At 51.0% G+C, this 70,973-nt stretch overlaps 12 non-coding genes across 12 annotated transcripts; all 12 read right to left on the bottom strand.

The window, feature by feature from the left end:
• Positions 1–25,695: 25,695 nt before the first annotated feature.
• Positions 25,696–25,791, bottom strand: trnai-uau (transfer RNA isoleucine (anticodon UAU)). Its single transcript has 2 exons — positions 25,754–25,791; positions 25,696–25,731 (listed from the first exon to the last, which is right to left on the bottom strand). It is a non-coding gene; the product is annotated as a tRNA-Ile (tRNA).
• A 1,272-nt stretch (positions 25,792–27,063) lies between these two features.
• trnai-uau (transfer RNA isoleucine (anticodon UAU)) lies at positions 27,064–27,159 on the bottom strand. The gene is made up of 2 exons: positions 27,122–27,159; positions 27,064–27,099 (listed from the first exon to the last, which is right to left on the bottom strand). It is a non-coding gene; the product is annotated as a tRNA-Ile (tRNA).
• Positions 27,160–28,431: 1,272 nt separating this feature from the next.
• trnai-uau (transfer RNA isoleucine (anticodon UAU)) lies at positions 28,432–28,527 on the bottom strand. Its single transcript has 2 exons — positions 28,490–28,527; positions 28,432–28,467 (listed from the first exon to the last, which is right to left on the bottom strand). It is a non-coding gene; the product is annotated as a tRNA-Ile (tRNA).
• Positions 28,528–29,805: 1,278 nt separating this feature from the next.
• trnai-uau (transfer RNA isoleucine (anticodon UAU)) lies at positions 29,806–29,901 on the bottom strand. The gene is made up of 2 exons: positions 29,864–29,901; positions 29,806–29,841 (listed from the first exon to the last, which is right to left on the bottom strand). It is a non-coding gene; the product is annotated as a tRNA-Ile (tRNA).
• Positions 29,902–31,179: 1,278 nt separating this feature from the next.
• Positions 31,180–31,275, bottom strand: trnai-uau (transfer RNA isoleucine (anticodon UAU)). The gene is made up of 2 exons: positions 31,238–31,275; positions 31,180–31,215 (listed from the first exon to the last, which is right to left on the bottom strand). It is a non-coding gene; the product is annotated as a tRNA-Ile (tRNA).
• A 1,244-nt stretch (positions 31,276–32,519) lies between these two features.
• trnai-uau (transfer RNA isoleucine (anticodon UAU)) lies at positions 32,520–32,615 on the bottom strand. The gene is made up of 2 exons: positions 32,578–32,615; positions 32,520–32,555 (listed from the first exon to the last, which is right to left on the bottom strand). It is a non-coding gene; the product is annotated as a tRNA-Ile (tRNA).
• A 1,278-nt stretch (positions 32,616–33,893) lies between these two features.
• On the bottom strand, positions 33,894–33,989 carry trnai-uau (transfer RNA isoleucine (anticodon UAU)). The gene is made up of 2 exons: positions 33,952–33,989; positions 33,894–33,929 (listed from the first exon to the last, which is right to left on the bottom strand). It is a non-coding gene; the product is annotated as a tRNA-Ile (tRNA).
• Positions 33,990–35,267: 1,278 nt separating this feature from the next.
• Positions 35,268–35,363, bottom strand: trnai-uau (transfer RNA isoleucine (anticodon UAU)). The gene is made up of 2 exons: positions 35,326–35,363; positions 35,268–35,303 (listed from the first exon to the last, which is right to left on the bottom strand). It is a non-coding gene; the product is annotated as a tRNA-Ile (tRNA).
• Positions 35,364–36,641: 1,278 nt separating this feature from the next.
• Positions 36,642–36,737, bottom strand: trnai-uau (transfer RNA isoleucine (anticodon UAU)). The gene is made up of 2 exons: positions 36,700–36,737; positions 36,642–36,677 (listed from the first exon to the last, which is right to left on the bottom strand). It is a non-coding gene; the product is annotated as a tRNA-Ile (tRNA).
• Positions 36,738–37,987: 1,250 nt separating this feature from the next.
• trnai-uau (transfer RNA isoleucine (anticodon UAU)) lies at positions 37,988–38,083 on the bottom strand. The gene is made up of 2 exons: positions 38,046–38,083; positions 37,988–38,023 (listed from the first exon to the last, which is right to left on the bottom strand). It is a non-coding gene; the product is annotated as a tRNA-Ile (tRNA).
• A 1,278-nt stretch (positions 38,084–39,361) lies between these two features.
• trnai-uau (transfer RNA isoleucine (anticodon UAU)) lies at positions 39,362–39,457 on the bottom strand. The gene is made up of 2 exons: positions 39,420–39,457; positions 39,362–39,397 (listed from the first exon to the last, which is right to left on the bottom strand). It is a non-coding gene; the product is annotated as a tRNA-Ile (tRNA).
• A 1,278-nt stretch (positions 39,458–40,735) lies between these two features.
• Positions 40,736–40,831, bottom strand: trnai-uau (transfer RNA isoleucine (anticodon UAU)). Its single transcript has 2 exons — positions 40,794–40,831; positions 40,736–40,771 (listed from the first exon to the last, which is right to left on the bottom strand). It is a non-coding gene; the product is annotated as a tRNA-Ile (tRNA).
• Between the last annotated feature and the right edge of the window lie 30,142 nt (positions 40,832–70,973).

Below are 70,973 nucleotides of genomic sequence, written 5' to 3'. Positions count from 1 at the left end.
CTCCCGCGTTGCCCTGGTCTGGGGCTCACTCCTGCTCTGGTCTGGTCTGTGCACACGCATGCACAGGCCTGGTCTGGGACACACTATGGCACAGGCCTGGTCTGGGACTCACTCCGCCACTGGCCTGGTCTGGGACACACTCCCACACTGGCCTGGTCTGGAACACACTCCCGCACTGGCCTGGTCTGGGACTCACACACGCACTGGCCTGATCTGGGACTCACTCCCGCACTGGCCTGGTCTGGGACACACTATCGCACAGGCCAAGTCTGGGACGCACTACTGCACTGGCCTGGTCTGGGACAAACTCCCACACTAGCCTGGTCTGGGACACACTCCAGCACTGGCCTGGTCTGGGCCTCATTCCCGCACTGGGCTGGTCTGGGGCACACTCCCACACTGTTCTGTTCTGGGACTCACGCCCGCACTGGCCTGTTCCGGGCTCACTCCCACACCGGCCTAGTCTGGGATACCGTCTCGCACTGGCCTGGTCTGGAACTCACTCCCGCACTGGACTGATCTGGGACTCACTTCCGCACTGGCCTGGCCTGGGACTCACTCCCGCACTGGCCTAGTCTGGGACACACTCGTGCACTGGCCTAGTCTGGGATACCGTCTCGCACTGGCCTGGTCTGGAACTCACTCCCGCACTGGACTGATCTGGGACTCACTTCCGCACTGGCCAGGCCTGGGACTCACTCCTGCACTGACCTGGTCTTGGACTCACTCCCGCAGTGGCCTGGTCTGGGACACACTCCCGCACTGGCCTGGTCTGGGAATCATCCCCGCACTGGCCTGGTCTGGGACTCACTCGTGCACTGGCCTAGTCTGGGATACCGTCTCGCACTGGCCTGGTCTGGAACTCACTCCCGCACTGGACTGATCTGGGACTCACTTCCGCACTGGCCAGGCCTGGGACTCACTCCTGCACTGACCTGGTCTTGGACTCACTTCCGCAGTGGCCTGGTCTGGGACACACACCCGCACTGGCCTGGTCTGGGAATCATCCCCGCACTGGCCTAGTCTGGGACTCGCTCCTGCACTGCCCTGGCCTGGGACTAACTCCCGGGCTTGCCTGGTGCGGGACTCACTCCCGCTCTGGCCTGGTCTGGGCACACTCCTGCACCTGCCTGGTCTGGGGCATATTCCCACATTGGCCTGATCTGGGTCTCACTCCCGCACTGGCCTGGTCTGGGACTCACTCCCGCATTGGCCTCGTCTGGAACACACTCCCGCACTGGCGTGGTCAGGGACTCACGCCCGCACTGGCCTGTTCTGGGACTCACTCGTGCACTTGCCTAGTCTGGGACACACTCTCGCACAGGCCTGGTCTGGGAATCACTCCTGCACTGGCCTGGTCTGGGACTCACTCCCGCACTGGCCTGGTCTGGGACTCACTCCCGCACTGGCTTGTCCTGGGACTCACTCCTGCACTGACCTGGTCTTGGACTCACTCCCGCAGTGGCCTGGTCTGGGACACACTCCTGCACTGGCCTGGTCTGGGAATCATCCCCGCACTGGCCTGGTGTGGGACTCGCTCCTGCACTGCCCTGGCCTGGGACTAACTCCTGGGCTTGCCTGGTGCGGGACTCACTCCCGCTCTGGCCTGGTCTGGGCACACCCCTGCACCTGCCTGGTCTGGGGCATATTCCCACATTGGCCTGATCTGGGTCTCACTCCCGCACTGGCCTGGTCTGGGACTCACTCCCGCATTGGCCTCGTCTGGAACACACTCCCGCACTGGCGTGGTCAGGGACTCACGCCCGCACTGGCCTGTTCTGGGACTCACTCGTGCACTTGCCTAGTCTGGGACACACTCTCGCACAGGCCTGGTCTGGGAATCACTCCTGCACTGGCCTGGTCTGGGACTCACTCCCGCACTGGCCTGGTCTGGGACTCACTCCCGCACTGGCTTGTCCTGGGACTCACTCCTGCACTGACCTGGTCTTGGACTCACTCCCGCAGTGGCCTGGTCTGGGACACACTCCTGCACTGGCCTGGTCTGGGAATCATCCCCGCACTGGCCTGGTGTGGGACTCGATCCTGCACTGCCCTCGCCTTGGACTCACTCCCGGGCTTGCCTGGTGTGGGACTCAATCCCGCTCTGGCCTGGTCTGGGCACACCCCTGCACCTGCCTGGTCTGGCGCATATTCCCACATTGGCCTGGTCTGGGACTCACTCTCGCACTGGCCTGGCCTGGGACTGACTCCCGCACTTGCCCAGTCTGGGACTCACCCCTGCTTTGGCCTGGTCTGGGCACACCCCTGCACTGGTCTGGACTGGGGCACATTCCCGCACTGGCCTGGTCTGGGACTCACTCCCGCACTGGCCTAGTCTGGAACACACTCTTGCACAGGCCTGGTCTGGGAATCACTCCTGCACTGGTCTAGTCTGGGACACACTCTCACACAGGCCTGGCTTGGGACTCACTCCCGCACTGGCCTGTTCCGGGACTCACTCGTGCACTGGCCTAGTCTGGGACACACTGTCGCAAAGGCCTAGTCTGGAACACATTCCCACACTGGCCTGGTCTGGCACTCACTCCCGCACTGGCCTGGTCTGGGACTCGCTCCTGCACTGCCCTGGTCTGGGACTAACTCCCGAGCTTGCCTGATGTGGGACTCACTCCCGCTCTGGCCTGGTCTGGGCACACCCCTGCACCTGTCTGGTCTGGGGCATATTCCCACATTGGCCTGGTCTGGGACTCACTCCCGCACTGGCCTAGTCTGGAACACACTCCCGCACTGGCCTGGTCAGGGACTCACGCCCGATTTGGCATGTTCCGGAACTCACTCGTGCACTGGCCTAGTCTGGGACACACTCTCGCACAGGCCTGGTCTGGGAATCACTCTGCACTGGTCTAGTCTGGGACTCACTCCTGCACTGGCCTGGCCTGTGACACACTCCCGCACTGGCCTGCTCTGGGAGTCAGTAGCGCACTGGCCTGTTCTGGGACACAATCCCACATTGGCCTGGTCTGGGACTCACTCCCGCGTTGCCCTGGTCTGGGGCTCACTCCTGCTCTGGTCTGGTCTGGGCACACGCATGCACAGGCCTGGTCTGGGACACACTATGGCACAGGCCTGGTCTGGGACTCACTCCGCCACTGGCCTGGTCTGGGACACACTCCCACACTGGCCTGGTCTGGAACACACTCCCGCACTGGCCTGGTCTGGGACTCACACACGCACTGGCCTGATCTGGGACTCACTCCCGCACTGGCCTGGTCTGGGACACACTATCGCACAGGCCAAGTCTGGGACGCACTACTGCACTGGCCTGGTCTGGGACAAACTCCCACACTAGCCTGGTCTGGGACACACTCCAGCACTGGCCTGGTCTGGGCCTCATTCCCGCACTGGGCTGGTCTGGGGCACACTCCCGCACTGTTCTGTTCTGGGACTCACGCCCGCACTTGCCTGTTCCAGGCTCACTCCCACACCGGCCTAGTCTGGGATACCGTCTCGCACTGGCCTGGTCTGGAACTCACTCCCGCACTGGACTGATCTGGGACTCACTTCCGCACTGGCCTGGCCTGGGACTCACTCCCGCACTGGCCTAGTCTGGGACACACTCTCACACTGGCCTGGCTTGGGACTCACTCCCGCACTGGCCTGTTCCGGGACTCACTCGTGCACTGGCCTAGTCTGGGATACCGTCTCGCACTGGCCTGGTCTGGAACTCACTCCCGCACTGGACTGATCTGGGACTCACTTCCGCACTGGCCAGGCCTGGGACTCACTCCTGCACTGACCTGGTCTTGGACTCACTCCCGCAGTGGCCTGGTGTGGGACACACTCCCGCACTGGCCTGGTCTGGGAATCATCCCCGCACTGGCCTGGTCTGGGACTCGCTCCTGCACTGCCCTGGCCTGGGACTAACTCCCGGGCTTGCCTGGTGCGGGACTCACTCCCGCTCTGGCCTGGTCTGGGCACACTCCTGCACCTGCCTGGTCTGGGGCATATTCCCACATTGGCCTGATCTGGGTCTCACTCCCGCACTGGCCTGGTCTGGGACTCACTCCCGCATTGGCCTAGTCTGGAACACACTCCCGCACTGGCGTGGTCAGGGACTCACGCCCGCACTGGCCTGTTCTGGGACTCACTCGTGCACTTGCCTAGTCTGGGACACACTCTCGCACAGGCCTGGTCTGGGACTCACTCCCGCACTGGCCTGGTCCGGGACTCACTCCCGCACTGGCTTGTCCTGGGACTCACTCCTGCACTGACCTGGTCTTGGACTCACTCCCGCAGTGGCCTGGTCTGGGACACACTCCCGCACTGGCCTGGTCTGGGAATCATCCCCGCACTGGCCTAGTGTGGGACCCGCTCCTGCACTGCCCTGGCCTGGGACTAACCCCCGGGCTTGCCTGGTGCGGGACTCACTCCCGCTCTGGCCTGGTCTGGGCACACCACTGCACCTGCCTGGTCTGGGGCATATTCCCACATTGGCCTGATCTGGGTCTCACTCCCGCACTGGCCTGGTCTGGGACTCACTCCCGCATTGGCCTAGTCTGGAACACACTCCCGCACTGGCGTGGTCAGGGACTCACGCCCGCACTGGCCTGTTCTGGGACTCACTCGTGCACTGGCCTAGTCTGGGACACACTCTCACACAGGCCTGGTCTGGGAATCACTCCTGCACTGGCCTGGTCTGGGACTCACTCCCGCACTGGCCTGGTCTGGGACTCACTCCCGCACTGGCTTGTCCTGGGACTCACTCTTGCACTGACCTGTTCTTGGACTCACTCCCGCAGTGGCCTGGTCTGGGACACATTCCCGCACTGGCCTGGTCTAGCAATCACCCCCGCACTGGCCTGGTCTGGGACTCGCTCCTGCACTGCCCTCGCCTTGGACTCACTCCCGGGCTTGCCTGGTGTGGGACTCACTCCCGCTCTGGCCTGGTCTGGGCACACCCCTGCACCTGCCTGGTCTGGCGCATATTCCCACATTGGCCTGGTCTGGGACTCACTCTCGCACTGGCCTGGCCTGGGACTGACTCCCGCACTTGCCCAGTCTGGGACTCACCCCTGCTATGGCCTGGTCTGGGCACACCCCTGCACTGGTCTGGACTGGGGCACATTCCCGCACTGGCCTGGTCTGGGACTCACTCCTGCACTGGTCTGGTCTGGGACGCACTCTCACACTGGCCTGGCCTGGGACTGACTCCCGCACTTGCCCAGTCTGGGACTCACCCCTGCTTTGGCCTGGTCTGGGCACACCCCTGCACTGGTCTGGACTGGGGCACATTCCCGCACTGGCCTGGTCTGGGACTCACTCCTGCACTGGCGTGGTCTGGGACACACTTCCGCACTGGCCTGGTCTGGGATAAACTCCTGCACTGGCCTGTTCTGGGACTCTCTCCCGCACTGGCCTAGACAGGGACTCACTCCTGCACTGGCCTGGTCTGGGACACACCCCTGCACTGGCCTGGTCTGGGTTTTCAATTCCACACTGGCCTGGTCTGGGATAAACTCCTGCACTGGCCTGTTCTGGGACTCTCTCCCGCACTGGCCTAGACAGGGACTCACTCCTGCACTGGCCTGGTCTGGGACACACCCCTGCACTGGCCTGGTCTGGGTTTTCAATTCCACACTGGCCTGGTCTGGGATAAACTCCTGCATTGGCCTGTTCTGGGACTCTCTCCCGCACTGGCCTAGACAGGGACTCACTCCTGCACTGGCCTGGTCTGGGACACACCCCTGCACTGGCCTGGTCTGGGTTTTCAATTCCACACTGGCCTGGTCTGGGATAAACTCCTGCACTGGCCTGTTCTGGGACTCTCTCCCGCACTGGCCTAGACAGGGACTCTCTCCCGCACTGGCCTAGACAGGGACTCACTCCTGCACTGGCCTGGTCTGGGACACACCTCTGCACTGGCCTGCTCTGGGTTTTCAATTCCACACTGGCCTGGTCTGGGATAAACTCCTGCACTGGCCTGTTCTGGGACTCTCTCCCACACTGGCCTGGCCTGGGACTCACTTCTGCACTGGCCTGGTCTGGGACTCACTCCCGCACTGGCCTGGTCTGGGATACACTCGCGCACTGGCCTGGTGTGGGATTCACTCCCGCACTGGCCTCATCTGGGTCTTACCCCGCACTGTCCTGGTCTAGGCTTTCAATTCCACACTGGCATGGTCTGGGACTCACTCCCGCACTGGCCTGGTCTGAGACTCACTCCTGCACTGGCATCGTCTGGGACCCACTCCCGCGTTGCCCTGGCCTGGGACTCACTCCTGCTCTGACCTGGTCTGGGACACACTTTGGCACAGGCCTGGTCTGGGACTCACTCCTGCTCTGGCCTGGTCTGGGACACACTCTGGCACAGGCCTGGTCTGGGACAGACTCCCGCACTGGCCTGGTCTTGACTTAAACCCGCGCAGGATTGATCTGGGACACACTCCCGCACTGGCCTGGTCTACGACTCAGACCCGCACAGGTCCCGTCTGGGTCTAACCCTGTACTGGAATGGTCCGGGTCTCGCTGCCACACTAGCCTGGTCTGGGACATACCTCTGCGCTGGCCAGGTCTCGGTTTTCAATTCCACACTGGCCTGGTCTGGGACTCACTCCTGCACTGGCCTGGTCTGTGACTCACTACCGCACTGGCCTGGTCTGGGACACACTTCCGCACTGGCCTGGTCTGGGATACACTCCTGCACTGGTCTGTTCTGGGACCCTCTCCCGCACTGGCCTGGCCTTGGACTCATTCCTGCACTGGCCTGGCCTGGGACTCACTCCTGCACTGGCCTGGTCTGGGACTCACTCCTGCACTGGCCTGGTCTGCGACACACTTCCACACTGGCCTGGTCTGGGATACACTCCTGCACTGGCCTGTTCTGGGACTCTCTCCCACACTGGCCTGGATTGGGATACAAACCCACACTGGCCTTGGTCTGGGACTCACTCCCGCACTGGACTGGTCTGGAACTCACTCCCGCACTGGCCTGGTCTGTGAGTCACTCTCGCACTGGCCTGGTCTGGGGCACACTCCCACGCTGGCCTGCTCTGGGACACACACCTGCACTGGCCTGGTCTGGGAAGCACACCTGCATTGGCCTGGTCTGGTAGTCACTTCCACACTGGCCTGCTCGGGGACTCACTACCGCACAGGTCTGGTCTGGGACACACTCCTGCACTAGATTGGCCTGGGAAACACTCCCGCACTGGCCTGATCTGGGACACATTCCAGCACTAACCTGGTCTCGAACACTCTTTGCACTGGCCTGGTCTGGGACTCACTCCCGCACTTGTCTGGTCTGGAACACACTCCCACACTGGCCTGGTCTGGGACTCACACCTGCATGGACTGGTCTGGGACACACTCCCACATAGGCCTGGTCTGGGACTTAATCCCGCACTGGCCTGGTGTGTGAGTCACTCTCCCACTGGCCTGGTCTGGTGCACATTCCCACGCTGGCCTGCTCTGGGACACACTCCTGATCTGCCTTGGTCTGGGACACACACCTGCACTGGCCTGGTCTGGGAAGCACACCTGCATTGGCCTGGTCTGGTAGTCACTTCCACACTGGCCTGGTCTGGGATACTCTCGCGCACTGGCCTGGTGTGGGACTCACTCCCGCACTGGCCTCATCTGGGTCTTACCCCGCACTGTCCTGGTCTAGGTTTTCAATTCCACACTGGCCTGGTCTGGGACTCACTCCCGCACTGGCCTGGTCTGAGACTCACTCCTGCACTGGCATCGTCTGGGACCCACTCCCGCGTTGCCCTGGCCTGGGACTCACTCCTGCTCTGACCTGGTCTGGGACACACTTTGGCACAGGCCTGGTCTGGGACTCACTCCTGCTCTGGCCTGGTCTGGGACACACTTTGGCACAGGCCTGGTCTGGGACAGACTCCCGCACTGGCCTGGTCTTGACTTACACCCGCGCAGGATTGATCTGGGACACACTCCCGCACTGGCCTGGTCTACGACTCAGACCCGCACAGGTCCCGTCTGGGTCTAACCCTGTACTGGAATGGTCCGGGTCTCGCTGCCACACTAGCCTGGTCTAGAACATACCTCTGCGCTGGCCTGGTCTCGGTTTTCAATTCCACACTGGCCTGGTCTGGGACTCACTCCCGCACTGGCCTGGTCTGTGACTCACTCCCGCACTGGCCTGGTCTGGGACACACTTCCGCACTGGCCTGGTCTGGGATACACTCCTGCACTGGTCTGTTCTGGGACCCTCTCCCGCACTGGCCTGGCCTTGGACTCATTCCTGCACTGGCCTGGCCTGGGACTCACTCCTGCACTGGCCTGGTCTGGGACTCACTCCTGCACTGGCCTGGTCTGCGACACACTTCCACACTGGCCTGGTCTGGGATACACTCCTGCACTGGCCTGTTCTGGGACTCTCTCCCACACTGGCCTGGATTGGGATACACTCCCACACTGGCCTTGGTCTGGGACTCACTCCCGCACTGGACTGGTCTGGAACTCACTCCCGCACTGGCCTGATCTGGAGCACACTGCCGTACTGGACTGGTCGGGGACTCACTTCCACACTGGCCTGGTCTGGGAGTAACTCCCGCACTGGCCTGGTCTGTGACTCACTCCCGCACTGGCCTGGTCTGGGATACACTCCCACATAGGCCTGGTCTGGGACTTAATCCCGCACTGGCCTGGTCTGTGAGTCACTCTCGCACTGGCCTGGTCTGGGGCACACTCCCACGCTGGCCTGCTCTGGGACACACACCTGCACTGGCCTGGTCTGGGAAGCACACCTGCATTGGCCTGGTCTGGTAGTCACTTCCACACTGGCCTGCTCGGGGACTCACTACCGCACAGGTCTGGTCAGGGACACACTCCTGCACTAGATTGGCCTGGGAAACACTCCCGCACTGGCCTGATCTGGGACACATTCCAGCACTAACCTGGTCTCGAACACTCTTTGCACTTGCCTTGGTCTGGGACACACACCTGCACTGGCCTGGTCTGGGAAGCACACCTGCATTGGCCTGGTCTGGTAGTCACTTCCACACTGGCCTGGTCTGGGATACTCTCGTGCACTGGCCTGGTGTGGGACTCACTCCCACACTGGCCTCATCTGGGTCTTACCCCGCACTGTCCTGGTCTAGGTTTTCAATTCCACACTGGCCTGGTCTGGGACTCACTCCCGCACTGGCCTGGTCTGAGACTCACTCCTGCACTGGCATCGTCTGGGACCCACTCCCGCGTTGCCCTGGCCTGGGACTCACTCCTGCTCTGACCTGGTCTGGGACACACTTTGGCACAGGCCTGGTCTGGGACTCACTCCTGCTCTGGCCTGGTCTGGGACACACTTTGGCACAGGCCTGGTCTGGGACAGACTCCCGCACTGGCCTGGTCTTGACTTACACCCGCGCAGGATTGATCTGGGACACACTCCCGCACTGGCCTGGTCTACGACTCAGACCCGCACAGGTCCCGTCTGGGTCTAACCCTGTACTGGAATGGTCCGGGTCTCGCTGCCACACTAGCCTGGTCTAGAACATACCTCTGCGCTGGCCTGGTCTCGGTTTTCAATTCCACACTGGCCTGGTCTGGGACTCACTCCCGCACTGGCCTGGTCTGTGACTCACTCCCGCACTGGCCTGGTCTGGGACACACTTCCGCACTGGCCTGGTCTGGGATACACTCCTGCACTGGTCTGTTCTGGGACCCTCTCCCGCACTGGCCTGGCCTTGGACTCATTCCTGCACTGGCCTGGCCTGGGACTCACTCCTGCACTGGCCTGGTCTGGGACTCACTCCTGCACTGGCCTGGTCTGGGACACACTTCCACACTGGCCTGGTCTGGGATACACTCCTGCACTGGCCTGTTCTGGGACTCTCTCCCACACTGGCCTGGATTGGGATACACTCCCGCACTGGACTGGTCTGGAACTCACTCCCGCACTGGCCTGATCTGGAGCACACTGCCGTACTGGACTGGTCGGGGACTCACTTCCACACTGGCCTGGTCTGGGAGTAACTCCCGCACTGGCCTGGTCTGTGACTCACTCCCGCACTGGCCTGGTCTGGGATACACTCCCACATAGGCCTGGTCTGGGACTTAATCCCGCACTGGCCTGGTCTGTGAGTCACTCTCGCACTGGCCTGGTCTGGGGCACACTCCCACGCTGGCCTGCTCTGGGACACACACCTGCACTGGCCTGGTCTGGGTTTTCAATTCCACACTGGCCTGGTCTGGGATAAACTCCTGCATTGGCCTGTTCTGGGACTCTCTCCCGCACTGGCCTAGACAGGGACTCACTCCTGCACTGGCCTGGTCTAGGACACACCTCTGCACTGGCCTGCTCTGGGTTTTCAATTCCACACTGGCCTGGTCTGGGATAAACTCCTGCACTGGCCTGGTCTGGGACACACTTTGGCACAGGCCTGGTCTGGGACTCACTCCTGCTCTGGCCTGGTCTGGGACACACTTTGGCACAGGCCTGGTCTGGGACAGACTCCCGCACTGGCCTGGTCTTGACTTACACCCGCGCAGGATTGATCTGGGACACACTCCTGCACTGGCCTGGTCTACGACTCAGACCCGCACAGGTCCCGTCTGGGTCTAACCCTGTACTGGAATGGTCCGGGTCTCGCTGCCACACTAGCCTGGTCTAGAACATACCTCTGCGCTGGCCTGGTCTCGGTTTTCAATTCCACACTGGCCTGGTCTGGGACTCACTCCCGCACTGGCCTGGTCTGTGACTCACTCCCGCACTGGCCTGGTCTGGGACACACTTCCGCACTGGCCTGGTCTGGGATACACTCCTGCACTGGTCTGTTCTGGGACCCTCTCCCGCACTGGCCTGGCCTTGGACTCATTCCTGCACTGGCCTGGCCTGGGACTCACTCCTGCACTGGCCTGGTCTGGGACTCACTCCTGCACTGGCCTGGTCTGGGACACACTTCCACACTGGCCTGGTCTGGGATACACTCCTGCACTGGCCTGTTCTGGGACTCTCTCCCACACTGGCCTGGATTGGGATACACTCCCACACTGGCCTTGGTCTGGGACTCACTCCCGCACTGGACTGGTCTGGAACTCACTCCCGCACTGGCCTGATCTGGAGCACACTGCCGTACTGGACTGGTCGGGGACTCACTTCCACACTGGCCTGGTCTGGGAGTAACTCCCGCACTGGCCTGGTCTGTGACTCACTCCCGCACTGGCCTGGTCTGGGATACACTCCCACATAGGCCTGGTCTGGGACTTAATCCCGCACTGGCCTGGTCTGTGAGTCACTCTCGCACTGGCCTGGTCTGGGGCACACTCCCACGCTGGCCTGCTCTGGGACACACACCTGCACTGGCCTGGTCTGGGAAGCACACCTGCATTGGCCTGGTCTGGTAGTCACTTCCACACTGGCCTGCTCGGGGACTCACTACCGCACAGGTCTGGTCAGGGACACACTCCTGCACTAGATTGGCCTGGGAAACACTCCCGCACTGGCCTGATCTGGGACACATTCCAGCACTAACCTGGTCTCGAACACTCTTTGCACTTGCCTTGGTCTGGGACACACACCTGCACTGGCCTGGTCTGGGAAGCACACCTGCATTGGCCTGGTCTGGTAGTCACTTCCACACTGGCCTGGTCTGGGATACTCTCGCGCACTGGCCTGGTGTGGGACTCACTCCCGCACTGGCCTCATCTGGGTCTTACCCCGCACTGTCCTGGTCTAGGTTTTCAATTCCACACTGGCCTGGTCTGGGACTCACTCCCGCACTGGCCTGGTCTGAGACTCACTCCTGCACTGGCATCGTCTGGGACCCACTCCCGCGTTGCCCTGGCCTGGGACTCACTCCTGCTCTGACCTGGTCTGGGACACACTTTGGCACAGGCCTGGTCTGGGACTCACTCCTGCTCTGGCCTGGTCTGGGACACACTTTGGCACAGGCCTGGTCTGGGACAGACTCCCGCACTGGCCTGGTCTTGACTTACACCCGCGCAGGATTGATCTGGGACACACTCCCGCACTGGCCTGGTCTACAACTCAGACCCGCACAGGCCCCGTCTGGGTCTAACTCTGTACTGGAATGGTCCGGGTCTCGCTGCCACACTAGCCTGGTCTAGAACATACCTCTGCGCTGGCCTGGTCTCGGTTTTCAATTCCACACTGGCCTGGTCTGGGACTCACTCCCGCACTGGCCTGGTCTGGGACACACTTCCGCACTGGCCTGGTCTGGGATACACTCCTGCACTGGTCTGTTCTGGGACCCTCTCCCGCACTGGCCTGGCCTTGGACTCATTCCTGCACTGGCCTGGCCTGGGACTCACTCCTGCACTGGCCTGGTCTGGGACTCACTCCTGCACTGGCCTGGTCTGGGACACACTTCCACACTGGCCTGGTCTGGGATACACTCCTGCACTGGCCTGTTCTGGGACTCTCTCCCACACTGGCCTGGATTGGGATACACTCCCACACTGGCCTTGGTCTGGGACTCACTCCCGCACTGGACTGGTCTGGAACTCACTCCCGCACTGGCCTGATCTGGAGCACACTGCCGTACTGGACTGGTCGGGGACTCACTTCCACACTGGCCTGGTCTGGGAGTAACTCCCGCACTGGCCTGGTCTGTGACTCACTCCCGCACTGGCCTGGTCTGGGATACACTCCCACATAGGCCTGGTCTGGGACTTAATCCCGCACTGGCCTGGTCTGTGAGTCACTCTCGCACTGGCCTGGTCTGGGGCACACTCCCACGCTGGCCTGCTCTGGGACACACACCTGCACTGGCCTGGTCTGGGAAGCACACCTGCATTGGCCTGGTCTGGTAGTCACTTCCACACTGGCCTGCTCAGGGACTCACTACCGCACAGGTCTGGTCAGGGACACACTCCTGCACTAGATTGGCCTGGGAAACACTCCCGCACTGGCCTGATCTGGGACACATTCCAGCACTAACCTGGTCTCGAACACTCTTTGCACTGGCCTGGTCTGGGACTCATTCCCGCACTTGTCTGGTCTGAAACACACTCCCACATTGGCCTGGTCTGGGACTCACACCTGCATGGACTGGTCTGGGACACACTCCCACATAGGCCTGGTCTGGGACTTAATCCCGCACTGGCCTGGTGTGTGAGTCACTCTCCCACTGGCCTGGTCTGGTGCACATTCCCACGCTGGCCTGCTCTGGGACACACTCCTGATCTGCCTTGGTCTGGGACACACACCTGCATTGGCCTAGTCTGGTAGTCACTTCCACACTGGCCTGGTCTGCGACGCACTACTGCACTGGCCTGGTCTGGGACTCACTCCCACACTGGCCTGGTCTGGGACTCACTCCCGCACTGGCCTGGTCTGGGACTCATTCCTGCACTGACCTGGTCTGGGACTCACTCGCGCACTGGCCTAGACAGGGACTCACTCCTGCACTGGCCTGGTCTGGGACTCAATCCCGCACTGGCCTGGTCTGGGACACCCTCGCGCACTGGCCTGGTGTGGGACTCACTCCCGCACTGGCCTCATCTGGGTCTTACCCCGCACTGTCCTGGTCTGGGTTTTCAATTCCACACTGGCCTGGTCTGGGACTCACTCCCGCACTGGCCTGGTCTGAGACTCACTCCTGCACTGGCATCGTCTGGGTCTCACTCCCGCGTTGCCCTGGCCTGGGACTCACTCCTGCTCTGGCCTGGTCTGGGACACACTCTGGCACAGGCCTGATCTGGGACTCACTCCTGCTCTGGCCTGGTCTGGGACACACTCTGGCACAGGCCTGGTCTGGGACAGACTCCCGCACTGGCCTGGTCTTGACTTACACCCGCGCAGGATTGATCTGGGACACACTCCCGCACTAGCCTGGTCTACGTCTCAGACCCGCACAGGCCCCGTCTGGGTCTAACTCTGTACTGGAATGGTCCGGGTCTCGCTGCCACACTAGCCTGGTCTGGGACATACCTCTGCGCTGGCCTGGTCTCGGTTTTCAATTCCACACTGGCCTGGTCTGGGACTCACTCCCGCACTGGCCTGGTCTGTGACTCACTCCCGCACTGGCCTGGTCTGGGACACACTTCCGCACTGGCCTGGTCTGGGATACACTCCTGCATTGGCCTGATCTCGGACTCTCTCCCACACAGGCCTGGATTGGGATACACTCCCACACTGGCCTTGGTCTGGGATACACTCCTGCACTGGCCTGTTCTGGGACCCTCTCCCGCACTGGCCTGGCCTTGGACTCATTCATGCACTGGCCTGGCCTGGGACTCACTCCTGCAATGGCCTGGTCTGGGACTCACTCCTGCACTGGCCTGGTCTGGGACACACTTCCACACTGGCCTGGTCTGGGATACACTCCTGCACTGGCCTGTTCTGGGACTCTCTCTCACACTGGCCTGGATTGGGATACACTCCCACACTGGCCTTGGTCTGGGACTCACTCCCGCACTGGACTGGTCTGGGACTCACTCCCGCACTGGCCTGGTCTGGGATACACTCCCACATAGGCCTGGTCTGGGACTTAATCCCGCACTGGCCTGGTCTGGGAGTAACTCCCGCACTGGCCTGGTCTGTGACTCACTCCCGCACTGGCCTGGTCTGGGATACACTCCCACATAGGCCTGGTCTGGGACTTAATCCCGCACTGGCCTGGTCTGTGAGTCACTCTCGCACTGGCCTGGTTTGGGGCACACTCCCATGCTGGCCTGCTCTGGGACACACACCTGCACTGGCCTGGTCTGGGACGCACACCTGCACTGGCCTGGTCTGGTAGTCACTTCCACACTGGCCTGGTCGGGGACTCACTACCGCACAGGTCTGATCTGGGACACACTCCTGCACTAGATTGACCTGGGAAACACTCCCGCACTGGCCTGATCTGGGACACATTACAGCACTAACCTGGTCTGGAACGCTCTTTGCACTGGCCTGGTCTGGGACTCGCTCCCGCACTTGTCTGGTCTGGAACACACTCCCACACTGGCCTGGTCTGGGACTCACACCTGCATGGACTGGTCTGGGACACACTCCCACATAGGCCTGGTCTGGGACTTAATCCCGCACTGGCCTGGTGTGTGAGTCACTCTCGCACTGGCCTGGTCTGGGGCACACTCCCACGCTGGCCTGCTCTGGGAAACACTCCTGATCTGGCTTGGTCTGGGACGCACACCTGCATTGGCCTAGTCTGGTAGTCACTTCCACACTGGCCTTCTCAGCAACGCACTACCGCACTGGCCTGGTCTGGGATTCACTCCCACACTGGCCTGGTCTGGGACTCACTCCCGCACTGGCCTGGTCTGGGACTCATTCCTGCACTGACCTGGTCTGGGTCTCACTCCCGCACTGGCCTAGACAGAGACTCACTCCTGCAGTGGCATGGTCTGGGACACACCCCTGCACTGGCCTGGTCTGGGTTTTCAATTCCACACTGGCCTGGTCTAAGACACAGTCCCACACTGGCCTGGTCTAAGACTCAGTCCCGCACTGGCCTGGTCTGTGACTCACTCCCGCACTAGCCTGGTCTGGGACACACTCCCACACTGCTCTGGTCTGGGACACAATCCCGCGTTGCCCTGGTCTGGGACACACTACCGCACGAGCCTGGTCTCGGATGCACTCCCGCACTGGCCTGGTTTGGGACACACTCCCACACTGTCCTGGAGTTTGATTCACTCCTGCACTGTTCTTCTCTGGGACTCACTCCCGCACTAGCCTGGCCCGGGATTAACTCCGGCATTGCCCTGTTCAGGTACACACACCCGCACAGGCCTGGTCTGGGACTCACACCCACACTGGCCTGGTCTGGGACACACATCCACACTGGCCTGGTCTGTGATTCACTCCTGCACTGGCATGGACTGGGACTCATTCCCGCACTGGCTTGTTATGGGACTCACTCCTGCAATGGCCTAGTCTGGGACACACCCCTGCACTGGCCTGCTCTGGGACTCACCCCCGCACTGGCCTGGTCTGGGACTCACTCGGGAACTGGCCTGTTCTGGAACTCACTCCTGCACTGGCCTAGTCAGGGACTCACTCCTGCACTGGCCTGGACTGGGACTCACTCCCGCGCTGGCCTGGTCTGAGACACAATCCCGCACTGGCCTGGTGTGGGACGCACTCCTGCACTGGCCTGGTCTGGGACTCACTCCTGCACTAGCCTGGCCTGAGACTCACTCCCGACTGGACTGTTCTGGGACACACTCCCGCTCTGGCCTGGTCTGAGATTCACTCACGCACTGGTCTAGTCTGGTACGCACTCCCGCTCTGGCCTGGTCTGGGACTCAATCCCGCACTTGTCTGGTCTGGAACATACTCCCGAACTGGCCTGGTCTGGGACACACTCCCACACTGGCCTGGACTGAGGCACACTCCCGCACTGGCCTGGTCTGTGACACCCACCCACACCGGCCTGGTCTGGGACACATTCCATAACTTGCCTTGTCTAGGACTCACTCCTGCACTGGCTTGGTCTGGGAATCTCTCCCGCACTGGCCTGGTCAGGGACTCACTCCTGCAGTGGCTTGGTCTGGGACTAATCTCCCGCACTGGGCCGGTCTGGGACTCACTGCCCCACTGACCTTGTCTAGGACACATGCCCGCACTGGCCTGGTCTGGGACACACTTCCACACTGGCCTGGTCTGGGATACACTCCTGCACTGGCCTGTTCTGGGACTCTCTCCCACACTGGCCTGGATTGGGATACACTCCCACATTGGCCTTGGTCTGGGACTCACTCCCGCACTGGACTGGTCTGGGACTCACTCCCGCACTGGCCTGATCTGGAGCACACTGCCGTACTGGACTTGTCGGGGACTCACTTCCACACTGGCCTGGTCTGGGAGTAACTCCCGCACTGGCCTGGTCTGTGACTCACTCCCGCACTGGCCTGGTCTGGGATACACTCCCACATAGGCCTGGTCTGGGACTTAATCCCGCACTGGCCTGGTCTGTGAGTCACTCTCGCACTGGCCTGGTTTGGGGCACACTCCCATGCTGGCCTGCTCTGGGACACACACCTGCACTGGCCTGGTCTGGGACGCACACCTGCACTGGCCTGGTCTGGTAGTCACTTCCACACTGGCCTGGTCGGGGACTCACTACCGCACAGGTCTGGTCTGGGACACACTCCTGCACTAGATTGGCCTGGGAAAAACTCCCGCACTGGCCTGATCTGGGACACATTACAGCACTAACCTGGTCTGGGACTCGCTCCCGCACTGGCTTGGTCAGGGACTCACTCCTGCAGTGGCTTGGTCTGGGACAATCTCCCGCACTGGGCCGGTCTGGGACTCACTGCCCCACTGACCTTGTCTCGGACACATGCCCGCACTGGCCTGGTCTGGGACACACTTCCACACTGGCCTGGTCTGGGATACACTCCTGCACTGGCCTGTTCTGGGACTCTCTCCCACACTGGCCTGGATTGGGATACACTCCCACACTGGCCTTGGTCTGGGACTCACTCCCGCACTGGCCTGATCTGGAGCACACTGCCGTACTGGACTGGTCGGGGACTCACTTCCACACTGGCCTGATCTGGGAGTAACTCCCGCACTGGCCTGGTCTGTGACTCACTCCTGCATCTGGCCTGGTCTGGGAATCTCTCCCGCACTGGCCTGGTCAGGGACTCACTCCTGCAGTGGCTTGGTCTGGGACAATCTCCCGCACTGGCCCGGTCTGGGACTCACTGCCCCACTGACCTTGTCTAGGACACATGCCCGCACTGGCCTGGTCTGGGACTCACTCCCACACTGGCCTGGTCTGGGAATCTCTCCCGCACTGGCCTGGTCAGGGACTCACTCCTGCAGTGGTCTGATCTGGAGCACACTGCCGTACTGGACTGGTCGGGGACTCACTTCCACACTGGCCTGGTCTGGGAGTAACTCCCGCACTGGCCTGGTCTGTGACTCACTCCCGCACTGGCCTGGTCTGGGATACACTCCCACATAGGCCTGGTCTGGGACTTAGTCCCGCACTGGCCTGGTCTGTGAGTCACTCTCGCACTGGCCTGGTCTGGGGCACACTCCCACGCTGGCCTGCTCTGGGACACACACCTGCACTGGCCTGGTCTGGGAAGCACACCTGCATTGGCCTGGTCTGGTAGTCACTTCCACACTGGCCTGCTCGGGGACTCACTACCGCACAGGTCTGGTCTGGGACACACTCCTGCACTAGATTGGCCTGGGAAACACTCCCGCACTGGCCTGATCTGGGACACATTCCAGCACTAACCTGGTCTCGAACACTCTTTGCACTGGCCTGGTCTGGGACTCACTCCCGCACTTGTCTGGTCTGGAACACACTCCCACACTGGCCTGGTCTGGGACTCACACCTGCATGGACTGGTCTGGGACACACTCCCACATAGGCCTGGTCTGGGACTTAATCCCGCACTGGCCTGGTGTGTGAGTCACTCTCCCACTGGCCTGGTCTGGTGCACATTCCCACGCTGGCCTGCTCTGGGACACACTCCTGATCTGCCTTGGTCTGGGACACACACCTGCACTGGCCTGGTCTGGGAAGCACACCTGCATTGGCCTGGTCTGGTAGTCACTTCCACACTGGCCTGGTCTGGGATACTCTCGCGCACTGGCCTGGTGTGGGACTCACTCCCTCACTGGCCTCATCTGGGTCTTACCCCGCACTGTCCTGGTCTAGGTTTTCAATTCCACACTGGCCTGGTCTGGGACTCACTCCCGCACTGGCCTGGTCTGAGACTCACTCCTGCATTGGCATCGTCTGGGACCCACTCCCGCGTTGCCCTGGCCTGGGACTCACTCCTGCTCTGACCTGGTCTGGGACACACTTTGGCACAGGCCTGGTCTGGGACTCACTCCTGCTCTGGCCTGGTCTGGGACACACTTTGGCACAGGCCTGGTCTGGGACAGACTCCCGCACTGGCCTGGTCTTGACTTACACCCGCGCAGGATTGATCTGGGACACACTCCCGCACTGGCCTGGTCTACGACTCAGACCCGCACAGGTCCCGTCTGGGTCTAACCCTGTACTGGAATGGTCCGGGTCTCGCTGCCACACTAGCCTGGTCTAGAACATACCTCTGCGCTGGCCTGGTCTCGGTTTTCAATTCCACACTGGCCTGGTCTGGGACTCACTCCCGCACTGGCCTGGTCTGTGACTCACTCCCGCACTGGCCTGGTCTGGGACACACTTCCGCACTGGCCTGGTCTGGGATACACTCCTGCACTGGTCTGTTCTGGGACCCTCTCCCGCACTGGCCTGGCCTTGGACTCATTCCTGCACTGGCCTGGCCTGGGACTCACTCCTGCACTGGCCTGGTCTGGGACTCACTCCTGCACTGGCCTGGTCTGGAACACACTTCCACACTGGCCTGGTCTGGGATACACTCCTGCACTGGCCTGTTCTGGGACTCTCTCCCACACTGGCCTGGTCTGGGACTCACTCCCGCACTGGCCTGGTCTGGGACTCATTCCTGCACTGACCTGGTCTGGGACTCACTCGCGCACTGGCCTAGACAGGGACTCACTCCTGCACTGGCCTGGTCTGGGACTCAATCCCGCACTGGCCTGGTCTGGGACACCCTCGCGCACTGGCCTGGTGTGGGACTCACTCCCGCACTGGCCTCATCTGGGTCTTACCCCGCACTGTCCTGGTCTGGGTTTTCAATTCCACACTGGCCTGGTCTGGGACTCACTCCCGCACTGGCCTGGTCTGAGACTCACTCCTGCACTGGCATCGTCTGGGTCTCACTCCCGCGTTGCCCTGGCCTGGGACTCACTCCTGCTCTGGCCTGGTCTGGGACACACTCTGGCACAGGCCTGATCTGGGACTCACTCCTGCTCTGGCCTGGTCTGGGACACACTCTGGCACAGGCCTGGTCTGGGACAGACTCCCGCACTGGCCTGGTCTTGACTTACACCCGCGCAGGATTGATCTGGGACACACTCTCGCACTGGCCTGGTCTACGTCTCAGACCCGCACAGGCCCCGTCTGGGTCTAACTCTGTACTGGAATGGTCCGGGTCTCGCTGCCACACTAGCCTGGTCTGGGACATACCTCTGCGCTGGCCTGGTCTCGGTTTTCAATTCCACACTGGCCTGGTCTGGGACTCACTCCCGCACTGGCCTGGTCTGTGACTCACTCCCGCACTGGCCTGGTCTGGGACACACTTCCGCACTGGCCTGGTCTGGGATACACTCCTGCATTGGCCTGATCTCGGACTCTCTCCCACACAGGCCTGGATTGGGATACACTCCCACACTGGCCTTGGTCTGGGATACACTCCTGCACTGGCCTGTTCTGGGACCCTCTCCCGCACTGGCCTGGCCTTGGACTCATTCATGCACTGGCCTGGCCTGGGACTCACTCCTGCAATGGCCTGGTCTGGGACTCACTCCTGCACTGGCCTGGTCTGGGACACACTTCCACACTGGCCTGGTCTGGGATACACTCCTGCACTGGCCTGTTCTGGGACTCTCTCTCACACTGGCCAGGATTGGGATACACTCCCACACTGGCCTTGGTCTGGGACTCACTCCCGCACTGGACTGGTCTGGGACTCACTCCCGCACTGGCCTGGTCTGGGATACACTCCCACATAGGCCTGGTCTGGGACTTAATCCCGCACTGGCCTGGTCTGTGAGTCACTCTCGCACTGGCCTGGTTTGGGGCACACTCCCATGCTGGCCTGCTCTGGGACACACACCTGCACTGGCCTGGTCTGGGACGCACACCTGCACTGGCCTGGTCTGGTAGTCACTTCCACACTGGCCTGGTCGGGGACTCACTACCGCACAGGTCTGGTCTGGGACACACTCCTGCACTAGATTGACCTGGGAAACACTCCCGCACTGGCCTGATCTGGGACACATTACAGCACTAACCTGGTCTGGAACGCTCTTTGCACTGGCCTGGTCTGGGACTCGCTCCCGCACTTGTCTGGTCTGGAACACACTCCCACACTGGCCTGGTCTGGGACTCACACCTGCATGGACTGGTCTGGGACACACTCCCACATAGGCCTGGTCTGGGACTTAATCCCGCACTGGCCTGGTGTGTGAGTCACTCTCGCACTTGCCTGGTCTGGGGCACACTCCCACGCTGGCCTGCTCTGGGAAACACTCCTGATCTGGCTTGGTCTGGGACGCACAACTGCATTGGCCTAGTCTGGTAGTCACTTCCACACTGGCCTTCTCAGCAACGCACTACCGCACTAGCCTGGTCTGGGACACACTCCCACACCGCTCTGGTCTGGGACACAATCCCGCGTTGCCCTGGTCTGGGACACACTACCACACGAGCCTGGTCTCGGATGCACTCCCGCACTGGCCTGGTTTGGGACACACTCCCACACTGTCCTGGAGTTTGATTCACTCCTGCACTGTTCTTCTCTGGGACTCACTCCCGCACTAGCCTGGCCCGGGATTAACTCCGGCATTGCCCTGTTCAGGTACACACACCCGCACAGGCCTGGTCTGGGACTCACACCCACACTGGCCTGGTCTGGGACACACACCCACACTGGCCTGGTCTGTGATTCACTCCTGCACTGGCATGGACTGGGACTCATTCCCGCACTGGCTTGTTATGGGACTCACTCCTGCAATGGCCTAGTCTGGGACACACCCCTGCACTGGCCTGCTCTGGGACTCACCCCCGCACTGGCCTGGTCTGGGACTCACTCGGGAACTGGCCTGTTCTGGAACTCACTCCTGCACTGGCCTAGTCAGGGACTCACTCCTGCACTGGCCTGGACTGGGACTCACTCCCGCGCTGGCCTGGTCTGAGACACAATCCCGCACTGGCCTGGTGTGGGACGCACTCCTGCACTGGCCTGGTCTGGGACTCACTCCTGCACTAGCCTGGCCTGAGACTCACTCCCGACTGGACTGTTCTGGGACACACTCCCGCTCTGGCCTGGTCTGAGATTCACTCACGCACTGGTCTAGTCTGGTACGCACCCCCGCTCTGGCCTGGTCTGGGACTCAATCCCGCACTTGTCTGGTCTGGAACATACTCCCGAACTGGCCTGGTCTGGGACACACTCCCACACTGGCCTGGACTGAGGCACACTCCCGCACTGGCCTGGTCTGTGACACCCACCCACACCGGCCTGGTCTGGGACACATTCCATAACTTGCCTTGTCTAGGACTCACTCCTGCACTGGCCTGGTCAGGGACTCACTCCCGCACTGGCCTGGTCTGGGAATCTCTCCCGCACTGGCCTGGTCAGGGAATCACTCCTGCAGTGGCTTGGTCTGGGACTAATCTCCCGCACTGGGCCGGTCTGGGACTCACTGCCCCACTGACCTTGTCTAGGACACATGCCCGCACTGGCCTGGTCTGGGACACACTTCCACACTGGCCTGGTCTGGGATACACTCCTGCACTGGCCTGTTCTGGGACTCTCTCCCACACTGGCCTGGATTGGGATACACTCCCACATTGGCCTTGGTCTGGGACTCACTCCCGCACTGGACTGGTCTGGGACTCACTCCCGCACTGGCCTGATCTGGAGCACACTGCCGTACTGGACTTGTCGGGGACTCACTTCCACACTGGCCTGGTCTGGGAGTAACTCCCGCACTGGCCTGGTCTGTGACTCACTCCCGCACTGGCCTGGTCTGGGATACACTCCCACATAGGCCTGGTCTGGGACTTAATCCCGCACTGGCCTGGTCTGTGAGTCACTCTCGCACTGGCCTGGTTTGGGGCACACTCCCATGCTGGCCTGCTCTGGGACACACACCTGCACTGGCCTGGTCTGGGACGCACACCTGCACTGGCCTGGTCTGGTAGTCACTTCCACACTGGCCTGGTCGGGGACTCACTACCGCACAGGTCTGGTCTGGGACACACTCCTGCACTAGATTGGCCTGGGAAACACTCCCGCACTGGCCTGATCTGGGACACATTACAGCACTAACCTGGTCTGGAACGCTCTTTGCACTGGCCTGGTCTGGGACTCGCTCCCGCACTGGCTTGGTCAGGGACTCACTCCTGCAGTGGCTTGGTCTGGGACAATCTCCCGCACTGGGCCGGTCTGGGACTCACTGCCCCACTGACCTTGTCTCGGACACACTTCCACACTGGCCTGGATTGGGATACACTCCCACACTGGCCTTGGTCTGGGACTCACTCCCGCACTGGACTGGTCTGGGACTCACTCCCGCACTGGCCTGATCTGGAGCACACTGCCGTACTGGACTGGTCGGGGACTCACTTCCACACTGGCCTGGTCTGGGAGTAACTCCCGCACTGGCCTGGTCTGTGACTCACTCCCGCACTGGCCTGCTCTGCGACTCACTCCTGCATCTGGCCTGGTCTGGGAATCTCTCCCGCACTGGCCTGGTCAGGGACTCACTCCTGCAGTGGCTTGGTCTGGGACAATCTCCCGCACTGGCCCGGTCTGGGACTCACTGCCCCACTGACCTTGTCTAGGACACATGCCCGCACTGGCCTGGTCTGGGACTCACTCCCACACTGGCCTGGTCTGGGAATCTCTCCCGCACTGGCCTGGTCAGGGACTCACTCCTGCAGTGGCTTGGTCTGGGACAATCTCCCGCACTGGCCCTGTCTGGGACTCACTGCCCCACTGACCTTGTCTAGGACACATGCCCACACTGGCCTGGTCTGGGACTCACTCCCGCACTGTCCTGCTCGGGGACTCACTCCAACACTGGCCTGGTCTGGGACTCACTCCTGCAGTGTCCGACACTGGGACTCACTCCCACGCTGGCCTGGTGTGGGACGCACTCCTGTACTGGCCTTGTCTGGGACCCACTCCCACACAGTCCTACTCTGGGACTCACTCCCATACTGGTCTGGTCTGGGACCCACTCCCGTACTGACCTGGTCTGGGACACACTCCCGTACTGACCTGGTCTGGGACACATTCCCGCACTGGCCTAGTCTGGGACTCACTCCTGCACTGTCCTACTCTGGGACTCACTCCCGTACTGGCCTGGTCTGCGACCCACTCCCGTACTGACGTGATCTGGGACACACCACTACACTGGCCTCGTGTAGGACTAACTCCCGCACTGGCCTGGTCTTGGATTCACTCCCACGCTGGCCTAGTCTGTGGCACACACCCGTACTGGTCTGGTCTGGGACTCACTTTCGCGCTGGCCTGATCTGGGACTCACTCTTGCACTGACCTGGTCTGGGACTCACACCCGCACTGGCCTGGTCTGTGACACACTCTTGCACTGGCCTGGTCTGAGATTCAATCCCGCATTGGTCAGCTCTGGGACATACACTGCCCTGGCCTGGTCAGGGAGTAACTCCCGCATTGGTCTGGTCTGGGACTCACTCCCACACTGGCCTGGCCTGGGACAGACTCCTGTACTGGCCTAGTCTGTGACTCACTCCTGCACTGGCGTGGTCTGGGACGCACTCCTGTACTGGCCTTGTCTGGGACCCACTCCCACACAGTCCTACTCTGGGACTCACTCCCATACTGGTCTGGTCTGGGACCCACTCCCATACTGACCTGGTCTGGGACACACTCCCGTACTGACCTGGTCTGGGACACATTCCCGCACTGGCCTGGTCTGGGACTCACTCCCGCACTGTCCTACTCTGGGACTCACTCCCGCACTGGCGTGGTCTGGGACGCACTCCTGCACTGGCCTGGTCTGCGAATCACTCCCGCACTGGCCTGGTCTGGGACTCACTCCCGCACTGGCCTGATCTGGGACACACCCCTGCACTGGCCTGGTCTGGGTCTCACTTCCACACTGGCCTGGTCTGGGACTCACTCCCGCACTGGCCTGGTCTGTGACACACTCCCGCATTGGCATGGTCTGAGACACACTCCCGCACTGGCCTGGTCTGTGAGTCACTCTCGCTGTGGCCTGGTCTGGGGCACACTCCCACGCTGGCCTGCTCTGGGACACACTCCCAATCTGGCTTGGTCTGGGACGCACACCTGCACTGGCCTGGTCTGGTAGTCACTTCCACACTGGCCTGGTCGGGGACTCAATACCGCACACGTCTGGTCTGGGACACACTCCTGCACTAGACTGGCCTGGGACACACTCCCGCACTGGCCTGGTCTGGGGCACACTCCTGCACTGGCCTGGTCTGGGACACACCACTGCACTGGCCTAGACAGGGACTCACTCTGCACTGGCCTGGTCTGGGACACACCACTGCACTGGCCTGGTCGGTATTTTCAATTCCACACTGACCTGGTCTGTGACTCACTCCCGCACTAGTCTGGTCTGTGACTCAATCCCGCACTAGCCTGGTCTGGGACTCATTCCTGCACTGGCCTGGTCTGGGACACACTTCCACACTGGCCTGGTCTGGGACTCACTCCCACACCGGTCTGGTCTGGGGCACACTCCCGCACTGGCTTGTTCCGGGACTCACTCCTGCAATGGCCTAGTCTGGGACACACTCCCGCACTGGCCTGGTCTGGGACTCAACCCCGCACTGGCCTGGTCTGGGACTCACTCCCGCATTTGTCTGGTCTGGAACACACTCCCGCACTGGCCTGGACTGAGGCACACTCCCACACTGGCCTCTTCAGGGACACATTCAGGGACCTGTGTGAGTTTGTAGCCAGTTGAATAAAGAAATACCAACTAAACATGGCTTGCCGGCAATTTAAATCAAGCAGGCCGCTGATTCGAAGCATTTTTGAGCTGAACAAGATCACCTGCTCATGTGCTTCCCCAGATATCTGTTCAGATTTCAAATATTTCCAGGATACGTTGATTGATTGCCGAGACATTTGTCAAAGCAGAGAAACTGGAAATTTCCAATAGACGCTTTGGCCATGAGCAGACAAAACTGCTCCAGGTGAGGCTCGAACTCACAACCTCGGCATTGCGCACGCCGAGACACTGACATATAAGTACCGCGCGCTGACCGATTGCGCCACTGGAGCTGCATAAAGACACGGCTCCCAATATCACGTGTTATACCTCCGCGGTTGACAAATTGAATGTGATGTAATATTTTCCGGTTGTATTCACATGTGGTTCCTCACTTATTTGAGGAATTTGCTTCATTACGCAATGCTAAACTGGATTGATATTGGAAAATGTATTTTCAATATTTTCTTCGATTGTTCTCTGAGCCATTGAGGTCTTTAGTCAGGAGAAACCTTATAATCTCATTCTCTGTTAGCCTCAATTACTGATCTTATCTTCGGCACCAAGTTCCAGAAGTTGATCTTGCTCTGAGTTTTGGCATCATACACAAATAGAAACATACCCTTCGGTCCAATCCGTCCATGCCGAGCAGATATCCTAATCTAACCTCGTCTGTATGCCAGCATTTGTCCTATATCCCTCTCAAACCTTCCGACATGAATGTGTTCAGAAAAGATTTACAAGGAGGTTGCCAGGTTAAAAAGACTTGAGCTAAAGTCCGAGGGTGAACAGTCTTGGGCTGTTTTCCCTCGATCATCGGAGGCTGAGTGGTGACCTTCAAACAACGTGTCTACGTGTGCCTCAAACCTCAAAGAATTATGTGCCTGCAACCCTCGGTTCCTCAGGAGGGAATTTAACAGTCAGAGAAAGCCACTTGCGGTGGTTGGGGAACAATTTCGAATTTCTTTGACTTCACGTGTGAAGAAGATTATTGAACACTTCAGATTGAGTATGAAAAAAGCTGAGAGTTTTGAAAAGTTAGACCCCCGTGAGTCTGAAGTGAACCATCTCCCGGAGACGCACTTCCTACTTTACCCTGGTGCCTTAAAGGTTTGATCACACTCAGATGATGCTAGGTCCATTTGGAACACTCTGATCTCCGCCCAAGAAACCCACAAACAAGGTTCTGTATTTTTGCATTTTGATCCTCTTCTTCTCAGCAGTTCTTTATTTGAATCAGACAAATGTTCCAAGCAAAGCCGAATATAACATTCATACGGTTCAATGAGATAAATCTAATTCCTTTTAGATTACAACCTGTGTGAGTTTGTAGCCAGTTGAATAAAGAAATACCAACTAAACATGGCTTGCCGGCAATTTAAATCAAGCAGGCCGCTGATTCGAAGCATTTTTGAGCTGAACAAGATCACCTGCTCATGTGCTCCCCCAGATATCTGTTCAGATTTCAAATATTTCCAGGATCCGTTGATTGATTGCCGAGACATTTGTCAAAGCAGAGAAACTGGAAATTTCCAATAGACGCTTTGGCCATGAGCAGACAAAACTGCTCCAGGTGAGGCTCGAACTCACAACCTCGGCATTGCGCACGCCGAGACACTGACATATAAGTACCGCGCGCTGACCGATTGTGCCACTGGAGCTGCATAAAGACCCGGCTCCCAATATCACGTGTTATACCTCAGCGGTTGACAAATTGAATGTGATGTAATATTTTCCGGTTGTATTCACATGTGGTTCCTCACTTATTTGAGGAATTTGCTTCATTACGCAATGCTAAACTGGATTGATATTGGAAAATGTATTTTCAATATTTTCTTCGATTGTTCTCTGAGCCATTGAGGTCTTTAGTCAGGAGAAACCTTATAATCTCATTCTCTGTTAGCCTCAATTACTGATCTTATCTTCGGCACCAAGTTCCAGAAGTTGATCTTGCTCTGAGTTTTGGCATCATACACAAATAGAAACATACCCTTCGGTCCAATCCGTCCATGCCGAGCAGATATCCTAATCTAACCTCGTCTGTATGCCAGCATTTGTCCTATATCCCTCTCAAACCTTCCGACATGAATGTGTTCAGAAAAGATTTACAAGGAGGTTGCCAGGTTAAAAAGACTTGAGCTAAAGTCCGAGGGTGAACAGTCTTGGGCTGTTTTCCCTCGATCATCGGAGGCTGAGTGGTGACCTTCAAACAACGTGTCTACGTGTGCCTCAAACCTCAAAGAATTATGTGCCTGCAACCCTCGGTTCCTCAGGAGGGAATTTAACAGTCAGAGAAAGCCACTTGCGGTGGTTGGGGAACAATTTCGAATTTCTTTGACTTCACGTGTGAAGAAGATTATTGAACACTTCAGATTGAGTATGAAAAAAGCTGAGAGTTTTGAAAAGTTAGACCCCCGTGAGTCTGAAGTGAACCATCTCCCGGAGACGCACTTCCTACTTTACCCTGGTGCCTTAAAGGTTTGATCACACTCAGATGATGCTAGGTCCATTTGGAACACTCTGATCTCCGCCCAAGAAACCCACAAACAAGGTTCTGTATTTTTGCATTTTGATCCTCTTCTTCTCAGCAGTTCTTTATTTGAATCAGACAAATGTTCCAAGCAAAGCCGAATATAACATTCATACGGTTCAATGAGATAAATCTAATTCCTTTTAGATTACAACCTGTGTGAGTTTGTAGCCAGTTGAATAAAGAAATACCAACTAAACATGGCTTGCCGGCAATTTAAATCAAGCAGGCCGCTGATTCGAAGCATTTTTGAGCTGAACAAGATCACCTGCTCATGTGCTCCCCCAGATATCTGTTCAGATTTCAAATATTTCCAGGATCCGTTGATTGATTGCCGAGACATTTGTCAAAGCAGAGAAACTGGAAATTTCCAATAGACGCTTTGGCCATGAGCAGACAAAACTGCTCCAGGTGAGGCTCGAACTCACAACCTCGGCATTGCGCACGCCGAGACACTGACATATAAGTACCGCGCGCTGACCGATTGTGCCACTGGAGCTGCATAAAGACCCGGCTCCCAATATCACGTGTTATACCTCAGCGGTTGACAAATTGAATGTGATGTAATATTTTCCGGTTGTATTCACATGTGGTTCCTCACTTATTTGAGGAATTTGCTTCATTACGCAATGCTAAACTGGATTGATATTGGAAAATGTATTTTCAATATTTTCTTCGATTGTTCTCTGAGCCATTGAGGTCTTTAGTCAGGAGAAACCTTATAATCTCATTCTCTGTTAGCCTCAATTACTGATCTTATCTTCGGCACCAAGTTCCAGAAGTTGATCTTGCTCTGAGTTTTGGCATCATACACAAATAGAAACATACCCTTCGGTCCAATCCGTCCATGCCGAGCAGATATCCTAATCTAACCTCGTCTGTATGCCAGCATTTGTCCTATATCCCTCTCAAACCTTCCGACATGAATGTGTTCAGAAAAGATTTACAAGGAGGTTGCCAGGTTAAAAAGACTTGAGCTAAAGTCCGAGGGTGAACAGTCTTGGGCTGTTTTCCCTCGATCATCGGAGGCTGAGTGGTGACCTTCAAACAACGTGTCTACGTGTGCCTCAAACCTCAAAGAATTATGTGCCTGCTACCCTCGGTTCCTCAGGAGGGAATTTAACAGTCAGAGAAAGCCACTTGCGGTGGTTGGGGAACAATTTCGAATTTCTTTGACTTCACGTGTGAAGAAGATTATTGAACACTTCAGATTGAGTATGAAAAAAGCTGAGAGTTTTGAAAAGTTAGACCCCCGTGAGTCTGAAGTGAACCATCTCCCGGAGACGCACTTCCTACTTTACCCTGGTGCCTCAAAGGTTTGATCACACTCAGATGATGCTAGGTCCATTTGGAACACTCTGATCTCCGCCCAAGAAACCCACAAACAAGGTTCTGTATTTTTGCATTTTGATCCTCTTCTTCTCAGCAGTTCTTTATTTGAATCAGACAAATGTTCCAAGCAAAGCCGAATATAACATTCATACGGTTCAATGAGATAAATCTAATTCCTTTTTGATTACTACATCGACCTGTGTGAGTTTGTAGCCAGTTGAATAAAGAAATACCAACTAAACATGGCTTGCCGGCAATTTAAATCAAGCAGGCCGCTGATTCGAAGCATTTTTGAGCTGAACAAGATCACCTGCTCATGTGCTTCCCCAGATATCTGTTCAGATTTCAAATATTTCCAGGATACGTTGATTGATTGCCGAGACATTTGTCAAAGCAGAGAAACTGGAAATTTCCAATAGACGCTTTGGCCATGAGCAGACAAAACTGCTCCAGGTGAGGCTCGAACTCACAACCTCGGCATTGCGCACGCCGAGACACTGACATATAAGTACCGCGCGCTGACCGATTGCGCCACTGGAGCTGCATAAAGACACGGCTCCCAATATCACGTGTTATACCTCAGCGGTTGACAAATTGAATGTGATGTAATACTTTCCGGTTGTATTCACATGTGGTTCCTCACTTATTTGAGGAATTTGCTTCATTACGCAATGCTAAACTGGATTGATATTGGAAAATGTATTTTCAATATTTTCTTCGATTGTTCTCTGAGCCATTGAGGTCTTTAGTCAGGAGAAACCTTATAATCTCATTCTCTGTTAGCCTCAATTACTGATCTTATCTTCGGCACCAAGTTCCAGAAGTTGATCTTGCTCTGAGTTTTGGCATCATACACAAATAGAAACATACCCTTCGGTCCAATCCGTCCATGCCGAGCAGATATCCTAATCTAACCTCGTCTGTATGCCAGCATTTGTCCTATATCCCACTCAAACCTTCCGACATGAATGTGTTAAGAAAAGATTTACAAGGAGGTTGCCTGGTTAAAAAGACTTGAGCTAAAGTCCGAGGGTGAACAGTCTTGGGCTGTTTTCCCTCGATCATCGGAGGCTGAGTGGTGACCTTCAAACAACGTGTCTACGTGTGCCTCAAACCTCAAAGAATTATGTGCCTGCAACCCTCGGTTCCTCAGGAGGGAATTTAACAGTCAGAGAAAGCCACTTGCGGTGGTTGGGGAACAATTTCGAATTTCTTTGACTTCACGTGTGAAGAAGATTATTGAACACTTCAGATTGAGTATGAAAAAAGCTGAGAGTTTTGAAAAGTTAGACCCGCGTGAGTCTGAAGTGAACCATCTCCCGGAGACGCACTTCCTACTTTACCCTGGTGCCTTAAAGGTTTGATCACACTCAGATGATGCTAGGTCCATTTGGAACACTCTGATCTCCGCCCAAGAAACCCACAAACAAGGTTCTGTATTTTTGCATTTTGATCCTCTTCTTCTCAGCAGTTCTTTATTTGAATCAGACAAATGTTCCAAGCAAAGCCGAATATAACATTCATACGGTTCAATGAGATAAATCTAATTCCTTTTTGATTACTACATCGACCTGTGTGAGTTTGTAGCCAGTTGAATAAAGAAATACCAACTAAACATGGCTTGCCGGCAATTTAAATCAAGCAGGCCGCTGATTCGAAGCATTTTTGAGCTGAACAAGATCACCTGCTCATGTGCTTCCCCAGATATCTGTTCAGATTTCAAATATTTCCAGGATACGTTGATTGATTGCCGAGACATTTGTCAAAGCAGAGAAACTGGAAATTTCCAATAGACGCTTTGGCCATGAGCAGACAAAACTGCTCCAGGTGAGGCTCGAACTCACAACCTCGGCATTGCGCACGCCGAGACACTGACATATAAGTACCGCGCGCTGACCGATTGCGCCACTGGAGCTGCATAAAGACACGGCTCCCAATATCACGTGTTATACCTCCGCGGTTGACAAATTGAATGTGATGTAATATTTTCCGGTTGTATTCACATGTGGTTCCTCACTTATTTGAGGAATTTGCTTCATTACGCAATGCTAAACTGGATTGATATTGGAAAATGTATTTTCAATATTTTCTTCGATTGTTCTCTGAGCCATTGAGGTCTTTAGTCAGGAGAAACCTTATAATCTCATTCTCTGTTAGCCTCAATTACTGATCTTATCTTCGGCACCAAGTTCCAGAAGTTGATCTTGCTCTGAGTTTTGGCATCATACACAAATAGAAACATACCCTTCGGTCCAATCCGTCCATGCCGAGCAGATATCCTAATCTAACCTCGTCTGTATGCCAGCATTTGTCCTATATCCCTCTCAAACCTTCCGACATGAATGTGTTCAGAAAAGATTTACAAGGAGGTTGCCAGGTTAAAAAGACTTGAGCTAAAGTCCGAGGGTGAACAGTCTTGGGCTGTTTTCCCTCGATCAACGTGTCTACGTGTGCCTCAAACCTCAAAGAATTATGTGCCTGCAACCCTCGGTTCCTCAGGAGGGAATTTAACAGTCAGAGAAAGCCACTTGCGGTGGTTGGGGAACAATTTCGAATTTCTTTGACTTCACGTGTGAAGAAGATTATTGAACACTTCAGATTGAGTATGAAAAAAGCTGAGAGTTTTGAAAAGTTAGACCCCCGTGAGTCTGAAGTGAACCATCTCCCGGAGACGCACTTCCTACTTTACCCTGGTGCCTTAAAGGTTTGATCACACTCAGATGATGCTAGGTCCATTTGGAACACTCTGATCTCCGCCCAAGAAACCCACAAACAAGGTTCTGTATTTTTGCATTTTGATCCTCTTCTTCTCAGCAGTTCTTTATTTGAATCAGACAAATGTTCCAAGCAAAGCCGAATATAACATTCATACGGTTCAATGAGATAAATCTAATTCCTTTTAGATTACAACCTGTGTGAGTTTGTAGCCAGTTGAATAAAGAAATACCAACTAAACATGGCTTGCCGGCAATTTAAATCAAGCAGGCCGCTGATTCGAAGCATTTTTGAGCTGAACAAGATCACCTGCTCATGTGCTCCCCCAGATATCTGTTCAGATTTCAAATATTTCCAGGATCCGTTGATTGATTGCCGAGACATTTGTCAAAGCAGAGAAACTGGAAATTTCCAATAGACGCTTTGGCCATGAGCAGACAAAACTGCTCCAGGTGAGGCTCGAACTCACAACCTCGGCATTGCGCACGCCGAGACACTGACATATAAGTACCGCGCGCTGACCGATTGTGCCACTGGAGCTGCATAAAGACCCGGCTCCCAATATCACGTGTTATACCTCAGCGGTTGACAAATTGAATGTGATGTAATATTTTCCGGTTGTATTCACATGTGGTTCCTCACTTATTTGAGGAATTTGCTTCATTACGCAATGCTAAACTGGATTGATATTGGAAAATGTATTTTCAATATTTTCTTCGATTGTTCTCTGAGCCATTGAGGTCTTTAGTCAGGAGAAACCTTATAATCTCATTCTCTGTTAGCCTCAATTACTGATCTTATCTTCGGCACCAAGTTCCAGAAGTTGATCTTGCTCTGAGTTTTGGCATCATACACAAATAGAAACATACCCTTCGGTCCAATCCGTCCATGCCGAGCAGATATCCTAATCTAACCTCGTCTGTATGCCAGCATTTGTCCTATATCCCTCTCAAACCTTCCGACATGAATGTGTTCAGAAAAGATTTACAAGGAGGTTGCCAGGTTAAAAAGACTTGAGCTAAAGTCCGAGGGTGAACAGTCTTGGGCTGTTTTCCCTCGATCATCGGAGGCTGAGTGGTGACCTTCAAACAACGTGTCTACGTGTGCCTCAAACCTCAAAGAATTATGTGCCTGCTACCCTCGGTTCCTCAGGAGGGAATTTAACAGTCAGAGAAAGCCACTTGCGGTGGTTGGGGAACAATTTCGAATTTCTTTGACTTCACGTGTGAAGAAGATTATTGAACACTTCAGATTGAGTATGAAAAAAGCTGAGAGTTTTGAAAAGTTAGACCCCCGTGAGTCTGAAGTGAACCATCTCCCGGAGACGCACTTCCTACTTTACCCTGGTGCCTCAAAGGTTTGATCACACTCAGATGATGCTAGGTCCATTTGGAACACTCTGATCTCCGCCCAAGAAACCCACAAACAAGGTTCTGTATTTTTGCATTTTGATCCTCTTCTTCTCAGCAGTTCTTTATTTGAATCAGACAAATGTTCCAAGCAAAGCCGAATATAACATTCATACGGTTCAATGAGATAAATCTAATTCCTTTTTGATTACTACATCGACCTGTGTGAGTTTGTAGCCAGTTGAATAAAGAAATACCAACTAAACATGGCTTGCCGGCAATTTAAATCAAGCAGGCCGCTGATTCGAAGCATTTTTGAGCTGAACAAGATCACCTGCTCATGTGCTTCCCCAGATATCTGTTCAGATTTCAAATATTTCCAGGATACGTTGATTGATTGCCGAGACATTTGTCAAAGCAGAGAAACTGGAAATTTCCAATAGACGCTTTGGCCATGAGCAGACAAAACTGCTCCAGGTGAGGCTCGAACTCACAACCTCGGCATTGCGCACGCCGAGACACTGACATATAAGTACCGCGCGCTGACCGATTGCGCCACTGGAGCTGCATAAAGACACGGCTCCCAATATCACGTGTTATACCTCAGCGGTTGACAAATTGAATGTGATGTAATACTTTCCGGTTGTATTCACATGTGGTTCCTCACTTATTTGAGGAATTTGCTTCATTACGCAATGCTAAACTGGATTGATATTGGAAAATGTATTTTCAATATTTTCTTCGATTGTTCTCTGAGCCATTGAGGTCTTTAGTCAGGAGAAACCTTATAATCTCATTCTCTGTTAGCCTCAATTACTGATCTTATCTTCGGCACCAAGTTCCAGAAGTTGATCTTGCTCTGAGTTTTGGCATCATACACAAATAGAAACATACCCTTCGGTCCAATCCGTCCATGCCGAGCAGATATCCTAATCTAACCTCGTCTGTATGCCAGCATTTGTCCTATATCCCACTCAAACCTTCCGACATGAATGTGTTAAGAAAAGATTTACAAGGAGGTTGCCTGGTTAAAAAGACTTGAGCTAAAGTCCGAGGGTGAACAGTCTTGGGCTGTTTTCCCTCGATCATCGGAGGCTGAGTGGTGACCTTCAAACAACGTGTCTACGTGTGCCTCAAACCTCAAAGAATTATGTGCCTGCAACCCTCGGTTCCTCAGGAGGGAATTTAACAGTCAGAGAAAGCCACTTGCGGTGGTTGGGGAACAATTTCGAATTTCTTTGACTTCACGTGTGAAGAAGATTATTGAACACTTCAGATTGAGTATGAAAAAAGCTGAGAGTTTTGAAAAGTTAGACCCGCGTGAGTCTGAAGTGAACCATCTCCCGGAGACGCACTTCCTACTTTACCCTGGTGCCTTAAAGGTTTGATCACACTCAGATGATGCTAGGTCCATTTGGAACACTCTGATCTCCGCCCAAGAAACCCACAAACAAGGTTCTGTATTTTTGCATTTTGATCCTCTTCTTCTCAGCAGTTCTTTATTTGAATCAGACAAATGTTCCAAGCAAAGCCGAATATAACATTCATACGGTTCAATGAGATAAATCTAATTCCTTTTTGATTACTACATCGACCTGTGTGAGTTTGTAGCCAGTTGAATAAAGAAATACCAACTAAACATGGCTTGCCGGCAATTTAAATCAAGCAGGCCGCTGATTCGAAGCATTTTTGAGCTGAACAAGATCACCTGCTCATGTGCTTCCCCAGATATCTGTTCAGATTTCAAATATTTCCAGGATACGTTGATTGATTGCCGAGACATTTGTCAAAGCAGAGAAACTGGAAATTTCCAATAGACGCTTTGGCCATGAGCAGACAAAACTGCTCCAGGTGAGGCTCGAACTCACAACCTCGGCATTGCGCACGCCGAGACACTGACATATAAGTACCGCGCGCTGACCGATTGCGCCACTGGAGCTGCATAAAGACACGGCTCCCAATATCACGTGTTATACCTCCGCGGTTGACAAATTGAATGTGATGTAATATTTTCCGGTTGTATTCACATGTGGTTCCTCACTTATTTGAGGAATTTGCTTCATTACGCAATGCTAAACTGGATTGATATTGGAAAATGTATTTTCAATATTTTCTTCGATTGTTCTCTGAGCCATTGAGGTCTTTAGTCAGGAGAAACCTTATAATCTCATTCTCTGTTAGCCTCAATTACTGATCTTATCTTCGGCACCAAGTTCCAGAAGTTGATCTTGCTCTGAGTTTTGGCATCATACACAAATAGAAACATACCCTTCGGTCCAATCCGTCCATGCCGAGCAGATATCCTAATCTAACCTCGTCTGTATGCCAGCATTTGTCCTATATTCCACTCAAACCTTCCGACATGAATGTGTTAAGAAAAGATTTACAAGGAGGTTGCCAGGTTAAAAAGACTTGAGCTAAAGTCCGAGGGTGAACAGTCTTGGGCTGTTTTCCCTCGATCATCGGAGGCTGAGTGGTGACCTTCAAACAACGTGTCTACGTGTGCCTCAAACCTCAAAGAATTATGTGCCTGCTACCCTCGGTTCCTCAGGAGGGAATTTAACAGTCAGAGAAAGCCACTTGCGGTGGTTGGGGAACAATTTCGAATTTCTTTGACTTCACGTGTGAAGAAGATTATTGAACACTTCAGATTGAGTATGAAAAAAGCTGAGAGTTTTGAAAAGTTAGACCCCCGTGAGTCTGAAGTGAACCATCTCCCGGAGACGCACTTCCTACTTTACCCTGGTGCCTCAAAGGTTTGATCACACTCAGATGATGCTAGGTCCATTTGGAACACTCTGATCTCCGCCCAAGAAACCCACAAACAAGGTTCTGTATTTTTGCATTTTGATCCTCTTCTTCTCAGCAGTTCTTTATTTGAATCAGACAAATGTTCCAAGCAAAGCCGAATATAACATTCATACGGTTCAATGAGATAAATCTAATTCCTTTTTGATTACTACATCGACCTGTGTGAGTTTGTAGCCAGTTGAATAAAGAAATACCAACTAAACATGGCTTGCCGGCAATTTAAATCAAGCAGGCCGCTGATTCGAAGCATTTTTGAGCTGAACAAGATCACCTGCTCATGTGCTTCCCCAGATATCTGTTCAGATTTCAAATATTTCCAGGATACGTTGATTGATTGCCGAGACATTTGTCAAAGCAGAGAAACTGGAAATTTCCAATAGACGCTTTGGCCATGAGCAGACAAAACTGCTCCAGGTGAGGCTCGAACTCACAACCTCGGCATTGCGCACGCCGAGACACTGACATATAAGTACCGCGCGCTGACCGATTGCGCCACTGGAGCTGCATAAAGACACGGCTCCCAATATCACGTGTTATACCTCAGCGGTTGACAAATTGAATGTGATGTAATATTTTCCGGTTGTATTCACATGTGGTTCCTCACTTATTTGAGGAATTTGCTTCATTACGCAATGCTAAACTGGATTGATATTGGAAAATGTATTTTCAATATTTTCTTCGATTGTTCTCTGAGCCATTGAGGTCTTTAGTCAGGAGAAACCTTATAATCTCATTCTCTGTTAGCCTCAATTACTGATCTTATCTTCGGCACCAAGTTCCAGAAGTTGATCTTGCTCTGAGTTTTGGCATCATACACAAATAGAAACATACCCTTCGGTCCAATCCGTCCATGCCGAGCAGATATCCTAATCTAACCTCGTCTGTATGCCAGCATTTGTCCTATATCCCACTCAAACCTTCCGACATGAATGTGTTAAGAAAAGATTTACAAGGAGGTTGCCTGGTTAAAAAGACTTGAGCTAAAGTCCGAGGGTGAACAGTCTTGGGCTGTTTTCCCTCGATCAACGTGTCTACGTGTGCCTCAAACCTCAAAGAATTATGTGCCTGCAACCCTCGGTTCCTCAGGAGGGAATTTAACAGTCAGAGAAAGCCACTTGCGGTGGTTGGGGAACAATTTCGAATTTCTTTGACTTCACGTGTGAAGAAGATTATTGAACACTTCAGATTGAGTATGAAAAAAGCTGAGAGTTTTGAAAAGTTAGACCCCCGTGAGTCTGAAATGAACCATCTCCCGGAGACGCACTTCCTACTTTACCCTGGTGCCTTAAAGGTTTGATCACACTCAGATGATGCTAGGTCCATTTGGAACACTCTGATCTCCGCCCAAGAAACCCACAAACAAGGTTCTGTATTTTTGCATTTTGATCCTCTTCTTCTCAGCAGTTCTTTATTTGAATCAGACAAATGTTCCAAGCAAAGCCGAATATAACATTCATACGGTTCAATGAGATAAATCTAATTCCTTTTTGATTACTACATCGACCTGTGTGAGTTTGTAGCCAGTTGAATAAAGAAATACCAACTAAACATGGCTTGCCGGCAATTTAAATCAAGCAGGCCGCTGATTCGAAGCATTTTTGAGCTGGACAAGATCACCTGCTCATGTGCTCCCCCAGATATCTGTTCAGATTTCAAATATTTCCAGGATACGTTGATTGATTGCCGAGACATTTGTCAAAGCAGAGAAACTGGAAATTTCCAATAGACGCTTTGGCCATGAGCAGACAAAACTGCTCCAGGTGAGGCTCGAACTCACAACCTCGGCATTGCGCACGCCGAGACACTGACATATAAGTACCGCGCGCTGACCGATTGCGCCACGGGAGCTGCATACAGTCATGGCTCCCAATATCACGTGTTATACCTCAGCGGTTGACAAATTGAATGTGATGTAATATTTTCCGGTTGTATTCACATGTGGTTCCTCACTTATTTGAGGAATTTGCTTCATTACGCAATGCTAAACTGGATTGATATTGGAAAATGTATTTTCAATATTTTCTTCGATTGTTCTCTGAGCCATTGAGGTCTTTAGTCAGGAGAAACCTTATAATCTCATTCTCTGTTAGCCTCAATTACTGATCTTATCTTCGGCACCAAGTTCCAGAAGTTGATCTTGCTCTGAGTTTTGGCATCATGCACAAATAGAAACATACCCTTCGGTCCAATCCGTCCATGCCGAGCAGATATCCTAATCTAACCTCGTCTGTATGCCAGCATTTGTCCTATATCCCACTCAAACCTTACGACATGAATGTGTTAAGAAAAGATTTACAAGGAGGTTGCCTGGTTAAAAAGACTTGAGCTAAAGTCCGAGGGTGAACAGTCTTGGGCTGTTTTCCCTCGATCATCGGAGGCTGAGTGGTGACCTTCAAACAACGTGTCTACGTGTGCCTCAAACCTCAAAGAATTATGTGCCTGCAACCCTCGGTTCCTCAGGAGGGAATTTAACAGTCAGAGAAAGCCACTTGCGGTGGTTGGGGAACAATTTCGAATTTCTTTGACTTCACGTGTGAAGAAGATTATTGAACACTTCAGATTGAGTATGAAAAAAGCTGAGAGTTTTGAAAAGTTAGACGCCCGTGAGTCTGAAGTGAACCATCTCCCGGAGACGCACTTCCTACTTTACCCTGGTGCCTTAAAGGTTTGATCACACTCAGATGATGCTAGGTCCATTTGGAACACTCTGATCTCCGCCCAAGAAACCCACAAACAAGGTTCTGTATTTTTGCATTTTGATCCTCTTCTTCTCAGCAGTTCTTTATTTGAATCAGACAAATGTTCCAAGCAAAGCCGAATATAACATTCATACGGTTCAATGAGATAAATCTAATTCCTTTTTGATTACTACATCGACCTGTGTGAGTTTGTAGCCAGTTGAATAAAGAAATACCAACTAAACATGGCTTGCCGGCAATTTAAATCAAGCAGGCCGCTGATTCGAAGCATTTTTGAGCTGAACAAGATCACCTGCTCATGTGCTTCCCCAGATATCTGTTCAGATTTCAAATATTTCCAGGATACGTTGATTGATTGCCGAGACATTTGTCAAAGCAGAGAAACTGGAAATTTCCAATAGACGCTTTGGCCATGAGCAGACAAAACTGCGCCAGGTGAGGCTCGAACTCACAACCTCGGCATTGCGCACGCCGAGACACTGACATATAAGCACCGCGCGCTGACCGATTGCGCCACTGGAGCTGCATACAGACACGGCTCCCAATATCACGTGTTATACCTCAGCGGTTGACAAATTGAATGTGATGTAATATTTTCCGGTTGTATTCACATGTGGTTCCTCACTTATTTGAGGAATTTGCTTCATTACGCAATGCTAAACTGGATTGATATTGGAAAATGTATTTTCAATATTTTCTTCGATTGTTCTCTGAGCCATTGAGGTCTTTAGTCAGGAGAAACCTTATAATCTCATTCTCTGTTAGCCTCAATTACTGATCTTATCTTCGGCACCAAGTTCCAGAAGTTGATCTTGCTCTGAGTTTTGGCATCATACACAAATAGAAACATACCCTTCGGTCCAATCCGTCCATGCCGAGCAGATATCCTAATCTAACCTCGTCTGTATGCCAGCATTTGTCCTATATCCCTCTCAAACCTTCCGACATGAATGTGTTCAGAAAAGATTTACAAGGAGGTTGCCAGGTTAAAAAGACTTGAGCTAAAGTCCGAGGGTGAACAGTCTTGGGCTGTTTTCCCTCGATCATCGGAGGCTGAGTGGTGACCTTCAAACAACGTGTCTACGTGTGCCTCAAACCTCAAAGAATTATGTGCCTGCTACCCTCGGTTCCTCAGGAGGGAATTTAACAGTCAGAGAAAGCCACTTGCGGTGGTTGGGGAACAATTTCGAATTTCTTTGACTTCACGTGTGAAGAAGATTATTGAACACTTCAGATTGAGTATGAAAAAAGCTGAGAGTTTTGAAAAGTTAGACCCCCGTGAGTCTGAAGTGAACCATCTCCCGAAGACGCACTTCCTACTTTACCCTGGTGCCTTAAAGGTTTGATCACACTCAGATGATGCTAGGTCCATTTGGAACACTCTGATCTCCGCCCAAGAAACCCACAAACAAGGTTCTGTATTTTTGCATTTTGATCCTCTTCTTCTCAGCAGTTCTTTATTTGAATCAGACAAATGTTCCAAGCAAAGCCGAATATAACATTCATACGGTTCAATGAGATAAATCTAATTCCTTTTTGATTACTACATCGACCTGTGTGAGTTTGTAGCCAGTTGAATAAAGAAATACCAACTAAACATGGCTTGCCGGCAATTTAAATCAAGCAGGCCGCTGATTCGAAGCATTTTTGAGCTGAACAAGATCACCTGCTCATGTGCTTCCCCAGATATCTGTTCAGATTTCAAATATTTCCAGGATACGTTGATTGATTGCCGAGACATTTGTCAAAGCAGAGAAACTGGAAATTTCCAATAGACGCTTTGGCCATGAGCAGACAAAACTGCTCCAGGTAAGGCTCGAACTCACAACCTCGGCATTGCGCACGCCGAGACACTGACATATAAGTACCGCGCGCTGACCGATTGCGCCACTGGAGCTGCATAAAGACACGGCTCCCAATATCACGTGTTATACCTCAGCGGTTGACAAATTGAATGTGATGTAATATTTTCCGGTTGTATTCACATGTGGTTCCTCACTTATTTGAGGAATTTGCTTCATTACGCAATGCTAAACTGGATTGATATTGGAAAATGTATTTTCAATATTTTCTTCGATTGTTCTCTGAGCCATTGAGGTCTTTAGTCAGGAGAAACCTTATAATCTCATTCTCTGTTAGCCTCAATTACTGATCTTATCTTCGGCACCAAGTTCCAGAAGTTGATCTTGCTCTGAGTTTTGGCATCATACACAAATAGAAACATACCCTTCGGTCCAATCCGTCCATGCCGAGCAGATATCCTAATCTAACCTCGTCTGTATGCCAGCATTTGTCCTATATCCCACTCAAACCTTCCGACATGAATGTGTTAAGAAAAGATTTACAAGGAGGTTGCCAGGTTAAAAAGACTTGAGCTAAAGTCCGAGGGTGAACAGTCTTGGGCTGTTTTCCCTCGATCATCGGAGGCTGAGTGGTGACCTTCAAACAACGTGTCTACGTGTGCCTCAAACCTCAAAGAATTATGTGCCTGCAACCCTCGGTTCCTCAGGAGGGAATTTAACAGTCAGAGAAAGCCACTTGCGGTGGTTGGGGAACAATTTCGAATTTCTTTGACTTCACGTGTGAAGAAGATTATTGAACACTTCAGATTGAGTATGAAAAAAGCTGAGAGTTTTGAAAAGTTAGACCCCCGTGAGTCTGAAGTGAACCATCTCCCGGAGACGCACTTCCTACTTTACCCTGGTGCCTTAAAGGTTTGATCACACTCAGATGATGCTAGGTCCATTTGGAACACTCTGATCTCCGCCCAAGAAACCCACAAACAAGGTTCTGTATTTTTGCATTTTGATCCTCTTCTTCTCAGCAGTTCTTTATTTGAATCAGACAAATGTTCCAAGCAAAGCCGAATGTTCCATTCATACGGTTCAATGAGATAAATCTAATTCCTTTTAGATTACTACATCGACCTGTGTGAGTTTGTAGCCAGTTGAATAAAGAAATACCAACTAAACATGGCTTGCCGGCAATTTAAATCAAGCAGGCCGCTGATTCGAAGCATTTTTGAGCTGAACAAGATCACCTGCTCATGTGCTCCCCCAGATATCTGTTCAGATTTCAAATATTTCCAGGATACGTTGATTGATTGCCGAGACATTTGTCAAAGCAGAGAAACTGGAAATTTCCAATAGACGCTTTGGCCATGAGCAGACAAAACTGCTCCAGGTGAGGCTCGAACTCACAACCTCGGCATTGCGCACGCCGAGACACTGACATATAAGTACTGCCTCAAACCTCAAAACTGCTCCAGGTGAGGCTCGAATTAACTCCCTCGGCATTGCGCTCGCCGAAACATTCACGTATGAGTTCTGCGCGCCGACTGATTGCGTCTCTGGAGCCGCATATTTTTGCCGCTGGTGAATACCCACTAGCCAGGAAACGACATGACCAGCTATCCTTCGTCGTCACACACGCGGATGACCAGCAACATGAGTTCGACTGGGACAACACTACTTTTATAGGACAAGCCAAACAGAGAACAGTCAGGGAATTCCTAGCGGCATGGCACTCATCCATAGATTCTATCAAAAAAACTTCGACCTGCACCCAATTTCCCGGCCACTGAAGCGGCCAGCTAGAACTGACAACCGGAAGCGGCAGAAACAAACCACTATAAATGTTGGAGGTAACAGAAGCGCTTCACAGGAGGCTCCCAAGCACTGAGGATGTCATCTAGACAGGGGACGAAACGTCTGTTCTTGAAACTCTTCACTGCTTCAAATTCCCGGAACAAGGTGGGATGGACTTCGCTCTGAGACAGTCTCAGCTGATAAGACGCGCGCTGTTCGTTTTCTCCGATGGTTCGGTCTTCGAAGCCTGTGATTCCGCTTTGTTATATTGTACACATGGGAGAGGTCAGCAGTTCCAATCCCGGACGAGCTCTTGTTGCTTGTTCTCAGTTTCGCTAAAATGCACGATCCGCTTTCCAACAAAGTAGCTTCGCTCAATGCGGTTTGACTACCTGAAGTAGAGATGGGGCATTGGCTATCACTTGGTCAAAGTGAAAACAAGTGTCTCCGAGTGTTCGCCCCCGCCATCCGACTCTGAGTGAATCCCCCCAGCTGCATCATTGCTGAATTCTGGGTGTGAAACGTCAGGAAGCGGTGAAGTGGTTGGAGACAGGTTCACAGGAAAGGTGCAGTGTTTGAGGAATGTCAGCAATGAAGAGAGATTGGGAAGTAGACACACTTCTCCTTGGAGAACAGAAATCTGAAAGCTGGTCTGATTGAAGCTTTCCAAGTCATGGGGGATCTGGACAGAGGAAATACGGGAGTGAAAATGCTGCCACATCTGAAAGGATCGAGAACGATTAGACAGAGATTTTAAGTCTCCGGGAAAAGGAGTAAAAGTGCCATGAGCAAGACTGTTTTCACACAGGGAGTGGTCCGGGTCTGTGAGCGAGCTGCATGTTGCTGCATGTGTGCCCCGTCCCGACAGTGTTCCTCTGTAACACAACTCTGTTCTACTCGCTGCATTTTTAATCAGCTTTCTGCTTCCCGTCACTCCATGGATCTGAAATAAATCTTTCATATTGATACACGGGCCACATTTACACAGGGTGGGGTGACGCGCTTGTGAAGGTCTGGATGCTCTTCTGTTCTCGATGGGTCTGCTCTGATCTAATTTGCAAACGCTGCTCTCTGAGATAGGAATAAACGGGCGAAGGTGAAACACCTCAGTTACAGTGTGTTTGATGCTCAGGGCGCCCTGCAGTAATTCCCCACGCTGTTCCACACAGCAGCCTCCTCCCGGTGACATGGAAAGCGGTGAATAACAAAAGGATCAGCATGTTGAATCCGCATCACCACAAAGACACAATTCCGCAATTCCCCATTAGTCATAACCTTAGACAAATGCAAGCGACAGAGTGGCCGTGAACTCGATAGGTTGAACGGCTTCTGTCTGAATGACAAAACGCGGTTGTGATGCTCATCTCCTGTCTCTGGGACAGAGCGGCTGAGGGAGAAATAATGGTCCATTTTTAACTCACCCTTCCGTGTTGGACTGTCTGGAGCCCCGCAGCCTGGGCCATGGGGATGACTCTCGGTGAGTGAGGGCTTCCCTCAAATTCTGGTAATCTGGGACCATTCATGTCAGATTTTAAATCAAGCCCGGTCCAAGCAAATGAACGTACATTCGTATTGCTAAAGTCTTACTGCAGGATTGATGTGTGAAAAATAATCCTGAACAGCAAAAGGGCTGCACAGAAAGATCCCACATTAAGTTACCAGAGAAAAGGATCCCATTTTGACTTCATTCTTTCCCAGCAGCTCCGTATCCTTCTCTCTGTCTTTGATCAATGTCATTGACAGAAGATCCCAGTCGCCTGATTCTGCTGCTCCTGCATCTCCCCGCTTCCAGTGATTTGAGAGGGAGCTGCAGAGCTTGGACTAGCCCCCAGCACTGCCTCCCCGTGGAGGGAAATGGTTGCATCTATCTTCCCGTGGAGAGATCCCGGTTCCGCGGGGAGGGAGCAAAGGGAAGCCTCCTGTGAGCAGAGAGACAGAATGGGAAGGAGCTGTTCATTGTAGTTTTTACTGGCTGAAGCAACGACAATAGTATTTTTATGGAAACACCCTGCGCAGCTCTGAAGCAGATGGAACTTGAACCCGGGTCCCCTGCATCCGAGGTGGGGACATTGTCACCGCCTGAGTGTCACTGGGTTTATATTCAAAGACAGTTATGCTACGGCGCACTCGTTGCTCTCCCGGTACGATTCTCGCTTGGGGTAAACTTTCGCATCTGTGAGATGTCCCGGGTTCAAATCCCCTACAAGCCCTGTCTCTTGCTCCCGTTGTGTGGGGAGTGCATGATGGTAGTTGTTTTCAACCTGCTGATACGTTTCAGCTGTTCTTGACTTACAGCATCCGCAGCACTGTTGGGTTTTGTTAAATATCTCACGTTGTTTGCCCTCGCAATCCGACCTTGAATGAATCCTCCATAATAAATGCGTGAAGGTGAAACACATCAGTTACAGTGTGTTTGATGCTCAGGACGCCCTGCAGTAATTCCCCACGCTGTTCCACACAGCAGCCTCCTCCCGGGAAGATGGGAAATTGTAAATAACAACAAATAGGAGACAGCATCACCACACAGACACAGTTCCCCATTATTCCGACAGATATCACCAATTGTGAATGACCTCAGAGAGACAGAAGCAACAGACAATCGCAGTGGATTCGATGGGCTGAACAGCTTCTATCTGTGCGGGAAGGAACCCACATGTTTGTGAAGCCCCTCTCCCTGTCTCTGGGACAGAGCGGCTGAGGGAGAAGCAATGGCCCATTTTTAACCCTACCTTTCGCTTTCGACTGTCCGCAGCCCCCCAGCTCCGGGCCGTGGGGTGACTCTCCGGGAGTGAGGGTTTCCATCGGATTCTCTTAATCTGGGACCGTTGGGGATCAGATACTAACTGCTGCCCGATCACAGCAGAGAAAGCGACCCCGCATTGCGAAGATCTTTCTGCAGGAATACTGTGTGAAGACGGATCCTCAACAGCAAATAGGCTGCATAGAAAGATCCCATATTAAGTTACCCACGTGTCCCTGGTGTCCATTTCGCTCTTTCCCACCAGCTCAGCACCTTTGTCTCTGTCTCAGGTAAATGAGGAAGTTCACAATCAAAGTTGGAGGAGGCAAAATGGCAGCATTTGCCCTTCCCTGCCCTGGCGCTGCCTGTATGGCTGAATTCTCCGCTAATGGAGACAGCTTGGTCCGAGGGGGAAGGGACAAACAGCACCATCCCGAGAGCAAGGAGACTGAACGAGAAGCAGATATTCTTGACATTCTTTGCTGCTTGGAATTCCTGCTGCAACGTGGGATGTACTTCGCTCTGAGCGACTCTCAGCTGGTTCGGTGGTCGAAATGCCACAATTTCACCGGCTCCTTTGTCTCGGGTCACGATCGTCGCTGAGGAGCTTGTGTTAAACTGGCCTGACTTCATAATTTGGAGATGCCGGTGTTGAACTGGGGTGTACAAAGTTAAAAATCACAGGTTACAGCCCAACAGGTTTAATTGGAAACACTAGCTTTCCGTGTGCTGCTCCTTCAGCAGGTGGTTGTGGAGTCCACGATTGTAAGACACAGAACTTATAGTAAAAGTTTACAGTGTGATGTAACTGAAATTATAGATTGAAAAATATCTTGATTGTTTGTTAAATCTCTCACCTGTTAGAATGACCGTGATAGTGTCATTTCTTTCATATGTAAATCGCAAAACTTGGTGTCAGCCCAGATAATGTATTGAGCACCTCTGTGTGCTGCTCTCTGTGTCAAAATGTTTGGATTGATTCTAATCTTTAAAAAAATGAATTAACACTATCTTACATGGATTCATGCAGTTTTTCAGCAAAGCATCTACGCTGACCCCTCTCTTCATTTAATTTTCAACTTAACTTCAGCCCTAACATCATCCTGATACCATTGCCCTTGCTTAGGATTTAAACGATTGGCTTAGGGCCAACCTTCTCTCCCTCAAAGTAAACGGGAAACTCAGTTACAGAGGGGGTCCTGCACTCTGAGGTCATTAATTACCTCAGTTTCATTTTCGTGGTTGCGTCTAGAAAGTACCGCTCTAATAAATTAATAATTTATCTTGATCAATGAGCAGCGCTCCGAAAGCTTGTTATTTCAAATAAACCTGATATCGTGAGGCTTCTGACTTTGTCCATGCCAGTCCAACACCAGCATCTCCACATGATAATCATGAGTGAGATTGGTTGGAATAGTTGGAAAACTAAGGTAATTCGATCAATTATGTGATAGCAATATATAGAACGGGATTCGAAAGGGATAACAGTGAGTGATAGCATTCTCAGAATTTTGTAAATCACTGTGCACAGTGAGTCAGGAAGCTGTACAATTCAGGAAAGCTTATCATCCACAAACAAACAACAGTGAGGAATGTAACTGTTGGGACAAACTTTCTTGAAATCAGATTGTGAAATTTGGATATGACTCTAACTGCAATTGTCTTGGTATTAATGAGCACACCGATGTCGGCCAGTGTGTGATGATTACCAAACCCGGAGAAGGAAATATGCCTTCAAGATCATATCAGAAATATTCAGTGGATTCAAAGGAATGAGAAGATTGTCCCCCGGGAGCATATCAAAAAAATCAGTCCATGTGCCATGGAGTTTAGAATAATGAGATTTGAGGACAATATCTTCATCCACTAAAATTAATCATCGTGTACAATTCGACCAAGGGTAAAATGAAGAAATGTACACAAACGGGACACTGATATAGAAAGAAAGCACACGATATATAGGACAGGTTTGCATTGAAGTGTCGATTTCTGAATCATAATGACAGTTTAAAGGTAGTTATTGTCCTTATTCAACCTGCAGTAGAAGTGATTATACCCCACAGTGAGGTGGTTAAATCTCACTTACGTTTTGAAACAATTGAGAGTCACGGGGATCACGGGGATTGACCTTCCAAGCCAGTCCCATATTCTATGAACGAATAAAGAGAAGTCAGTGGAGAGATCTTGGTCGCCATAGAGACAATGTTCATGATGTGCTTAGATAACGAATTGGATTACTTGAGTTTATAATTGAATAAATCATACTACAGAAGCGTAGAGATCTTTGTACAAGTGTAATATCCATGATTCCGCCTCACTTAGAGCACTGTGTGTAATCCTGATCTTCAATCTTCACCACAAATGTGAAAAGTTTGGAAAGGACAAAGAAGTGTTTCCTGGGATATGAAGACAGAAAGGACACAGACGGGGTTTATCGGGATGGTGGGAAGGCTGAAGGATTTTATTCACGAGATTCTGGAAATGCTGTTGCAGAAACAGGAAAAATTGGGAAGTAAACTAACAGATTTTCCAGATGATGTGATGTTCGAACTAACTGAGTAGGAAGTGAATTCCCTCTTTCAGGTGAATCAATAAGTCAGAGATTTAAAACGGTGTATGATAAATATAGGACGAGAGCAGAGTTTCTTTCACTCAGAGAATTATTTATCTCCTGAATGTTTTGTTTTTCTTTTCCCAGAAACCGTACACAGAAGCTGATTCCAGCATGTTTTAAAATTCACACGAGTATCGAGTCACAGAATCATACAGCACTAAAACAAACGCTTCAGTCCAAAGACTCCATGCCGAACAGAATCCCAAGCTAAACTCGTCCTACCTGCCAGATCCTGCTCCCTGTCCCTCCAAACCTTTCCTATTCGTGTACCTGTTCTAATGACTCTTAAACGTTGTAATTGTACCTGCATCCACACTTCCTCAAGGGGTTCATTCCACACGCAAAGCACCCTGTGTGAAACAAAAAAAGCCTCTCATGTTTTTTAAAAATATCTCTCAACTTAAAAATGTGCCTCTGCATCTTGAATCCTCCCAACCTAGGGAAAAGACAACTATCGTTAACATCACCTATACCTCTCATTATTTTATAAACTTCTCTCAAGCTCCCCTCTCCATCTCCTACCCTCGAACACAAAAAGTCCCAGTCTGACTAACCTTCCATTATAACGCAAATCTTCCATACCAGGCAAAATCTTGGTACATTTCTTCTGAACCCTCGACAGCTTGATAATGCCAGAACAGGATACAGCATTCCAGAAAAGCCCTCACCAGTGTCCTGTACAATCTCAACCTGGCTTCCGAATTCCATTCCACAAACATTGAGCCAACAAAGGCAAGCTTACCAAAAGACTGTTAAACATCCTGTCAATTGTGCCTCAAACTTCAAAGAATTATGTGGCTGCACCCCCATTCCCTAAGGAAAGAATTTAACAGTGGGAGAAAGTCGATTAGTGGATGGAGAACAACTCTGAATTTCTTTGACCTCACGTGTGGAGAGGTTTATTGAACACTTGCAAAAAAGCTGATGGTTTTGAAAAGTTGGACCCTCGTGAGTCTGAAGTGAACCGTCTCTCGGAGATGCAATTCCTGCTTTACCCTGGTGCCTTAAAGATTTGATCACATTCAGATGATGCTCGGTCCATTTAGTACACTCTGATCTCCACTCAAGAAACCCACAAACAAGGCGCTGTCTTTTTGCATTTTGAATCCTCTTCTTCTCAGCAGTTCTGTATTTTAAGCTGATAAATGTTCCAAACAAAGTTGAATACAACATTCACACTGTTCAATGAGATAAATTTAATTCATTTTTGATTATCAAAACAACCTGTGCGAGTTTGCTGCAAATTGAACTAAAAGATACCAGCTGAACAGCTTTTCCCCGCAATTTAACTCAGTGCAGTCAGCTCTCTGAGAATCATCGTCGAATTGAACAAGATCACCTTCTCTTGCTTCTCCCGATATATTTCTTCACGTTTTGATTATTTCCAGGACGTGTTGGTTGATTGGTGAGCTATTTCTCAATCCACGGAAACTGGTATTTTTTAGTCAACTCAGCATCGGCGATGAGAAGATGAAACTGCTCCATGTGATGCTTAAACTCAGAACCTCGGCATAGCTCACTCTGCCATATAAGTACGGCGCGCGGAACGATTCCTCCATTGGAGCTAGATTCTTTTCGATTGCTTAATATGTCGGGTTATACCTCAGCGGTTGGCAAATTGGTTGTAACGTGGGGTTCTTCGATCGACTTCACCAGTAGTTCCTGACTTATTTGAGGAAATTGCTTAACTACACAGTGCTAAACTGGATTGATATTGAAAAATGCATTCCAATATTTTCTCAACACTCCCCTGAGCCATCGATGTCTTTAGTCTGTAGGAACCAGTCAATCTCATTATTGAACAGACTCAATGAATGATCTGCACCGCATGTGGGGCACCAGATTCCCGAGGTTGTCCTTCGTCTGAGTTTTGGAATCATGGAGACATAAAGGTGTACAGAACGGAAACACATTCTTCTGTCCAACTCGTCCATATCAACCAGATATCCTAACCTAATCTATTCCCATTTGCTAGCACTTGACACATATCCCTCGGACCACTTCCTGTTCATATACCCAACCAGATGCCTTTTAAATGATGTAATTGTACCAGCCTCCACCACATCCTCTGGAAGTTCATTCCATACACGCATCACCTTCTCCATGAAAAAAAAGCCCCTTAGGTCTCTCTTATATCTTTCCCCTCTCACCCTGAACCTATGCCCGCTAGTTCTGGACTCCCTCACCCCAGGGCTTTATCCTATCCATGCCCCTCATTGCACGTTCCATGTTCTATTAGGATGTTACCTGGTGTGGAAGGAAAGTCGTGCCTGAAAAGGCTGAGGCTGTTTTCGTTGGAGAGAAGGTTGAGAGGAAACTTAATCGAGACGTAATAATCAGAGGTTAAATAGGGGGAACATTTTCCCTCGGATCGTGAAGGCTAACAAGAGAGGATAAAGCTTTAAATTGAGGGGTGATAGATTTAGGACAGATATCAGGGGCACTTCCCTCACTCAAGAGTAGTCGGGGAGTGGAAGGGCCTGCCCGCAACAGTCGTAGACTCGCCGACCTTAAGGGCATTTAAATGGGCATTGGGCATACATATGGATTAGAATGGAACAGTGCAGGTTAGATGGGCATCAGATTAATTTCACAGGTCGGCACAATATCGAGGGCCAAAGGGCCTTTACTGCGTTTTGATGTTCTATGTTCTATGATTTTATAAATCTCTATAAGTTCACCCCTCAGCCTCCGACGCTCCAGGGAAAACAGCCCCAGCCTGTTCAGCCTCTCCCTATAGCTCAAATATGCCAACCCTCGCACCATCCTTGTAAATCTTTTCTGAACCCTTTCAAGTTTCACATCTTTCTGATAGGAAGGAGACCAGAATTGCACGCAATATTCCAACAGTGACCTAAACAATGTCCTGTACAGCCGTAACATGACCTCCCAATTCCTATACTCAATAACCAATAAAGGAAAGCATGCCAAATGCCTTCATCACTATTCTATCTACCTGCGACTCTACTTTCAAGGAGCTATGAACCTGCACTCCAAGATCTCTTTGTTCAGCAACATTCCCTAGCACTCCCATTAAGTGTCTAAGTCCTGCTAAGATTTGCTAGCGCGGTTTGATTTTTTTTTCTCATTTCTGCATTGACGATTGAAACATGCCCATTGGGATCTGGTTCTGCTGAAAGTAATGGAGGACTAGTTGATCGATGTGATCGGTGAATTGATCCAATCCCCTGGAGAACTGGGTTACCAATACGTTGGAGGAGTACCAGTAAGCAGACGCAGTGGAATAAGGAAATATGCGATGCTTGTGATGTTACGTTGGGTGGCCAGCAGAGGGTGGCATTGTGCCATTTCTCGACAACAGTCGGACAGAGAGAGAGAGAGAGAAAGAGAGAGAGAGAGACCGTGATTGATTCATTACAGTTTATTTCATTCATTCACATGCACACACTGACACACAGAGAGGCACAAAACCAGATTCAGAGAGACACAGACTGAGACACACACATAGACGGGTAAACACAGCCACACTCAAACTCCCCTCCACGGATAGTGTGTCCTATTGCAGACAGACCTAATCACACCAATTACAAACAGGCACAGAAAAATACATACAGAAACATACATGTACAGATAGAGAGACACAGAAACATACATGGTCATAGACATATCGAGACACAGACACTCACAAACACCGCCATATACAGATGCACACATAATGTCCCAAAGTATATCATTGATCTATTCGGTAAGCTCAGGTTCATTTGTATAATAAACTATGTTAATTCGTACAAGAGATTTGTGTAATCACAACTTGTTTGTAAGCTGCATTGATTCATCAATAGAATTTTCAGAATCTTGTTTAAAGTAAACTTGCTGACTTGCAGTCCCACTTACACCTTGTGTTGGTGGGTGTGAAAATCCTGTGTTCCCTTGTGGAACAAATTTGTCCATTGGTTACAGAAGCCTTTCTTCCATTGTCTAAATTAACATGTGTTCTGGCTGCTGCTGGTTTGAAACTGCAGCTTTGTCTTGATGTGGGTTTTAAGTCTGTGGCCAGTGTATGAGGTGAGTATGTGGGACAGGAGAGGGACAGACAGAATTCTTATTGGTGATGGTCACCTTTTGGCACTCATATGACATAGATCTTTCTTGACATTCATTGCCCAAGCCTGGATGTTTCTCAGCTCTTGCTTCAGAAGACTGATGAATTGTAAAATGAACAAAAATTATCAGTGAACGTCGTGATGTTGGAAGTTATGTTGGAAGAAGGCTTATGGAGAGTTTTGATTCTGAACTTTATTGATTTCAGTTTTAGTAGGACTCCTTGGTGCCACACTCAACTAAATGTTACGTTGATGTCAAGGCAATCACTCTCACTTTTCCTTGTTACCTTTATTAAAGCAGGGCAGTACATCTTTAAAAAGCGTTTTGGCATCCAGTCCGAACTAAACTATTGACCTGCTGCTTTCTCTCACACCTCCTCCCTCCCCTCTTTAATCTCACACAAAGTGCCTCTTAGTATGCTCTACTCCTGGGGGAAGTTACTCCAGGTACAGGGAACTGGGAGTTGACTGGATGAGCTGGGATTTTGGTTGAGAGAGGGCTTTGAGTGACAGAACTGAAGGTATTTAAAGTAGACCCTGGCAGCCATAGCTCCTTGTGCCATTTGAACGGAGTAGAAGGGGTGAGTATCAGTGGGTTTGCCTCTGTGTGTGTGTGAGGTATTGTTAGAACCTCAGTGCCAGTTTTGAATTTTTATCCTCCCCCTACCTTCCCTGAACCATCCAAGCTGAAGCAGGCTCCAGGAGCAGGGTCTATCCCTCATGGGAGAGAGGGATAGGAGAAACCATTGAGAGTGTTGGGATCTACTGTAATGGTGACAATCCTTTCCTGAGTCTCTCCATGTCTTTTCTTAACTGGTCTATCTCTCTGTCTGACATCTTTCTGCCATTTTCTTGCTCTCTCTGTGTCTCTTTGCATCGCTGTGACTTTCTCTGTCTTTACTCCATGTTTCTGTTCTTTCTTGCTCTTTATTTTTTCTTTCCCTGTCTCACCACTTCATTTCTTCCTCGCTTCAGTCTTTTTTTCTCTCTGTTTCTTTTCTCTTGTATTTCTGACTCTTCATCTTTCTGGCTTTATCTCTGTTCTTCCCCACTCTTTTCTTTCTTCTTTTTCCTTCTCTTTTATCCCTCCACCTCTTTTTTCCCTGTCTTCTCTCATGCTACCTTTTCCCCATCTCTTTTTCTTCCTATCTCCACTTTTCCTGCTATTTTTTGCAGTTTTTGTGCCCCTTCACTTCGGCCCTTGTGTCTTTTTGCCCTATGTCCTGTTCCCATTTTCCACTCCCTCTTTCTTTTCCATTGTAACTTTTATTTTTCTGTCTCTTTGCAGATCCCACCAGGTATTGTAGTCCCTCCACAAATTATTCACCTCCAAAATTATGCATTCACCTCCCCCCCGCACAAATATTCCAACCCACCTCCAGTATTGCATCCTCTTATAAGTTTTATACACCTATGTTTGGTTCCCCCTCCCTGGTTTGTGTGGCGCCCTCCAATTTTGCAATCCTCATATTGTGCCCTCCCTCAAAATTTGCATGCCTCCCCAAATTTTGCACCCCTCTCCATTTTTCTATGACAACCAACATTTTGCAGCCTTCTCCACATTTTGCACACTCCCAGGTTTTGTGGTCCTGCCAAATTTTGCACCTCCAAGTATTCCTCCTCCAAACTATTGTTGCATTTGCAGCACCGTCACCAAATTATGCAGCCCTCTGCAAAGTACCTCCTCTGATTTTGTGACCCATCCCAGGTTTTGTGGCCCCTCCTCAAATTAGGGCCATTCCCAAATGATGCACCTCCCCAAGTGTTGCCTTTGCAACAATTTTGCAACATTCTACTCCCCCACCCCACAATTTTGTGACCTCTACAATTTGCAGCCCCTGAAAATATTTTCAAGCCCTTATGTTCCCCCTCTTTTATGTTCCTAAATTTTGCACCTCTCCAATCCTCAGATTTCACAACCCCAAAAATCATGAGACTTGCCCCCACTCCCACATGTATTTGGGACTCATCCTCTCCCAACTGTTGATCTCTCCCAAATGTTATCCCTCCTCCATTTTTGTGCACCCACCTCATGTGTTTGTGCCACCACTTCCCCTTTTTATGCCCCCAGATTTTGGAATGTTGTACTCCAGAGGGCTGTGGAAGCTTAGGTATTGAGTATGTGTCAAGTAGACATTGATTGTATTGAATGATACAGCAGGCTCAATGATTTGTACAAGATTCCTGATGAAAGACTTTTACCGAAAATGTCGATTTTCCTGCTGCTCAGATGCTGCCTGGCCTGCTGTGCTTCTCCAGCACCACATTCTCGAATCGATGGGCCAAGTGGCTATCTCCTGCTCTGAATACAATGTTTAAGATTTGATCAGATTATTAGATGGTGAATTTTTTGTTAACAAATCTCCCAACCTCAAGAACGGAATCTCCTTATTGACCACTGATTTCTGACTGACCCAGCTAGTCCTTAGTTATGAGCTTGTTTTATTCATTTTGTGATTACACACTGGAGAAAACTTTTGAATACTGTGAGAAGCATCCCTCATTATTATTAATTCCAGTCAATACAATCCTAACTGATGCAATCTCCTCTCATATCCCAGGATTCAATTTGGTAAACCTTTGCTGCACTGCCACCATAGTAAGAGCATCCTTCCCCAGATAAGGATACCAACACTACACACGGTATTCCAGCTGTGGCCTCACCATAGCCCTGTATAATTGCAGCAAGACTGCCTTGTGTTCCTGCCCTTGAATCCTCTCACTATGAAGACCAAGATACCATTTGCCTTCTTTGCTGCTTGTTGCACCTGCACACTTAATTTCAGTGACTGGTGCACAAGGACACAGAGGTCTCGGTCAAAATTCGTCTCTCTCAATTTACAGCCATTCAAATAATCTGCTTTTCTATTTTTGCTACCAAAGTGAATCATCTCACATTTTCCACACAGACTGCAAATGCCATATATTTGCCCACTCACTGCGCCAATCCAAAAAACATTGCATCCTCCTCACCGTGCAGCCATCTACCCAGCTTTGTGTCATCTGCAAACTTTGAAATATTCCAGTCTGTTCTCCCATCTAAATCATTGACATATATTGTGAATAGCTGAGGTCCTAGTACCAATCAATACAGTAACCCAATCATTAATTGTCACCGAACATTGATCTGATCGATCCTCCCTGACTGACCATACAGATTAGCACATCAGCCTGATGTTCATAACTGACTGGCTGGAGACTCATTGAACAATTGTGAACCACTCTACTACTAAAGCTTGGAAGCAGGCCATTCAGCCCATTGTTTCCATATGGTTCTCTAAATACGTTTCTGACCTTGTACCATTCTCCTGAGCTTTCTACGTAATCTTGAACATTAATTGATGATAAACAATTATCTCAGGCGCTTGACTGAACCTTTCCAAACCACTGTTCCATGCAACTTATTCTAGATCTAATTACTCATCGTGTTTCTTTCTCACCTCACATTTCCTTCTCTTATAACGTATTTGAAATCTGCACTCTTATTCTCAATGCTGGGTATGATCGGGAATACACTGCTAAGTGTATGGTCGAGGCAGATTTATTCAAAGCTTTCAAAATAGAACTGGTTAGTTAGTTGAAGAGGAAACATTTGGGGGTGATGGAAATAAGGAGGAGTGGAACATATAGAGATAGAGAGATGTACAGCATGGAAACAGACCCTTTGATCCAACTCGTCTATGCCAACCAGATATCCTAACCCAATCTAGTCCCACCTGCCTGCACCCGGACCCTTCGTATTCATATACCCATCCAAATGCCTCTTAAATGTTGCAATTGTACCAGCCTCCACCACTTCTTCTGGCAGCTCATTCCATACTCATACCACCCTCTGTGTGAAAACATTGCCCCTTAGGTCTCTTTTATATCTTTCCCCTCTCACCCTAAACCTATGCCCTCTCGTTCTGGACTCCCCAACCCCAGGGGAAAAACTTTGCCTATTTACCCCATCCATGTCCCTCATAATTTTGTAAACCTCTATAAGATCACCCCTCAGCCTTCGATGCTTCAGGGAAAACATGACATCCCAACACCTCCATAGCCCATCACGAAGGACTCAAAGCCCTCCGCTTCTTCCTTTCCCGCTGTACCAACCAGTACCCTTCCACTGACACCCTCCTTTGACTGACTGAACTGGTCCTCACCCTGAACAACTTCTCTTTCCAATCCTCTCACTTCCTCCAAACCAAAGGAGTCGCCATGGGCACCCGCATGGGCCCCAGCTATGCCTGCCTCTTCGTAGGATATGTGGAACAGTCCATCTTCCGCAGCTACACTGGCACCACCCCCCACCTTTTCTTCCGCTACATCGATGACTGTATCAGCGCTGCCTCGTGCTCCCACGAGGAAGTTGAACAGTTCATCCACTTTACCAACACTTTCCACCCCGACCTCAAATTCACCTGGACCGTCTCAGACTCCTCCCTCCCCTTCCTAGACCTTTCCATTTCTATCTCGGGCGATCGAATCAACACGGACATTTACTATAAACCGACCGACTCCCACAGCTACCTAGACTACACTTCCTCCCATCCTACCCCCTGTAAAAACACCATGCCATATTCCCAATTCCTTCGTCTCCGCCGCATCTGCTCCCAGGAGGACCAATTCCAAATTTGTACAACCCAGATGGCCGCCTTCTTCAAGGACCGCAATTTCCCCCCAGACGTGGTCGACGATGCCCTCCACCGCATCTTTTCCACTTCCCGCTCCTCCGCCCTTGAGACCCGCCCCTCCAACCGCCACCAGGACAGAACCACACTGGTCCTCACCTATCACCCCACCAAACTCCATGTACAGCGGATCATCCGCCGTCATTTCCGCCACCTCCAAACGGACCCCACCACCAGGAATATATTTCCCTCCCCTCCCCTATCAGCGTTCTGAAAAGACCACTCCCTCCGTGACTCCCGCGACAGGTCCACACCCCCCACCAACCCAACCTCCACTCCCGGCACCTTCTCCTGCAACCGCAAGAAATGCAAAACTTGCGCCCACACCTCCCCCCTTACTTCCCTCCAAGGCCCCAAGGGATACTTCCATATCCGCCACAAATTCACCTGCACCTCCACACACATCATCTATTGCATCCGCTGCACCCGATGTGGCCTCCTCTATATTGGGGAGACAGGCCGCCTACTTGCGGAACAGTTCAGAGAACACCTCTGGGACACCCGGACCAACCAACCCAACCACCCCGTGGCTCAACACTTCACCTCCCCCTCCCACTCCACCAAGGACATGCAAGTCCTCGGACTCCTCCATCGCCAGACCATAGCAACACGACGGTTGGAGGAAGAGCGCCTCATCTTCCGCCTAGGAACCCTCCAACCACAAGGGATGAACTCAGATTTCTCCAGTTTCCTCATTTCCCCTCCCTCCATCTCGTCTCAGTCAAATCCCTCGAACTCAGCACCGCCTTCCTGACCTGCAATCTTCTTCCTGACCTCTCCGCCCCCACCCCACTCCGGCCTATCATCCTCACCTTGACCTCCTTCCACCTATCACATTTCCAACGCCACTCCCCCAAGTCCCTCCTCCCTACCTTTTATCTTAACCTGCTGGGCACACTTTCCTCATTCCTGAAGAAGGGCTTATGCCCGAAGCGCGATTCTCCTGTTCCTTGGATGCTGCCTGACCTGCTGCGCTTTTCCAGCAACACATTTTCAGCTGTGATCTCCAGCATCTGCAGTCCTCACTTTCTCCTTGTCCTTACTGCCCTTCTTAAACAGTGGCACCACGTTAGCCAACTTTGTCTTCCGGCACCTCACCTGTGACTATCGATGATACAAATATCTCAGCAAGAGGCTCAGCAATCACTTCTCTAGCTTCCCACAAAGTTCTAGGGTACACCTGATCAGGTCCTGGGGATTTAAACACCTTTATGCATTTTCAGACATCCAGCACTTCCTCCTCTTGGCGAAGAGCCTGTTTCCACACTGTAAGAATTCTATGATTTTTACCAGACTGAAGAGTTTCTCATCAGCTACTCCGTAGAGACCATGTATTATTTTGAAACCTTCTTTTAAATCTCCTCTCAGCCTTCTCCAATCTAACTTTATGGCTGCAATTTCTCACTGCCAGAGCCATTCATGTGAAGGCAGTTCCTTCACCTTCCCAGTCTCATGGTCCATTCAGATTCCTGAGACTCCTCATGCTGATGAATTAACTTCAATTGAATGATGGGAAGAATTAAGCCAGTGTTTCCAATCCCTACACCAAGCTTAATTCCTAAGCTATTGCTTTTGTCCCTCTCCGCTGTAAACCATTGAGATTCAGTGTGGCACTAGGAACGCACAGCAGATTAGGCAGCATCCAAGGACAGGAGAATCAACATTTCGGGCATAAGCCCTTCATCAGGAATGAGGAGCTTCTGATCTCATATTTGTGTCAGCACTAAGACCATCTGTATGCACCTCAGTCATCTCATTTGAGCCTGTCTCCATCTCAGTGTAGTTGCTGCTGAAATCCACCTGAAACTCTTCCTTACCTTCAGGCTCGACTGCAGGTAGTTCTTCCATAATGTGATAGATGCATTCTTGTGCAAGCCTGCATTATTATGTAAAAGCTGAAAATGTGTTGCTGGAAAAGCACAGCAGGTCAGGCAGCATCCAAGGAACAGGAGATTCGACGTTTCGGGTATAAGCCCTTCTTCCGACCTGCTGCGCTTTTCCAGCAACACATTTTCAGCTCTGATCTCCAGCATCTGCAGCCCTCACTTTCTCCTGCATTATATAAAAATCATGCTTAAAGTGTTGGCAATGTAATCGTGTTAGACATAACACCGTTTTAAAAATTTGTGCTTTAGAAACGATGTCCCCAAATCGTCAACCACGTTACAGTGATTTCTCCTTGATGAAACTTTGTACATTCTGCTACAATGCATGTTTGTGAACGCGAATTTGCTATGACATGATTGACGAATTGGGGACACTGTTTCTGAAGTGCAAAGTTTAAAGTGTGTTGTGGTTCTGTTCGCCGAGCTGGGAATTTGTGTTGCAGACGTTTTGTCCCCTGTCTAGGTGACATCCTCAGTGCTCGGAAGCCTCCAGTGAAGCGTTTCTGTGATCATTCCTCCAGCATTTGTAGTGGTTTAAATCTGCCGCTTCCGGTTGTCAGTTCCAGCTGTCCACTGCAGTGGCCGGTATATTGGGTCCAGGTCGATGTGCTTGTTGATTAAAACGTCTGCAACACTCATCTGTGGATGAGTGCCATGCCTCTAGGAATTCCCTGGCTGTTCTCTGTTTGGCTTGTCCTATAATAGTAGTGTTGTCCCAGTCAAACTCATGTTGCTTGTCATCTGCATGTGTGGCTACTAAGGATAGCTGGTCATGTCGTTTCGTGGCTAGTTGGTGTTCATGGATGTGGATCGTTAGCTGTCTTCCTGTTTGTCCTATGTAGTGCTTTGTGCAGTCCTTGCATGGGATTTTATATACTACGTTGGTTTTGCTCATGCTGAGTATCGGGTCCTTTGTCCTGGTGAGTTGTTGCCTGAGAGTGGCTGTTGGTTTGTGTGCTGTTATGAGTCCTAGTGGTCGTAGTGGCTGTCAGTTCAGAAATGTTCTTGATGTATGGTAAAGTGGCTAGTCCTTTAGGTTGTGGCATGTCCTCATTCCATTGTCTTTCCCTTAGGCATCTATTGATGAAATTGCGGGGGTATCCATTTTTGGCAAATACATTGTAGATGTGTTTTCTTTCTCTTTTTGCAGTTCTGGTGTGCTGCAGTGTGTTGTGGCTCTTTTGAACAGTGTCTTGATACAACTTCTTTTGTGTGTGTTGGGGTGGTTGCTTTCGTAGATCAGGACTTGGTCTGTGTGTGTGGCTTTCCTGTATTTCCTAATGCTGAATGGCCTAATGTCTGTTCCTATGTCTTATGATCAAATACTTTGGCAAAGTAGTGGATTTCAAGGAGGAAAGTGAGATACAGGGAGGGAATTCCAGATCTTGGGGCTGAGTCAATTTGAGGTGCAGCCACCAAAGACCTAGGAATAAAAGCTGGGAGTGTGTAACTGGCTGGAATTGGAGCATTTAACATATCTCAGAAAAGGACAGTACAGAGATAAAGATATGAGAAACCATGGGAGGAATTTGATGACAAGGGTGAGAATTTTAAAGTCCAGATGCTGCCTGAGTAGGTGCCCGTGTATGTCAGTGAGGACGGGAGTGACAGAGGAACGGGAATTGTTGAAAAGTGTGGCGCTGGAAAAGTGCGGCGCTGGAAAAGTGCAGCATGCCAGGCAGCAGCTGAGGAGCAGGAGAATCGACATTTTGGGCATAAGCCCTTCTTCAGGAATGAGGCTGGTGTGCCAAGTGGGCTGAGATAAAAGGTGGTGGGGAGGGGGGAGTTTGGGGGAGGGGTGCTAGGAATACGATAGGTGGAAGGAGGTGAGAGTGAGGGTGATAGGCCGGAGAGGGGGTAGGGGCGGAGAGGTCGGAAAGAAGATTGCAGGTCAAGAGGGCAGTGCTGAATCCAGGGGTTGGGACTGAGATAAGGTGAGGGGAGGGGAAATGAGGAAAATGGAGAAATCTACATTCATTCCGTATGGTTGGAGGGTTCCTAGGTGGAAGATGAGGTGCTCTTCCTCCAGGCGTCGTGTGGCCAGGGTCTGGCGATGGAGGCGGCCAAGGACCTACATGTCCTTGGCAGAGTGGGAGGGGGAATTAAAGTGTTCAGCCACGGGGCAGTTGGGTTGTTTGGTGTGGGTGTCCCAGAGGTGTTCCCTGAAATGTTCCACAAGTAGGTGGCCTGTCTCCCCAATGTAGAGGAGACCACATCGGGTGCAGCAGATACAATAAATGATGTGTAGAGGTGCAGGTGAATTTGCGACGGACATGGAAGGATCCACTGGGGCCATGGCGGGAGGTGAGGGGGCAGGTGTGGGCACAAGTTTTGCACTTCTTGCGGTTGCAGGGGAAGGTGTCGGGAGTGGAAGTCAGGTTGGTGGGCGTGTGGACCTGACGAGGGAGTTGCGGAGGGAGTGGTCTCTCCGGAACGCTGATAGGGGTGGGGAGGGAAATTTATCCCTGGTGGTGGGGTCTGTTTGGAGGTGGCGGAAATGACAGAGGATGATACGATGTATCCGGAGGTTGGTGAGGTGTAAGGTGAGGACCAGTGGTTCTGTCCTGGAGGCGATTGGAGGGGCAGGGTTCAAGGGCGGAGGAGCGGGAAGTGGAGGAGGTGCGGTGGAGAGCATCATCGACCACGTCGGAGGGGAAATTGCGGTCTTTGAAGAAGGAGGCCATTTGGGCTCTTCGGTGGTGGAACTGGTCCTCCTGGGAGCAGATGCCTGAGGCAAAGGAATTGGGAATATGGGATGGCGTTTTTACAGGGAGCAGGGTGGGAGGAGATGTAATCTAGGTAGCTGTGGGAGTCGGTCAGTTTGTAGTAAATGTCTGTGTTGAGTCTGTCGCCCGAGATAGAAATGGAGAGATCTAGGAAGGGGAGGGAGGAGTCCGAGACGGTCCAGGTGAATTTGAGGTCGGGGTGGAAGGTGTTAATAAAGTGGATGAACTGTTCAACCTCCTCGTGGGAGCACGAGGCAGCGCCGATACAGTCATCGATGTAGCGGAGGAAAAGGTGGGGGTTGGTGCCAGTGTAGCTGTGGAAGATGATCCACATATCCCACGAAGAGGCTGGCATAGCTGGGGCCCACACGGGTGCCCAGAGCTACTCCTTTGGTTTGGAGGAAGTGGGAGGATTGGAAGGAGAAGTTGTTATGAGTAAGGACCAGTTCAGTTTGAAGGAGGGTGTCAGTGGAAGGGTACTGGTTGGGTCGGCAGGAGAGGAAGAAGCGGAGGTCTTGGAGGCCTTTGTAATGGCGGGTGTAAGTGTATAGGGTTCTGGATGTCCATCGTGAAAATAAGGTGTTGGGGGCCAGGGAAGCGAAAATCATGGAGGAGGTGGAGGGCGTGGGTGGTGACCCAAACATAGGTGGGGAGTTCTTGGACTAAGGGGGACAGGACAGTGTCAAGGTATGCAGAGTTGAGTTCGGTGGGGCAGCAGCAGGCTGAGACAAGGGGTCGGCTGGGGCAGTTGGGTTTGTGGATTTTGGGCAGTAGGTAGAAACGGGCGGTGTGGGGTTGTGGGACTATGAGGTTGGAGCATGTGGATGGGAGATTCCCTGAGATATGAGGTTATGAATGATCTGGGAGATGATGGGAGGTTATGGGTGGTGGGAGGTGGGGTCATGGTCAAGGGGGCAGTAGGAGAAGGTGTCCGCGAGTTGGCGTTTAGCTTCAGCGGTGTAAAGGACGGTCTGCCAAACTACCACTGGGCCTCCCTTGTCTACTGGTTTGATGGAACCCTCCAACCACACGGGATGAATGTAGATTTCTCCAGCTTCCTCATTTCCCCTCCCCCCACCTTATCTCAGTCCCAGCCCCTGGATTCAGCACCGCCCTCTTGACCTGCAATCTTCTTCCCGACCTCTCCGTCTTACCACCTCTCCGGCCTATCACCCTCACCTACTTCCACCTATTGTATTTCCAGCACCCCTCCCCCAAATTCCCCACCCCACCCCACCCTTCATCTTAGCCGCTTGGCACACCAGCCTCATTCCTGAAGAAGGGCTTATGCCCGAAACGTTGATTCGCCTGCTCCTTGGATGCTGCCTGGCCTGACTGCGCTTTTCCAGCACCACACTTTTCAACTCTGGTCTCCAGCATCTGCAGTCCTCACTTTCTCCGAACGGGAATTGTTTCAAGGTACCAACAGCAAAAGGTTTATATAACATCAAGTTTACAAAGGGTAGAATGTGGAAGTTGTTGCTGACTGCACCCCTGACTCCTGCTTGGTTAGCCCACAATTTGGCCCTTGTTTATTGTTCCATTGAGTTCTTCATCTGATTCAGTGCCAGGAAGTTGAGAATACGCATGCGCCCTACGGGGCTATTACCTTACCAATATGGCGGGCCCGGCTCCCGGGCGGCCGTTAACTCGGTAAAAACAATGACTGCAGGTTCTGGAAACCAGATTTTGGATTAATGGTGCTGGAAGAGCACAGCAGTTCAGGCAGCATTAACTTGCTCATCGTAAACTCCAAACTTGAAGCTTCAGATATGGAAACTGACGTACATACTGAGTGTTCTCGTCGAAAACAGCCGCCTGCCCCACATCACTCACCTGGCAGTTTGTCTCCCCGCCGCCGCAAGCACCGTATCTCGCTTCAGACCCGCACTACGCATGATCAACCCTGTTAGTGACTGACAGCAGCTCTGACCAATAGAGAAAAGGGATAATGCAGGAGGACCAAGCGGTAAGGCTGGTCCTCCAATCAATGGGAGTGAATAAGAGGCGGGCTGAGCCTGATGACGGTGCGGACTGGTGAGAGAGAAGTTCTCTTTGTCCTCATTCAGAACAAAACAGACTGGAAAGGAGCTACTCAGCTCAAAGACTGTCTCTGCCATATTCGAGATGGTGAGATGGGGGAATTCAGCACAATCAGTGCAAAAGATTTCCAAGAATGCGAGAGAATGACCAGGTGCAGACTCCATGGGTTGAAGTGCCTTTCTCAATTTGTACATCTCTCTGATTCTATAATTCGCCTCCTCCTGAGACCCAACCCCCAGCCCCCCGCATAGGAACAGGAGCAGTCCATTTGGCTCTTCAAGCCTGCTCTGCCATTCAATATGATGAAGAATGATTGTCCTGCTTGGTACCCTTTTCCCACTTTGTCCCAGACAAGCTGTTCGAGTGCAATACAAAACTAACATTGACACTGCAAATTTTAAAAAAGTACCAGCTCTATTGAGTTCGCAAAAGGCAGGACAATCCATCCCTACCAATTATCCTCTCAATTTAGTCTCCATCATGAGCAAAGTCATGCAGGCGGCATCAACAACATTATCAGGCTGTACTCACTCAGCAATAACCAGCTCACTGGTGTGTGTGTTCCACCAGGGCACTCAGCTCTTAACTTCATTACACCATTCATCTAACATGGACAAAACACTGAACCCGAGCGGTGTTGTGAGACCGATGGCCTTTGACATCAAGGCAGCAGTGACTGGCTAAGACAATAAGGAACTCTTAAAAAAAATGGAGTTAATGTCCACCAAGGGAAAACGCTCTCCTGGAGCTTGAACTATTTGGTGTTTGGGATGATGTATAAATGTGGTCAGGAGGTCAGTGTGGTGAAACATGAGACCCAGATTGTGAACAGTGTGCTTCACCTTCAGTTTCACTGAAGAGGGATGGCCATGGTAGTTAGGGAAGAAAATTAAGTGGTGATTTTCAGAATTTTTAACTGGAGTAAATTTCTCCAAATGCAGAGTCTGATTATTGAACAACAGTACAGAAATGGCAGACATGGATGGGTTTGAGGTGGGTGATGTCAGTGGATACGTAAAAACTGACATAGTGGCTTTCCACAATGTTAGCTAATGGTGGTGTCTAGGTAAGAATAGGAGGTGCCAGAAAAGATCGTTGGGAGACACCAAGTTCCAAGTCTTTGGAAAGGAAAAGGAACTTGGAGATGAAGTCAAGCTTGGTTTTTGAAAGAAGGATTTCACACGAGAGGGCCTTCATGACAAAAGCAAGATCTATTAACAATATCAGTTAACAAGCATCTCCCCAAGGCTGTTAAAATCCACCCCTTTTGTGGGTGACATCTTCAAGCTCCTGACTGTCGAGAGTTCCTGCCTGGCCCACGACACCTGGCAGCAGTTCCCATCCTCCCAGGACATCCTCCCATCGTCTGCCTGCCACTGGCCAAGCATACCTACCCCGGGAGCACTAAGGTGGTCACCAAGTACACCAGCTCCAAGTCTGGCTGGCTATCTGGAGATTAGATAGTAAGGCCTATTAAAACTACTCTGAAAAGAAAATGGCTCTTCTAAAAGCTTGCACAAAGAAAAACGTGGAGGCTGGATGCTCAGAAAAAAAGACATGGAGGTTGGATGCTCAGCGATTGAGAGGAGAGTTGAGGGACCAGGAGGTGGGTCTGTGAAGTGGAATTGGAAAACATTGCCAGTTCAGGGTGCAGACAAGCTGGAACATTAGAGACAGTTTGAGGGAAAGGAGGGACAATGAAGAGGCAGCTACTCAGATTGCCTCAACCTGAATTTAAAGAGCCTCCATGAGCGCCTCGCAACATGGAGGAGATTAAATGGGAGCAGACTTCAAAAGAAAGTACAAAGGTATGATATTAGGAAGCTTCAGCACACGGTGTGTTTATCATAAACCTGCTAGAATTGTCTTTTTATCCCTATGTTAACACCTATAACTAGGTTGCAATTTATTTCGATCAGCAAATAAAGCCCTGATAACGGCAAATTTCAACTCTTGCAGTCAGAAGGAGATCACTTCAAAGAGCACTAGCATGAATGAGAATTCCTAGAAAGACTTAAAGCAGTACATTTTGTTGTGAAGTTGAAGGCATATACTGTACATATAAGACAGACTGAAAGTTGGCAAGCACCTGTCATGTGACTGACTAGCAGGAACAAAGTGTACTGGACAATTTGAAGATGTAAAATTTGGCTGTAACCTAGACACTTGAGTTGTTTTCACAGCAGTTTGAAGTTAACCAATCAGTTTAAATGATGCCCCAAGATACTAAAACACAATTGAATTTAAATTTTACTGTTTTGATAACATTGAACCATGAGACAATCCAATGTTTGGGGTATAAAAAGCAGTTTGGTCAGTTAGCCGGAGAAACAGCACTACCTGCCATTGTCAGACAGACTGCCCCAAAACACTCTCTGTCAAGGTTACCTTTTTCATATGAAACATCTTTGCAGCCGAAGGTTGAAGACGACCTAGGGAGATCTACAAACAGAGGAAGATTGATACAGTTGCTGTCTGGTGCTGAAAACATTAAGTTGCCGTAAATTTAATACAAGCTTTGTCAGATCAGTAGAATGTTATAGAGTGGGAGGTTGATCACAAATCTTTAAGAGAAGGGAGGCTTAGTGTTTTATGTAGTTGTTGCTTAATGTTCACTTTTGGAATTAAAGAATAAAATTGTTATTATTTGTTTAAATAGTTGAATTTGGGTAGTTCTCTGTCACTCATACTTTAACAGATTATGAGGTGAGGTGAACTTTTTTGTGTGTTTGGCTTAATTAGCAGAGAGGTTTACCGTAGTGTCGTAACAGTTTAACACAAAGTCGATTTACTTCATTTTCACACAGATCTGACACAGAGGGAGGGACACTATGAAGGTGGGATATGTTCACAGTAAATAACAGCCACTGTCTTTACACGAGCTCGCTGGTGTTTCAGCAAGCTGGATTTCACAGTGAATCCCTCACCACATTTAGTGCCTCATGTACAGTCTGTCCCCAGTGTGAGGTCACTGGTGTTTCAGCAGGCTGGATTTCACAATGAATCTCTTGCCACACTCGGTGCAGGTGTACAATCTCTCCCCAGTGTGAGAAAATGGCTCTTCTAAAAGCTTGCACAAAGAAAAACGTGGAGGTTGGATGCTCAGAAAGAAAATCCGGTGTTTCAGCAGGCCGGATTTCACAGTGAATCCCTCCCGACATTCAGTGCAGGTATACAGTCTCTCCCCAGTGTGAGATCACTGGTGCACAGTGAGTTGGAATGACCGCCTGAACCCAGCCTCACAGTGAGAGCACCTGAACGGTCTATCATCACTGTAAACATTGATGCATCAGGTCCACAGACCTTTTATGGCACATTCCACATTCTGGGCACTTAAACAGTCTGTCCTCTGTAATAGGGTTAATGATCGAGTAAATAATTTCCCACACTTAGAATTGACGAATGGCTTCTCCTCAGTGTGACTGTATTTATGTTGTGATAGGGCAGATGATCTGCTGAAGCCTTGTCCACACGCACAACACGTGCACTGTTTCTCCCTGCTTGAATGGTGGTTTTCCCTTCCATGTTCAAAGTCCAATGATATTCAGGCCACAACAAACTGGGCAACTCTGTCAGATCCTGAATTCTTGTTTGGTTTCAAATCTCCTTATTGCAAATCTTCCCCTACTAATACCCTGTGAAATTGGTTGAAAATAGAAAACGGAGAGTGAGAGAGAAACCAGAAAAACAAACAGATAAGATCATAAGACCTGGGAGCAGAAGTTCAATCCATAAAAATAGAGTCGCAGATAGATAGGATAATGATCAAGCCGTTTGGTGTGCTTTGCTTTATTCATCAGAGTATTGAGTACAGGAGTTGGAAAGTCATGTTGCGGCTGTACAGGACATTGGTTTGGCCACATTTGGAATATTGTGTGCAATTCTGGTCTCCCTCCTCTCAGAAGGATGTTGTAAAACTTTAAAGGGTTCAGAAAAGATGTATAAGGATGCTGCCAGAGTTGGAGGATTTGAATTATAGGGAGAGATTGAATAGGCTGAGGCTGTTTTCCTTGGAGCATCGGAGGCTGAGAGGTGACCTTATAAAAGTTTATAAAATCATGAGGGGTATGGAAAGGCTAAATAGACAGGTCTACTCCCTGGAGTGGCGGATCAAGAACTAGAGGGCATAAGCTTAGGGTGAGAGGGGAAAAAATTGAACAGGCACATAAGGGGAAACCTTTTCACACAGCAGATGGAGTGCATATGGAACGAGCTGCCAGAGGAAATGGTGGAGGCTGGTACAATTACAGCATTTAAAAGTCATCTGGATGGGTATACGATTAGGAAGGGTTTAGAGGGATATGGGCCAAGTGCTGGAAAATGGGACTAGATTAAGTTAGGATATCTGGTCGGCATGGATGAGTTGGACCAATGTCGGTTTCCGTCCTGTACATCTCTATGACTCTATGACTTGAAGTCTGCTCTTGCCCTTCAATGAGATCAGGGCTAATCTGATAATCCTCATCCTTATCCCCTAATCCTTGATTCCATTGCTGATAAAAAAAAAGTTTCTCTCAGTGAATGCACTGAGCAGTTCAACCTCTACAGCCCTCTGCAGTAAAGAATTCCACAAACTCAGGTGACTCCTTACTCTGAGATTATGTCCTCTGCTCCTCGGCTGTCAAACAAGAAGAAACAATCTCTCTGAATCTATCCTATCAAGCCCTTAAGATTCTTATATGTTTCAATAAAGTTTTCTTCCACCGACTGAGAAAATCCTCCCATGTTGTGGATCAATCTGGTGAGCATTCTATGGACTGTTTTCTTTGAAATAATGCGACTAAAGCTGTTCACAGGACTTCAGGTGTGATCTGACGAGTGCCGTATACAGGTTTAGTAAACGTCCCTATTTTCTCCTCCATTCAAGTGGCATTATCACTTGACTATTAATCCCAAAAGCCAGAATAATGTTCTGGGGATCTGGGTTCGAATCCTGCCATGGCAGATGGTGGAATTTGAATTCAATTAAAAGTTGACTGATGACCATGAAACCATTTTCAATCGTTGGAAAAAAAACCCATCTGGCTCATTAATGTACTTTAGGGAAGGAAATCTGCTATCCTAACCTTGTCTGGTCTACTCCAGAGCCACAGCAATGTGGTTGACTCTCATCTGCCCTCTGAAATGGCTCAGCAAGCCACTTATTTGTATCAATCACCAAAGAGTCACAACAAAGAAACAAAACTGAGACGGACCACCTGGCATTGACCTTCGAACCAGAAAAGACAATGGCAAAAACACAAATAGCCCTGTCGACTAGGCAAAGTCCCCCTCACCAACATCCGGGAGATAGTGCTGAAATTGGGAGAGCTGTCTGACAGACTAGTCAAGCAACATACCTTACAGTTAATACCCCACACACCACCATTACCATCTCTGGATATGTCCTGACCCATTGGCAGGACAGACCCAGCAGAGATGGCAACACAGTGGTATACAGTCAGGAGTGAGTTGCCTTGGGAGTCCTTGACATTGATTCCAGACCCCAGGAAGGCTCATGGTTTCAGGTTAAACATGGGCAAGGAAACCTCTTACAAGTTACCACATACCATTCCCCCCAGCTGATAAATCAGTACTCCTCCATATTAAACAACACTTGGAGGAAGCATTGAGTGTGGCAAGGATGCAAAATGTACTCTAGGTGGAGGATTTCAATGTCCACCACCAAGAGTGGCTCAGCAGCAGCATTACTGATCGAGCTGGTCGGGTCCTAAAGAATATAACTGATAGACTGGGTCTGTGGCAGGTGGTGAAGAAACCAACAAGAGGGAAAAAACATGACCTCATCCTTAATAATCTATCGTCTGCATAAACAACTGTCCATGACAGTACAGGTAAAAGAAACCACAGCACTGTCCCTGTGGAGATGAAGTCCTGCCTTCACATTGAGAATAACCTCCATTGCATTGTGTGGCACTATCACCGTGCTAAATGGGACAGACTTCGAACTAATCTAGCAGCCCAAGACTGGGCATCCATGAGGCGCCATCACCAGCAGCAGAACTGTACTCTAGCACAATCTGCAACTTCATGGCCTGGCATTTCCCCCACTTAACCATTACCATAGCCAGGGAATCAACCCTGGTTCAAAGGAGAGTGCAGGAGGGCATGTCAGGACAGCATCAGGCATACATATAGATGAGGTGTCAACCTGCTGAAGTTACCAAACAGGACTACTAGCTTATCAAACAGCATAAACAGCAACTGATAAACAGAGCTAAGTGATCCCACAACCAACGGATCAGGCCTAAGCTCTGAAGTCCTTCCACATCCATGGTGGTGGTGAACAATTAAACAACTCATTGGAGGAGGAGGAGGAGGAGGCCCCACAAATACGGGTGGCACAGTGACTCAGTGTTTAGCACTGCTGCCTCACAGCGACAGGGACCCAGGTTCGATTCCCTCCTTGGGTGACTGTCTGTGTGGAGTTTGCACATTCTCCCCATGTCTGCATGGGTTTCCTCCGCGTGCTCTGGTTTCCTCCTACAATCCAAAGATGTGCAGGTCAGGTGAATTGGCCATGCTAAGTTGTCAATAGTGTAAGGTGCATTATTCAAGGATAAATGGGGAATGGGTCTGGGTGGGTTCCTCTTCAGTGGGTTGGTGTGGCCATGTTGGGCCAAAGGGCCTGCTCCCATACTGTAGGGAATCCAATCAAATATCTCCATCTTCAACAATGGAGGAACCCAGCACATCAGTGCAAAAGACCCAATGACTGTGAAGGAACGATGGTATATTTCGAAGTCAGGGTGGTGAATGGCTTGGAGGGGAATTTGCAGATGGTGGTGTTCCACCCACTGTATGAAAAAGGTTGCCCTTTAGATCCCTTTTATATTTTTTCTCTCTCACCCTCCCCCTGTACTGTTTAGTTTTTGAATTCCCTACCCTGGGAAAAGGCCTTTGGCTCCTTACCCTAGCCATGCCCCTCATGATTTTATAAACCTCTGTAGGGTCACCCCTCAGCCTCTGACACTCCAGGGAAAACAGCCCCAGCCAATTCAGCATTTCCCTTTAGCTCAAACCCTCCAACTCCAGCATCATCTTGTAAATCTTTTCATGCATACTTTTAAGTTTAACAACATCTTAGAGAAACACTGAGCAGCAAACGGGGGAGGGGAGGGAGGGAAGCAATCTCACAGCAATGGGCTGTGATAGTGTCATACAGAATTGGACTCTTTGGTGCAACTCATCCATGCCGAGGTAAACTGACCAAAAATATAAAGGAGGATAGTAAAAGCTTTTTTAGGTATGTGAAAGGGAAAAAAATGGTTAAGACTAAAATTGGGCCCTTGAAGACAGGAACAGGGGAATATATTATGGGGAAAAAAGAAATGGCAAAAGAGTTGAATTGGTACTTCAGATCTGTGTTCACTGGGGAAGACACAAGCAATCTCCCAGAGGTAACAGTGGCTGAAGGACCTGAACTGAAGGGAATTTATATTTGCCAGGAATTGGTGTTGGAGAGACTGTTAGGTCTAAAGGCTGATAAGTCCCCAGGGCCTGATGGTCTACATCCCAGGGTACTGAAGGAAGTGGCTCTAGAAATCATGGGTGCGTTGGTGATTATTTTCCAGAGTTCGATAGATTCAGGATCAGTTCCTGCGGATTGGAGGGTGGCCATGTTGTACCACTTTTTAAGAAAGGAGCGAGAGAAAAAGCAGGAAATTATAGACCAGTTAGTCTGACCTCAGTGGTGGAAAAGATGC

This window comes from Chiloscyllium plagiosum, unplaced genomic scaffold, assembly GCF_037043375.1.
Source record: "Chiloscyllium plagiosum isolate Xiang-an unplaced genomic scaffold, Cpla_swu_hap1 HiC_scaffold_21, whole genome shotgun sequence".
Lineage (NCBI taxonomy): Eukaryota > Metazoa > Chordata > Chondrichthyes > Orectolobiformes > Hemiscylliidae > Chiloscyllium > Chiloscyllium plagiosum.
This window is presented reverse-complemented; position numbering and strand designations above follow the sequence as displayed.